Genomic DNA, 72,089 nt, shown 5'->3' on the forward strand with positions numbered 1-72,089 from the left:
CCCTGTTTGGAAAGAGTGATGCAGGATGGCTGGGAAGCAGCTAGTGAGGGGAGAGGAGAGGGAACCCACCGAAAGCCCACAAGCAGAGGGATGAAGGCTTCCCTAGCTTGGACCAATCAGGGAAACCCAATGACAGCAGCTCGTTATGGAGACAAACCAGAGAGCTGCCGGGCTGCTCCTCGCCAGCAGACGTAGGCTGCTGCCAGCTGCTGAGGGGAGAAGAGGGAAACACTGGCTGGATCCGAGCCAGGTGGCAACAAAAGGCGCATGCATCATACCCACATCGCTGACTGTGCTGGCCACCCAACCTGCATCAGCACCATAGCAACCAATGTTAAAATTGGGTCAGGATTGCCAGTGTGAAACTGGTTATTTTGAATATAGGGCTTGTACTTGCACTAACAATGTTCACTCCGGTGCAATTTTGGTAGAAAACGTTATCTGGGGAAGCTGGAGTGGGGAGAAGACTGTGTGAGGTGATCAGGCTGCCTCAGGCTGCAAGTGCAGCAACGCTTTCATCCTTTAATCAATACTGGATCTGTGTAAGACATACTGGGACCAACCAAAGTGCCTGAACACCTCTCTTGCTGTGCCTGATCCTCTCCTGCATCCAGGATGTGGTCCAGTGACAGCTCAGGGCAGCCTACACATCTGGCCAAGCCCTCCCCTGAAGGCAGCACCCACAGGGCCTGCACAGCATCGCCCAGGCATGCAATCACCATCTGAGCAAATTTGCAGACAAAAATAGATAAAACCTGGGACTGGGACATGATTATGTCTTGGCCTTTCCTTGGGATGAACTGTCCTTTCAGCCAAACGCTTTTACAAGTGTGGGACACAGCCAGCATCTGCCATTGGGAGCATTATTCGGAGGCTTGAAAATGTTCATTAAAGTTATTCATTCCACGGTGAGTAAAGATATATCTATTAGAATAGAACAAAGTGACAAGTACTGTGCATACACAGGGGAGGAGGATGTTGAAATTTAGCAGCGAAACCATTTCTTCCAATCAGTGCTGTCCCCTTAAAAAAACGTTCATGCTTTTGCAGAAGAAGCATCTCTGTAGGAGACAGCTACAGAGTTCAAGCTGAACAAGGACTTTGAACTAACATACCAAGACCAAAGCATTCAAACTGAACAGCTAAAGTTAAACACGTGCAGTCCCCTCTGGGGCAATGTGAAGGTGGGAGGAAGCAAATATTACGTGGCTGAAAGATCCAAGGGATGGCAGAGCAGATGGGTTTTTTCAGCAGGGCACTGTCAGGGTTCAGGACATAGTTCTACAGGAAATTTAGTTTCTTTGTGCCACAATTTAGATGAGACATTAAGTGAATTATTTGGGGATGAAGGTAGGATCAGCAAACTATAGCAAGTTTCCTATATTCCTATAATAATTCCTATAGCAAGTTTCTACCATACATGTTCAATGCTTCTAAGTATACTGTGCTGTCACTATATAAAAGCCACATCTTCAAATAAAGCACCACACCAAACAGAAGTCTTAAAACACTGCAATTAGTCTAAAATACTGCAACTAGCTTCTAAATTATGATTATTTTTCTATGTATCCTGGAACTAGTTTCTATATCTACAATGATTACTTCTAAGGTACTCTAGCACAAAGTTCAACAGTGAGAGCAGGAGTAAATGTGATACAAATCTAGTTTCAATTTCTATTTGGATTGTCTTAGGTTCCAATGGATTTTGTAAGATAAGAAGTGAATGATTTCTGAGTGTGGAACTTCTCACTCTGCAGGTGTATTCACTTGCTAATGATTCTTAATGCAAATATTTTTCTGATTTCAGAAAGCAAGCTAAAGTAGTGCAAAAAAATGCAGGTAGGGAGGACACTTACTTCAACCCTGTGCTGTGCCAGACCCTAACTCAGTTTTTAGGTTGCTGGCTTCTCACAGTAGGTTCACATCATCTGACCAGTGCATCAGGAGTACTTTCCTCACTACTTACCAGACCTCACCCAAATGAAAGAGAGCACTGTTTTACATGAACTGAGCTGCAGGCAGAGAGCAGAATGATCAGTGTACAGCTTCAGCTCAGGTTGCACCTGAAGGCAAAACAGTTTTACTGCCCTTTCCAGATGGAGACTTACCCCAGAATCACTCACTTTGCTCTTGTACCTCTTTTTTTTGTTGTTTCCATAGGACTTCCCATCTATAGCCTCTTCTCTTAGCTCATCAGGCTTTCAGGTGACCTCAGTCCTCATTAAAAATGCCACTGCTAGATCAATGTCTGAAAATCAGGCTACGCAGTTTGCATTAAAATCAAGTAAAAATATGAATTGTTGTATCATATTCTTGATATGAACAACATGGTTTGAAATCGAGCTCAAATCGTACCAGATTGCTCTATTCATATCTGGCTTGTCACCCAGGCTGGAGTTTGCTTTACCTCAGCTCCTCCCACCCCTCCTCCTCCCAAGTTAGCAGAAAACATTTCAGGGATGTCTGAAGGTCTCTGCAATTCAGCCACATTGTGAGCAGGTCCAGGTAGAGCATACGTAAAACATTCATAACTCATTAATCACAAGATTTGTTTCAAATTACATTGTAATGCCTGCTATTAACAACTGTTGTAGCTTTGTCACTGAGAAACAGAAACGGCAGAGAAACAAGACTCTGGAGTGCTCTAGAACCACATTTTTCATTTGGAAAAATCAATCTGTATTTTCTTGCAAAATGCACACAGCATTATTGTTCATCTGAGACTGGGTGATGTTTCTTAGGAATTGCTGTCAAGCACAGACCATAAAAAGCTACAGGCACAAACAAACGATGCTTTTGGATTTGAAGATTCAAAGTACAACAGAACATGTCATCTGCTTTGTAAATACTTCCCAAGCTAAAAAAAAAAAACCACTAACAGAAACACATAAAACTAAAAAAATCAGTAAGAAGATCACTCTTAAAGGAAATCCAGAAACACTGACAAAGGAAATAGCAAATGAAGCCATAGAAACAGAAACAAATTAAACTCTGCCATCACTTTGTCAGGCAAGAAATATGCAATTAAGATGCATTGGTGTTTACAAAGACTATGGTTAGCTCATATTCAGAGATTAATTTTTCTTCCTCATGTTTCCTTTCCACCACTAAATAAAGAATCTCATGCAGAGCAAGGTTGCCCATACATTAACTTTTACATTATAAATCTTAGAAAGCCTACAGTCTCACCATTAAATTTACTTTCCCTTCTCCACACAAAATGAACGGTTGGTTGTTCTAGGCATGTCCCACATCACTACTCATACTGTTTTTGGTTATTCCATCTGTGCTCCTTTTGTCTGAGCAACTAATGTGAAATTGCATTTGACTTTTTCCCATGCAAGTGTGTATCCACATCCATCTTGGAAAGCTGTGCAGGCAAGTCATTATTCTTCTCAAATATTTCTCTTCTTTCATCACACTAGCACAAATCACAACCACCAAGAAAATTTGGAGTAAGCAGCTCATTTCTGCTGTACAGTTTTAAAGAAAAGTTACCTGAAACACATCTCATCCAAACAGCTGCAGCTTTGTTAAGTCACACAACTGTAGTGGTAACGAGAGCCTACTTTCTGAGACGGAAATATTTACACACAGTGGAACCAAACTGCTGTTACTCAATTTACAGCATTTAATTTAGAGGACATTTGCGCGGCGCTTCACTTCTCCCTGGAAGTTTTGTTAGGTTCTGGAGAAGAAGTAGGTTTATGTACAAACAAAAGGCAGCAGGTACTAAGAGAACTTAAACTGCTGCAGGACAGAATTACGCCTTCTAACTGCAAGTAACATTTTATTATCTTACCATCTTCTGAAGGCTGGAGTATATCCCAGTTCAGCAGAGCTCCCACCCATTTGTTTTTGTCTGCTGTATGTATACTATCATGCAACTGCACTAAGATGGATGGGATTATTTGTTTATACGTCATGTACTCTATTGCCTCATGACCTTTTAGGAACAGTTCCTGGAAATGTAGAACTACAGTTGTTGTCAAAAATTTTATTTTTCTTTAATTTAAAAGCAAAACAAACAAGAAAATGGCATACAACTCAGTAAAACGCTTATAAAAATCCAGGGCCATACACAAGTCCCTTTTTCATATCAAGAACTTCATTTTTTTTCTTTTTTCCAAAGTACAGAGTGATCAGCATTTTAGTTACACTTCCGATAAAAATAGAAATAGTAATCAGTAAAAAAAATTCCAGCATAATAAGGATCTGTTGAGCAGCTCACAAGACCCTGCAGAAGAAAAATAAAAGAGATTCATACGGGATCTTCTCCTTTCAGCTCAAATGATATTTGTCTCTTGTGTTCCCATTTGAAAAAGGCTTACCGGTGCGGCTACACGGAAATAGTATGCGCTGTCATACAGCCTAGCGAGTGGGAGAGTCCAAATATGCTGACGTCCCTAGATGATAAGTGAGAGAGAGATTAGATAACCTGATTTCACATGAAACTGTTGAGAAGAATAGGCTCTGGAAACATTTCATTGATAAATGCAGTGCAAAATAATTACGATAACGAGACTTGATAGCCGCAGGCGGAGCATTTAAAGACAAAGTGCTGACTTTAAACCTTGCAAATCTGGGTTTCCTCTGATCAGCTCTGCATAGGATCTGACAGACATCTGGCTCCCTGCAGCTCTCAGCTGGCTCTGAGTAACTGTATAACTCTAGTTTTCCAAGCAAATCCCACAGCAAGTAGGGATTGTCCCTGATGTGCCATGTGGCCCAAAAGCTTTCAAGCATAACAGCAACAAATGGCAATTCTGCTGATTTTGAAACAGCAACATTAGCAGTCCTTGGAAGGCAGTGAAAATTCCTACACATATGCTAAAGATATGAGCAGCACTTTTACTCAGTGTTTCAAAAAAGTCTGAAGGGAAGATCTCACTTTTCTTTTGATTCCAGTGTCCTGCCAAGTATAACTGAAATAACAGATTTTGTATCTGAATTTTTTATGCTACACAGAATAAAATTCAATCTTCACCTCTTGTTGACCTGGTGATCCATTTAGGTATGCCTGTGATAACTCATTTTTTCAGTTTCAAGTGTTTCCTTCATCTTTCCCTTCTTTCTGACACATTCTCTGTTGGAGATGGTGTGTTCACATGATAAGACTTATATTTATATTGCCTGGAGTCTAAATGATTGCCATCCTGCCCTTTGGTAGGTAATAAGCCTTCCAGTCCTTAGAAAAATCCTCTTGACAAATATTATCCAACCAGGCAGCATTTCTATTCCAAGTCACATCAAACTTAATGCACACTGCTGCTGGAGGCTAGTTAGCTTTAGTCTTTTGATGTAGATTTCAGGTTGACACAGAAAATCACTTTGACCACTTTTGGCAGTAAGCTTCAAGGATATTTCTGCACGGGAAAACTCTCTGGGACTGACTTAATTTCAAGAACTATTAGAATTGCAGCTGATAGATCAAAACTTGGACAACTTATTTACTTCAGTCTGATGACTTTGCCGCAGTTGCAGAGAAGCCTGTAACTTTTTGTGAAGACATTTTAAAAGTTTATCAGAATGTCAATTTAAGGACAAACGTATCCCAAATGCTCTGATCTGTTAAAGTGCAAAAAAAGTAATTTAAAACTAATTAAGAACGTATTGTGAATGGTTCCATGAATCAGAAATCTAGAAGATCTCATCTTAGCAGAGGTTTCTTCTACTCCGTTTAGCAGAAGTGTTACTATCCTTGCTTCAGCCTTTCCCACTGTTTTAGCCAGAATAAACATTTCCAAGCTAAGTGGACAAATCTGAGAACCTGGTCACACGGAAGAGTCCTATACTTCCAGAGAACTGGAGGGGAGTTTAGGGTCTTCATTAATTTACTGGACACAATCGAAAGTTTGCAAGATCATCTCTCCTGGGAAAAGTTAAGATGTTTTAACTTTTATTCCCATCAACCAAGAGGATGACAGAAAACTTTTCTTGCTTTTTCGCTGAATAATTTTCCCTAGAGGGGTTTGCTGGTAAACTCCTGTTTGCACAGAATAAAGGGAAATACTACCAATATTTTTTTAGTGAATTCAAAGCTTAAAAATTGTACTTCACTGCCCATATGACGATAATGGAAAAGTACAGAAGATGAGAGGTTAGACAACTCTCTTAATGCCCTGGGTGAAAAGTACTCTTAACTATCTCTGGAGTTGAGTTAGACAGACAAGCAAGTGAAGATATGAAAGCAAATAAAATATGTAAGCACTGTATGGTTTCAATAGCCAAAACCATCAGAAAACTGAATACTTTTTTTCTACACGAAGCTCAATTTTATATTCAGTATGGCACAGTGCCTCCATGAAAGAGATGAAAAAACGACCACGTGGTGGGCAGTGTGTATAGTTGATTCCTGTAAGCCAGAGTATTGTTTAAAGAATTTAAAGAACATTACCTGTGTGGTTTCTTGGAAATTTTTCACACTGTTTCGTCTTGAAGAATAATAGGAGCAATAATTTCCAAATGTGATTTTGCAGAGAAATATAATTAATGGTTCTGTTGTGCTTCAAGAAAGAGAAAAACAAGGATCTACCTCATCACTCTTAAACAGAGAAATCATGAATATAATACAATATAATCACAGGTAAACATTCCAAAGAATTCAATTCTGGAGAAATAAAGCAAAGGACCTTACTTCATTGGTTCATACAAAGGAACCTGAGCCACCAACCTCTAAACTTGTCCCATTCCCCCCCCAAGCAGGGAGGAAGCTTTGTATTTGGAAACCTGGGTGGTCTTTGCAGCTGTTAAGATAAATTTAGACATGTACACTAAACTTCCTCAAACTTCAAGCACATTCACACCAGAAGCTATCGTATATGAGTTTTTGTACAAATTAATGGTTACAACATGCCTGAATTGCATGGCTTATGTCATCCACAGGCATCACATGCCTATGTCAGAGAGTGCTCTGGCACCTAAACACAACAGCAGATAATTTTATAAAAAACAAACATAAAAAAGCCTTAAGATGGGGATCTATATAAATAACTTCCATTTGTCCCTGTACACATGCAGGTATATCATGAAAAGAAGTAAAAGTGTCCTTGTCTGGGTATACAGTGTTAAACAGAATTTCATTCATAATTCTTCAAGAGCAAAGACCCTATAGCCATATCTTCTCCAAACTATCCCTAAAGATTGCACAGCATTTCCTATCTTACCAGATGCATCCAGAGCAAAGGTACTCTGGAGATCCAAAGGAATACATATATGCAAATAGCTAGAGGCAAAATAAAAGCAGAAGGTGTGGAAAAGTTGGCATGACTATTTACAGTTTTTGCAGTGGGGAGCAATGAATTCACATACAGCATTCCCTGTGTCCTAAGGGACTGTCAGTATCATGTGTTAGTTTCTTTTGATTTTACTCTGTGGGCATAAAAGTTTCCCAAATTTGTAGGTATTCACAGTGTTTTACAGTACTGAGACACAGCAGTAATCTAGTAAACCACTCTTGTTTGGTTCTTGTTGGTTTTATGCTGTTCTTCAGCTTTGTAGCTATCTTTATTGAAGGCACATACTGGAAAAACTCATCCCCAAATTCAAAAACCAATATCCAAAATAAATTCAGCAACTGTTTCAGTGAAACTCTGGGAATCGTGTATTAATCCCTACATGAGAGTGTTGTGTTATTAGTTTATAATGGCATACACCCAACAGACAGATGCTCAACTGTTGTATGAAACAAGCAGTTGCTTCAGGACTACCATTGTATTCCAAAATCAAAAAGCTGGGCCTAAGGGCCATACATAACTTTATAAAGCACTGTACTGAAGACAAGGGAATCATGAAGTGTCATCAAGCAGTCCTTGGCAGCTGTTATGGCTATCAGTGACCTTTATCAGAGATGATCCCCAAAAGAAAGGATTTGTTACTATGGGAGAACATGGGAGAACATGATGAAGCCAGATTTATATTTGAAGTGAAACTAACTGCTTAGACGTAAGTCTGCTACTTTTTCCTGCTATAAATCGTAATGCTACGCATTGCCGAAGATTCCTGCACAAGAATTCCCTTTTGCAGGGCTTAGCATAACAGGCAAAAAGACAGTCTTAGTCCCAAAAACCCTTCATGTTTAGAAAAGGTGTTCACATAAGTTGTTTTTGTATATTCTTAATAATATTTCTCTATGTTTAAAACAAACAAACAAAAATAAGCTCAAATTCCTATGCCAAAGGCCACATCCATGACAATTCATTAGTACATGTCTGCTCAAATGAATATTAGATTCAACCTGAAGATTACTGCATTTTAATACCTACATCAATGGATGAAATTGTCCTTAAACTGTGATTGGCACTGGGCCTGTGTTGCAGCAGAGGATCAACCCAAGAGTCTACAAGAAGGATTTGCCTGTGCATAGATTTGTCCCACTTCTCTGAATATGGACAAATTAGTGCCACAATAGAAATAATGCAAGAATTACTGTCAAAAACAAAGTACTATCTCATAACATTATCATATTATCCTTAATTATACTTACTTGATTTCCAGTGAGATTTCTACATTTATGGGTGTGTACTTGCTAATGGGAATACTACAGCTGTAATTTCCAGACCTGAAAAAGATGAAATTAGTGCACATAGGATTTCAAAACAGATGGTATATTTGAAAACAAACAAACAAACAAACATGGAAATATATTTAAATTTGAAAAAGAAAAATTACTTAAAGGTAGGAAAAAATGCATGGACACAAGAGGAAACAACAGCGAGAAAGAGCCAGCCAGACTGTCATGCCACCTTAATTGTATTCTATCCCAGTATAATGAAGCATAATAAAATAATTTACTTACCTGCACTGTAGATTTTTACTACAGTAGCGACTGTCAATTAGTTGCTGTGTTTCCAAAATCTGTACGGATCTGATCGTTGTATCAATCCCTGAAGATATAAGAAAAATAATGTTTTCTTCTTTTTTTTTGTTGGTTTTTTTTTTTTTTTTTTCCAAAATCTTAGATAAAATCATAATAAAACTGCAGATAATGGAGCAGCAGCTATTCCCTTGCATGCAACTGCAGGAGTTGCTACAGGTCTAAATCAGCTTTCAGTAAAAAGACTTTGGTTGATTGCCTTTTACAGTTACAGGGGAAAAAAAATGCTTGTTGCATTCTCAAAGACATATCCATGTACATAATACTGCAATACTTTCTTTTGAGCAGACAATGAAGGCTATTTTGATGAAAGTCCAAGTAGGATAGAAAAACGGTGCACTGATTTCAGTTGGGATAGAGTGAATTTTCTTTCTTGCAGATCATAGAATTGTAGAATTGTTTGAGTTGGAAGGGACCTTCCAAGATCATTTAGTCCCACTCCCCTGCAATGAGCAGGGACACCCACACCTAGATCAGGCTGCTTAGAGACTGGTCCAGCCTGACCTTGATCCCCCCTTAGATACTGAAAGGTCACTCTCAGATCTCTCAGAGCCATTCTTCTCCAAGCTGAACAGCCCCAGCTCTCTCAGCCTCTCCTAAGGAGGTGTTCCATCCCCTGGATCATTTCTGTGGCCCTCCTCTGGACATACTCCAACAGGTCCACATCTCTCCAGTACTGAGGACTCCACATCTGGACACAGTACTCCAGGTGAGGTCTCACCAGTGCAGAGTAGAGAGGGGAAGGATCACCTCCCTCAATCTGCTGATCGTGCTTCTTTTGGTGCAGCCCAGGATACAGATCGCTTTCTGGGCTGCAAGGCTACATTCCTGGCTCTGTGATGGTTTGGCGCTGTGCTTTGGATTTAGAATGAGAATTATTTAGAATAAGAATAACATTGATAATTCACTGATACTTTAGTTGATGTTGAGCAGTGTTTACACAGAGTCAAGGACACTTCAGCTTTTCCCGGTGCTCCGTCAGCAAGGATACTGCAGGGGGTACAATGAGCTGGGAGGGGACAGAACCAGGGCAGCTGACCCAAACTGGCCAAAGGGATGTTCCATATTATGTGGTATCATGCTGAATGAGATAACTGGAAGAAATCAGCTAGGAGGGCTGCTTCTGCTCAGAAAATGGCTGGCCATTGGTCAGTGATGATGGTGAGCAACTACTCCGTGCATCACTTGTTTTGTATATTCCGTCTTTACAATTATTGTCACCCTTCCCTTTCTATCTTATTTAATTCTATCTCAACCCACGAGTTTCACCTTTTTTCTGATTCTCTCCCCCATCCCACTTGGGGTAATCGAGCAAACAGCTGCACAGTGCTGAGTTGAAGCTGGGTTTAACTACAACAGTCCTCTCAGTGCCCCATGTTGGCAATAAGAAGAACTAAAAACAGCACTAGCAAGACTGATAACTTCATATTAACTACATCCTGAATTTGGCAGAAGTTTACAGCTCAATAAATGGGAACATGGAATAAAAACCTCTACCAAAAAAGAATCACATTCCAGAATTAGCTCAACATCTTATGTATTAACAGATGTATATAAATTGAGTTTATGCATATGCACATATATGTAATATCTTTTTGGGTAACACAGAATGCAGTTAGATGATTAGATCCTGGTAATTGAAAACACTAGTTTCTAGAGGAAAAAGGGACTTTCAAAGCACAGCTGGTGCACTGATTACCAGGAAAGATAAGGAAAGTAACTGATCATCAGAGTGATTTTGCTCCTAGCCAGGATGGATCAAGTTCCCCTGCTTGCCACAAACTTCCTGTGACACCTTGGGCCAGCACCTCTTAGTTATGGTGAGCTACAATGCCATGGCTTTTCTGTGAGGCAGATTAGCCCTGTGGAGTGTTCAGGGCAAGAACCAGCATGCTGACACAGCTGCACAGCTTCTGCTTTCAGATCTGGCTTTGGAGTAACTGCACTGATCTGCATCCCACAAAGCTTACTTGCTCTGGATACATCTATAGCATCCATCAGTGTATGTGCATGATTAGGCAACAACTCAGACCCTATGCCAACCTCAGCCTGTCTTGAGGTCCATAAACAGAAGGGAATGAATTGGTTTAATTCCACCAGGAAGACTGAGATTCACACTGCCAATAGGATGGGGAAAAGCCAGGTGTGGATGCAGTGAGTGAGCTACACTCTGGCTCTTCCCTGAAGTACAGAGGTGCTCATATCTTACATGTGACAGCACGTAGAGGACACGTTTCAGCAGGTCCAAGCCTGTTTTCCACACTGAACTGTGAACACTGCAGAGGAAGTTGATGATTATAGGCTGACGTGTGAGTGTATCTACTCAACTTCCAACAAGCACATTTCCACATAGATGAACACTGAGCACGTTCATTCCAAAGAACTAGTGTGGAAGAACATTTCCCTGTGACACAGTGCCTCACTAAAATATATATCACAGCAACGCCACAGAGGCCCTGCTTTGAGTTAAGTAGCCACTGTAAACAACTTAGAAGGGGAATAATTTTTCCAAGATCATTCCAATTGGAACACATCCAAGCTACGAACAGAACCTGTGTTCTGTTAGTCGTATGACGACTCCAGGTGCCAACCTGCTTTAAGTTCATGTCAGTATACAGACATTTTATTGTGCAAGTATTCCCCAGTCTTTAATCAAACATTTTTACACAACCAAACAAGCAAACAAAATACTACTTGAAACAGAGCTTCCACATGACTAGAAAAGTCTAGAAAAGACTTCTGCTCATGTGGAATGACTGATGAAGGCAGAGATGAATCCCTTCAGCAGCTGATGTTGACCTAGCATCCTGTAGGTCATCCAGGCCAACCTCAAAACATTTCCTTTACACTCTGTCATGTTTTTTTCTGCCACAGTCATATGCTTAAGCATTTTGCTGTGTAGGAGTTAGCACTACCTATCACCTTACAAGATCTCAGCTCATGAAGAAAAAGTAACTTGTCATTTTACTGCATCTGAAGCCAAGTAGTAGACCTCATTGAAGAAGGCAGCCAGAATGTCTATGAAAACCTATGTAAGAATTGCAATAAGAAAATTAAAGTCAACTGCAGATATTTAACAGATTCCTAAGCTCTAATTTTCTATAATGACCAGTAATAATTTTAACTTCTCCAAATTCCAGCAGTATAATTCCAACCCTAAAGGCAGCCTTTCAAATTTGTACAATTACACATTTCAACAGTTTTTTTTTTTAAAAAAAAAGGACTTACAATCAGTTCCAAGATCAGGTCTCCCATCAGCATTTCCTCCAAGCAGCACATCACATTTGTTTCCTGTGAGAGGAGTATTTACAAATTTCCTCCAAGTTAGCATTTCATAGTTATAACAATAAAATATGGATACAACTCCCCAAGACTTTTTTGTCAATTATCTCTCAGATAAAGGCATTTATAACCAACAGGAGAAACCTTTAAAATGCAAACCATCTCTATTAGGAAGAAGATATTTACAGACAAAAGATGTCTGTAGGTTACAAGAAACAGTTTTCTGAAATTCTGCAGGATATCTCAGATATTTCACCAAAAGAAAAAAAAAGAATATCCTAACAGAAAATATTTATCCCACACTGAGAATATCACAAATAATCATAATAAAAAAACAAACTGAAAGGTAACATCCAGCCAGGCACTTCAGCACAAATCTGATCATAAAGCAACTCTTTCTTATTAGTGAGAAAATGTGGAAGTAGGCATCTGCCGTGCAGAGGTGGGCGAGGAACAACTTAGCTTTCTGAATCTGAGATGCAAGATGCTGAGGACTGACCCAAGACATGGTGCTTCAAACACAGAGGGATGTGTCATTTAACCAAAGAAACTAATACATAACTCTAACAACATCATCACCACGGTCATGATATGTCACCTCTGTAATTTCTAACACTGAATTAGGCTGGGAAATTTCAGTTGTTGAATTTTCTTTTGCTCCATTAATTTTCTCAGCACGCAGCACTTATCCAGAAAAGTGAACCTTAAAGTATTGTTCGAATAACCATTATAGAGTAGAATCTGAGGAGAGCAAAAGGCCCTTCTAGCCCATGGAAGATGGTTTAAATCTGTTCTTGTGCTTTTACGCTAATTGCCAGCCAAGCATCCGTCCTGAGAAATGTCACCAATAAATTGGCACTGAGAAATGTGGACCTTGCCTAAAATAATATGCTTCATCAAATACCATTTCATTTGGACAAAAAATGGAATCATGCATTAATAGAATACTGAAATACTCCATTTCCATGTTTTCCAAAGGAAACATGCTGATTTAGAGTGACTGTTTAGAACAGAAGTCCCTATTTCACTATATAAAAATCTGCTTTCAAAAATTACGGGTCAAAATGCATCATTTCCATGAGACTGAAACAGAACAGCTGCATTGACATTACTGTTCATTTATTTATTCCAGATTTTGGCTTTTATTTTATTTCTGCACTGGGAAATAACAACATCCAGAGATTTCCAGCATTTTTCTTTTTTGCTATGAATCTGTGTTACTGCTGCTAGTTATTCTTTGCATCCATTTTCTATTTACCTGCTCCTCATACAGATTTGCCAGTTTCACCAACTTAGATGGCAAGTGCTGCATTTAGAAGTCATCTACTATCTGGTGTGTTAGCAACGCACTGAATGCTCCCTCATGTTTGCATTTTCATTAACTGAAAACCATTCCGTAGGAAAACCAATTGGTAAAAGCAATAGATTATTCACTGAAAGAAAGATGTTTTCCCCGTAGGTATAATACTTCAACTATGCAAGTGCTGGCAGGAATACTCATCATGTACTCTGAATTACTAAATATTTAATATTATGATTTCTTGTCTGGCAGATTGTGGAAGAAGGCATTAAGTGGATACCAGAAAACTGTATAAAACTAGGAAGAAAACAGATTTTCTTAACTGAGATTTCAACAATTTAAACTGAGTCAATTGCCAGTACAGATTTTTTTTCATGTAGTAGAATTCCAGTTGCTAGTCCACTACATCAGGAACTACTGAAAAAACACTGTAGAGTTCAGTAAATGGCGATATGCTTCTGCTCTATCCCCTACAGAAACTCAGATGTTTTTCTCAAAGATCCATGTGGGGTGGGAAGTTCCACTTTTATTCACTAACAAATACAGAAGTATGGACATGACCAGAATGAAATGATAATAACCTCACTGTCCAGACACAATTCACACAAACTTATCAAATAAATCTGGTATACTTTTTTACACAAATACACAAATGGGCAAGCAATGAGTATTACTGGAATGGAAGCAGTTGGTAGAAAGGCCCAGATGCCAAAGAGTATTCATTCTTTGCATTTCCACTCAAGCCAGCAGAAGTCAGAAAGTCTAAATCTTTCAGAGAATCCAGTTTTTATAAGAAATAAAGTATGAGGAAACAACGCCATATTAAGGTAGACTACACAAAGATGTCCTGAATTTTTGCTTAATAAATTTTGTCTTGCTTATGAATGCTTTCCTTTCTGGCTGAGCACTCATAACAGCTGCCTTCTCAACAAATTTGAGAAGTTAGAAAGTAGGATCTGCAATGAATGTGCTCAATAGTAGTCTTTACGCACAGAATTCAGAATTTCATATGGCAGAACAATAAAAGGTCTATTGCGCATGCACTCTTAAGTTAGCATGTAATTCAAATAGTTTTAGCTTTCCATGAAACAGATCTATCAGTTGATTATAAAACATCCACATTTTATCTTGATTATTCCCCATACTTAATGCTCAGCTTTTTCTTCTTTTTTGATTTTGCTTTCCATTTATTTTGGCTACAGCTACATTAAGCAGCTTGTTGGTTTTCCTTCTGTTTAGATTTCATATTGACATTCTTCTGTCTGGGGATAAATTCAGCTTCATTAAACTTGGGCAGCTCTGAAATCTTCCAGTAGCTTGTGTACTGTGTTGATTTTTCACTGTTGGATCTACACTTAATGCTATTTGGAGCATAAGACCTTGAGAATGTAATGCTTTGTGTTTATTCTTATCTTCTCTTTCCACCTAATATCAAAAGCAGCCAGCTGGGGATAGAAGGTTTTCATATTTCATTTTCATCTGTCTCCAGTTCCCTCATTTGTAAATGAGATTAACATCTTTTTAATTAATCAACACTCTTTCAGGTTTCAGACTAATACAAATCACTTAAATATATGACCTCTTGAAAGCGTTGTACTGAGCTACATCTGCCACAGGGCTTACTGTGGCATTAATCACAAGAATGGCAAAGACCACTAAAATGCAGCTTTACTGCAGACAACAGCACTTTGGAGTATAAAAAATGGCCATTGAGCGAACCTCACTGAAGCAGTTCATGAGGCAAGAGTTTCACAGCAAGTGGCAATGCCTGTCCTTGTAGAAATTTGTGCTTCAGAAGCTGAACTGTGTCTGTCCCCAGTTTCACCTCAATACATCAATTGTGGTTGATGCAAAAATTTTTGCCAAGACCAAGAAAGAAGAAGTATGAATACTGAGTTTAGTAAGACTAACACTTACTTCTTCACATTAACAGTGTTAAGGTCTGCGACTGAGGAATACAGATTACAACTGGCACATAACTCTATGTATAAACTCTTTCTTATAAATGTCTCAAAAGTTGTGAGCAATGCACCTACTCGTATATTACACACATAATATCTGGCAGACAATATCTGAAGGAGAATTCATTCCAATAAAAATAATTTATTTCATAGAGCTCTGCCTTCAAATCATATTCCCCTACTCAAAATCACTGCCTGAATGATCAGTTATAACTGGAAGTTTTATGTTTTCTGGCACTTGAATTTCTGTTTCTGCCCACAGAACAGATGCAGTATGACCACACTGTGACACTATTAAGTGCTTTGGGTTTTGTTTTAAAACTGTACATTCACCCTTCACTATGCTCAATGAATTCCTGGCCAACTGTAGCCAAAGGTTAATTAAAGGGATTAGTGATCTTTCTGGTTCGCATCAAATCATTTACTGTGAATGGCCAGGAAGAACAGTGACATCTGACAAAACATTTTAGGACCCAGAACTCTTGAAGGTAACCAGGCCAGAGATTTCAAAAAATACTGACAGCAATGATTACTAGTTCTATCAGCAGTTTTGAAACTCTCTGGAGTAGGCCCTATCTCACGTAGCTACTTTCAAATATTCCTGCTTCTTCCCTCACTCTCTTCCTATAATCTGTATTGAAATAGCAAATAACAGAAATTCACATTTCAACTTACGTGTCCTCTCTGAATTGGTTTCCTCATAACTTCGATATTTGACCATTGCTTGATGAATTGGACAACAATAAACCTTGTCACAAGGCAAAAGATCACAGAAGTTCACATCAGGAATCCCGCTGACAGTTTGTGTGCTCTGAGAAATTGTGCTTTCCTGTAATGCTAAAGAAAATACGACATAATTCTCACCAGTGCTACGTGTCTATTGGAATTTATAACAGCCTTTTATTTGCATGCAGATTGGCAGAGATACAGTACCTGCTGTAGTGGTAGAGGGAAAGAGTACAACAGAACTTGAGGTATTGCTGATGGAGAAAAAGAAAAACCATTAAGAAATGGTCCTCACAGTTCTGGACCAAAACAGATTGGTCCGCAATCCAATATTAATTCTAGCATTTGTTCAACTACTTGCCTGGAAACAAGATGTTTCTCAAGATATTTGTCATGGATGCTAAGTACATAAAGGGTCGATATTGTCAAAGCACTGTAAAAAGAGAATTTTTCTGTTAATTCACATCAATCTTCTAAGTGACACAGTGATAACACCTTGCCCAAATGCAGTAATGGAAGGGTTAACTAGCCAATTACTTCCCCTTTAGGAAGGGGGAAATCTCACTGAATTAAATATTTTTTAGATTAAGTACTTGCGTACAGATAAATTCAAAACAAACTATGGTTATTTTTTCCATTGCAAACAGATCAAGTTCATCTGTTTCAAGATACATCAGTTCAAGATACGTGGAGAAATTGTGAGCCACAGCTTTGAAACAAAAATGGCAATCTCAATGTCCCAAGTAAATTTTCTTTCCAAGAATCCGACATGACAAGTTAAATTTTCAGAGTGGCAGAAGTGCCCATCACAGTGGGATGGGTAGTTTAATTTCACACATCAGAACTTGTACTTAGGCAAAGAAGAGTTGCATAAAATACACAGAGCCTCACAAGTCTGACCTGTAGCACGAGCCACTAAGATGCATTCAAGGTGCATCACACATTTTTACATGGACAGTGATTAGTCGTATGTGTGCCACACACATACCTCACTTTCCTAAAACAACTTCAACCTTGACATATGACCAGACACATTCACTATTAATTTTAATATACTGTGTTCTTTAAGTAGGAAGGATGATAGAAAAAAAAAAAATCACATTTTTCTTTCTGATGAAACTATTAGAAAGGGGGAAGGGAGAAACAAGGCAACTGTTGATAATTAGTTGTTACCATAGTGCCATAACAGCAACCAAAGCTAATATAGTCACCCGGAAAATCTTCCTGGAGCAAGACTCTTTCCTCTTCGATATACAAACCTAAAAAAAGCATGTTTGGTCAGGTAAAGAAATAAATAATGCACTAGTCTGACTTTTTCTTTCAGAGGGATCATATGCACCATTCTTAAATGGTGGCCAACTTCTAAAGCAAAACACTTGGGCAATGACAGGCTCTTGAAAAGCATGAATGTGCGCACTATGGATAGTCTGGGGACACAAACATTACACAGAAAGAAAGAATGGATAAAAATGACAGCTCCTTCTCTTTTCCTGCTGCCATTTTTCATGTTCCACAAGAATTTAAAAATCAAATGAAGAACTCTGTAAGCAGTGGCCACATCTAAAAGATGAGCAGTTTTCAGTGTATGATTAGACCTCATTAAACCAGAGCTGGTGTAAATGCAAAAGAAAGGTACTTTTCAAGCAAGTAGAATGAGTTTAGGTCATAGAGTATTTGATTGTTCTTACAGATCTAAGAACATTCAACCTCTTATTTTCTCTCGCACTTTGGCACTGACAAAGCAAGACAGGTAAACGTGCACCGAATCAGCTTAAAAAAGGACCTAGCATCCTAGGAAGGCTGTCCTGAAAGAGATCAACCTAGAGATATTCCCTAACTTGTTCAGTCCCTATTAAAATGGCTCTCTTCATTCTATTCAGGACTGGCAACTTACAGTCATGTAGCAATAGGAAAGACATCCTATTGCTTCAGGTTGTTTCTATCGCCTGAAAGATAGTATTAACAAGTAAAAACAAGAGATGCAAACAACAAGCCACAGAGAAAGATTCAACCAAGAAACTGAGCTGAGAAAGAATGATCGCTGTACATACTTCCAAACTGCAACTGCATCATTTTCATGTAAGGCTGCGCTGCATCGTGTAAGCTCACCAACTAGCTCAGCAGTTCTTTCCTGATGGTTTCCTCCTGCCATATTGGATCCACCCCATACACACAAAGCATAGGCAAGAAGTAGAATTGACTCATACATCTTTTATATCTTAGTATAGGGAGCTTTTGAGCTTCTAGAATGATGCTAAATAATTCTAGCTAAGGGATTTTATTATATTTGTAGAAGCACAAAAACTTTCATCTGTAATTCAGCACATACAAAAACTCTCTTGTAGGCATCTTTCACATATTTAGTGTCACTCACCTTGCTGGATTTTGGCTGGACTGATTTTCTCGATGGCAAGAGACTAGTGACTCGACTACACCTGCTGTAAGAGACAAAGCCTCTTTGACATTCAAATGCTTCAGCAAGCAGTAAATGAAAGAAAAGTGACATTTTTCACTAGAGTGTCAATGTCGCTTGCTTTGCAATTGTAACATTTAAAAAGAGAAAGGCAGAAAAATCATCAGATTTTTTTTTCAAGAAGAAAAGCATCCAGTTAACTCACTGGGATGTGTGTTATTAGATGCTACATTTGATTTCAAAGAAAAGTGGCTTAGAAATAAGAAATAATCATCACTTTTACTGAAGCAGTAATGAACATATTTTATTGCAGAAGAGGCTCTGCAGACCTCTCTCAGCACTAATTTCCAAGTTGCAGGCTGTAACTGGACAGAATCTATCTCTGATTTACACAACTGAAGCAACTACAGAAATTACTGCAGTGTAACTGCCATTTCACGTATTAACTGTGGCAGTGATTTAAAACACAAGAATTTTGCAATTTTTTGCCCAACTTCATTGCTTGAAAAGAGCTGAACTCAACTATCAAGCAAAATCAGTTTTCATTTCTACCACAGAGACTATTTTGTTAATTTCTGTGACAATGATCAGAGAATATCCCAGACTGAGGTACCTGACTGTGCTCCTTTCGCTGACTGTTGACTTTAAACTGCTTAACCGTTTCAGCCTGGCCAGTTTTCTGTTCCACTGTTCCAATTCTTCTATTCTGACTTCAAGGTTGTTGGTTAGTTTGCAAAGCTGTTTTACTGCACCTACGTTTTCCATGAAGATCTGATCCTAAGAAGCAAAATGGGCAAAATAATGACAAAAGCAGGTACAGTACATTCATCAATTAGATGCAACAAGCAGTAATGCATGCAGAATTCACCTATGGAAGAACACACTGAATATTTAAAATGCAAACACAATTTAAGCCACTGTAAATGGGAGGTCACTTTGACTATAAAACCCATTTGCTAGATTAAAAAATTGCTTGTACTCAATTTGCAGTAAATTGAAAATGAGGACTTAACGAAAAATTTGAAACTAAAGGGCTTGGAGATCAAGGATTTAAACTATATTTTGAATTCATACAGTGTTGAATTTTAAATACTACATCTGTCAAAGCAGGACCTGGCTATTTGATTTGTAGTGTTAGAGCTGAGCATTGATTTCAGAAACCCCCAACAGAATGTCCATCTATCCATTTACCTACAGCCAGGCTCTTTCCACATATAATATGAATTATACAAAAGCAGTAAGACGGGGAAAGATCCAAACCAGAAGGTTAAGCTGTGATGGTCAGATACTGCCTTCTCTTCTGGATGCCACCTTAAACAAAGCTATTACTGGCAGTTAATGTTGCTAACTGTCCCAGCCTATTTAGGCCATAGAGCAGTAAGACAAAATTAATTTTGCCTGTTGCTTTGTAAATACCTCACACACCTTTCATTTAAAGGTGACTACATTCTGCAAAAACAGACAGTATTTTGTATAAACAAAACCAGATCACAGGTATCTCAGTGGTAAGTTGCAGACTTCTCCACTGACAGATGACCTTAGCCTGTTTATAAAAGAGTGAGTTCAAAATAACCTTCGGTGCATAGAACTGTGAAAAATCAATCCTACAAGTCAGTCACCCTCATGTCAATTTTACACAGAAGCCACTCATTCCATTCTCTTCAAATCAGGCATGAATTTATTCTGGGTGGCTTCAGGTAGTCAAGAAAATGGCTCACCCCCAAAAAATGAAGGTATACTTTATTTTGAGAAAAACAAACAAACAAACAGATAGGACTGATTAGAGTTTTACTGACTCATTGATGACAAAAATATTCAGCACTGTGAGGTTAAGGAGAGAAGAATAATTCTTGTCCCAAAACATCAAATTTCCACATCATTAAGATATTTCCCTAGAATGTAACAGAGCCCAGTTCAAATATGTAATGCAATGAATCAGTTTTACAGAGCTTGAGAGCTCTCCACAGACAACTAAGACACAACACACCAGCGAGTACCTTGCTTATTTTGAACAAAAATTGGAATGCAAGGTAACAAAGTTCAAGGCCTCATCATCTGCCTGACTGCAAGCAAAGAGACAAAAAGCACTGTTATACACATGTACTCTTGTTACTGAAGAGACTGAGATATTCAGATGACGGGAGCTCCAGGTACTTAGCGCAGATATTTTATCTGAAACATTAGATATCCCAAAGCTCTACATTCAGTTTACATCTTGAGGTGTTAGGTGGAGCTCTTTCTCATTCCCCTGTCCCCCCTACATCAAGGTCACAAAACTGAATATTCACATGTTCTGCCACAGCTGTTAGGAGAAAGAAGAGAAAGCAAAGATGGCGCTGCAGTAATTTACCCAGCCTTGTTGAAACAGCAGCAAATCATAGAATCATAGAATGATTTGGGTTGGAAGAGGCCTGAAAGACCATCTAGTTCCAATGCCTTCCTGGAGGGGCAGGGCTGATACCCACTAGATCAGGTGGATCAGAGTCCCATCCAACCTGGCCTTGAGCAGCTCCAAGGATGGGGCAACCACTTCTCTGGGCAACCTGTGCTAGTGCCTCACCACCCTATGAGTAAAGAAATTCCACACACCTAACATAAATCTCCCCTTTTTTAGTTTAAATTTATTTCCCTTTGTCATATCAACGTCTAATCCTAGTTCTTTTCTATAAGGATCTATAAATCAGTTATGAAGGCTGCAAATTTTCTGATCTTCCTTTCAGTGCTCTCTCCAGAAAGCCCTTCTCCCCACCTGCTCTGGAGTCCAACCCTTTGGGCCAATGCTATGAAATTGCTATCCATATTTTTCAGTGAATTTGAAGTTTTTTGTATGTTCTCTGCTATTGTATGATTTATGATGATGTTTTAATTCATGCAAATACTTCCTGTTTTTAAAAGATTCGTACGTTTACTAACACCTGATGGCTCCGTTTTTTTTCAGGAACATGACACAAACTGGTTTTGTGCAGGCTGACCTCTTTGTATAAAGCACTGCATCTATTCATAGCACCACACATGAAAGGAACAGTCTAAAAACACATCTCCACTTTCTTGTTCGAGACCATACCTTGTCAACCATGAGGACGTTTTCTATTCTTTCGCCGTTATTAAAAGCGACATCTCCAGCTTCTCTAACAGCCTGAGGTAAAAGTTCCTTCACTTCCTGTGCTATTATTCCTGTTCACAAGATAACAGAAACTAAAGTCAGGAAGTGCAGTGACATACCACTGATCATGACTGTGTATTTAAATTGAGTTGTCCGTCCTACAAGCTGCAAATAGGGCCAAACATACTCTAGAATGTATCTATGGTAGGAAAATCCATTATTTCATAATTTTTCTATTCTACAGTAGAAAGTCGTAAGAACAAAATTGTTTCTGATTTTGTACTTCATTCTTGTTACACCTCTGGAAAAATTATCACCTGTCTTTAATAACTGAAATAGCAGCTGGAAAAACACCAGAAATGCTCAGTTTAGGCACTTCTAACTCACAAGAGAAACACAGAAAAGTAAGCAATTGTAGTATTCTAGAAATTAGGATGAAATTTTAAAGGGCAGTGGGGCACAATGACTAACACTGGATGTAACTGAAAACTGGCAACAGAACTGACTGAATACCTGTTTCATGAGTATTTTCTATTCCCATAACAGATGCAAATTCAGGCTTGTAGTTGTATTCCACCAGCCTCATTTGAGTTATTCTTCTCAACTGCTCATTTGTATCGACCTAGTTGGACAAATACCAAGATTAATGTGTCGAAGCACCAAGGATAGTAGTGGCCTTTAGGACTTCACTGACATAGCAACAAGCCTGATATGGTCGTTTAGTCAATCTCAGCATCAAACAATATAAACAGTGTTCCCATTCCTCATTAGCAGAGTGCTATTTGTATTTGTATTGCCAGCTACCCTTCAGTCTAAAAATTGACATTTACAGATACCCCCAACTTCTACAGGCAGGCTCCCAAAGGCCGCTGGTCATGGCTCTACTGAATCTCCTTAGGCCAGAATTTCAGCACACTCAAGTTAGAGGCACAGCTTCGTGTATCAGAGCAATATCCATAAACACGCTGTGGTGCAAACACAAAAGCCCTAAGTACTCCACAGCCCTCACCTCCCGGATATTCTCTTTTGCTCGGCTGTCAGATGGATGCATGACTCTGCCCATAACTTTTGCATTTCCACAGACAACCAGTGCTTCGTCTGGTGCATCTGTGTTAATTCCTACTCGACCGTGACAGACTACCGTCTCTGGAACATGTCCTCGCTGCCACAACACATCAGTGTCGTTCTCAAACTGCCCTGGGTTAGATGCCTGCAAGAAAAAATATATATTTAAAAATACAATATAGCACAGATGTAGGTATTGCTGTATTCCGCTGGGAACTTGAAATAACTAATCTTTAATGTTGCAATTGCATTCATGAGGGGTTTTTAACACATTAACATAAAAAAAACAGAGTGGAGTCAGTTTCTGCTCATACAGCACTTGCTTTGTCCCCTGAGTTCTTTTTTATTACCACAGTAAGCTAAATTATCAACGTTTAAACCTTTTCAAATTTTAACATAACGTAGCCTCCCTTGATTTCACAAACATATTCAGCACGTACTGAGAGCTTGTGCTGAATAGATCAGAGGTGATCTTGCTTGAATTCACAGGACCCATAGAATAGATGCTCCAAACCATAAACATCACATATTGCAGATTTCCGCAAATAACCTTTGACAACAAGTAAGTGGAAAAAAAGTCCGATTACATTGATTAAATGGCAAATTACAAACTTAACTGTAAATCATCTGTGGAAAGGGATTGTTTTGTTCTCTGTTAACACTGCACCAAGTACAGAGGAGCCTTGCTCCTCAATGGAAATACTGAGACAAGGAGCAGAAGGGGAGGCAGAAAGAGGTAGTGAGGTCACTACCCCCACACTGCCTTTTCACAAGCATCAAAACATCTGCTGGGGAGCCATGATCATGGAGGAGATTGGGTTTTATAGGGCTTAGATTTTCTTTTTGGGTCCATTCTATTTCCTGCAGTTGTTTTGCAGCAATGTCACAGAGACAATCACATAGCCAGAACTGAAGGAATGGAGAACTGTGGCTCAGGGGGAGAAGGGCATCCAAAACCTGCCCCGGGGCTTCAGCTTGATGTACATTCCTTTTGACAATAGGACCAATGTAAGCAGCCCACTCCTGACCACCACCCCCACCTGTGAGACCACAGTTGATACCCTGACATAGAACAGGATGGAGGAGCCAACCTGACTTAAAATTAACCAAGTAAAAAGAATTAGATTTATTTTTAACACCGATCCATCCCCATTCCAGTTCATTGCAGGACCCCAGAAAAGCAGTTCTGCCAGCATGACTGAGGAGGAGTGTGGCAACAAGAGCAAGAGGCTTGATAGGAACCAAAATGGGTCAAGCATTGATCATTCAATGCTGACCCAAAATGAAATGTATCTAAGACCAAATGGCCCAGGAGATACGTCTTGTTGTAGGCATTTTCACAATAAAATACACACATGCACAAAAAGGTCACTAAATCAAAAGTCATTTGACATTTTGAGCATGTAAGTCTTACTAATACGCCACAAAAAGAAAATAGAATGATGATATATTTTTTAATTATTTGTAGTTTGGGGCTGGTAGAAAACAAGGCTTAATGAAACAGGTGGGAACAAAATTGCTTTCCAATAGAAATTCCCACAAGTTACAGCTACCAAATGAATTTTGCTTTCATTCAGAAACTGAGCTACTCAAGTGTAAATTACATTCAAACCCTGTTTGCTCGGCTCTACAGACCTACAAAGTCTACAAACAGCAGTTGCTGGAGAGGACACCGTCTGGAAACACAAATCATGACAACTATCCAGTTAACCAATTGCCATTTTCAGTGACGGATCCAAAAGTAAACATATTTTAAAATTCCCTAAACCACTCCATAATGTTCAAAAGGAATTCACATTAGAAATTTCATGTCGAGCAACCAGCGTCTTCCAAAGAACACACACACACAAAATTGTGTATAATTAGAAAAAGCATTTGTTTTGAATAATCAATTTTGTTGATTCATTTATTCCTTTTATTTTTTAAATGTTGAATTGGCTCTTTCAAATTTGAGCCTGACTGGGGGATGATTGCAACAAGAAATTTGGGTGTATTTAAAGTCTCAGGTTTTCTCAAGCCTTTGACATCTACAATGCACTGTGTTGTGCACTTCTCACTGTTTGCCTCAATTAGAGCATGATCTGATATGCCTGATAACCACTACTCAGATGGTAGTTACATTATGTTATGTTTCAGGGTATAAAGGGCCAGAACAGGAACCACTTTCTCCAGCAGTGCATTTGTAGAGCTGTGCTCCTTTAAGGGAAACACTGGCTATCTCAAGATCCACTGAAATCCTTTCAGATGCCTGGAAAACTAATTTTTTTTTTAATACTGTCCAGCTTTCCTGTTGACATTTTCACTGCTTTAAATCACAGCCAGTGCTTTTCTTTCTGCTTTTCTGCCTTTTTTTTTCCTTTGGCTGGAATAGTGGGCAGGTTTGCCGTATCTCATTCACCGTATTTCTTTTAAAAAACTCTGTTCACACATGCATCAAAGAAGCATTCTTCACTGAAATTTCAACAGAATCTAACATTAAAAATTAGAGAAGAACATGCATTTCTAAATCTTAGCCCAAAATATTTATCATGGGAATAAAAAGAATCCCAAGAAGGAATCAAATGTGAAAATTCAATGGCTTTCCCACATTAGCAGTGAGACAATATTTGTAACGTTGCCAAATTCAGAAAAGTTCAGAGGAGAGCACTACTGTGGAAATTAATGAACAAAAAAAAAAAAGAAAAGAAATAAACATACAGAAACAATACAAACACAATGTGTCAGTGCACTGAAATGGAGGAACACACAGCAGCGGCCAGAACAACAAAACTCTTTACCATACTATTGAAATTTCAAACTCTGCTTTCAAAGCTCTCTCAAAGCTCCACTCACAAAGGGCTCCAGGCTTTATCACTTTCCAAAAACCTAACCATGGCTCCAGGAATGAGTCTTGTGGCACAAGAGGCACGGCTCAGATGAAAAAGCAGCCAATAGTGAAATGGTTTGAAATTCTTAATCTTTCTTCAGCAGCCTCCATGCAACACTACACATCCTGGGCACATGCATTTTCTTTCCAGACCCTAGCCCTAAACCAGACTGTAATCCTAAACCTAGGCAGATAAACTGCCACCAAAACTCATCATGAACAACTACACAGAAAAAAAACTGCTAAGACTGAAAGATACCTTAAGAACTCATCTTTCTTCAGAAGCCCCTTCCTACTCCAACAGTGCAAAAGCTCTTGGTCTTACTAGACTCTAAGACAAAACTCAAAGCCTACTACTAGCCATAACCAAATCCCCAGAAATGCTCCATGACCCCAACAAGAAGCTCCATGATGGGCCCAAGTAGAAAGGTTTTCTGGACAGCAATATTCTGATGGCACTCATATTCTTTTCCTAGACCCTAGGACTACAATTTCCCTCAGCTAAAAGCCCTAAAAATAATCTCCACACTAAAATTAAACATTATGCAAGATAGTGCCCAGATCAGATGTGAAATTTAACCTACAAATCACAGTAAAAAAGAGTGAGAACTGAAAGGCTTTAGCAGTCCTCACCTTCCCCTTGCAGCTCCACTGTACTCAATCACACACACAGGCTCTGCACTGTCACCACTCAACTAATCTTAACTGTAGGTAAATCTACATACTGCCCAGATCTGACACAGAACACAACCTTTGGCTAACATGAAAAATGGGCTAGGACTGAAAGCTTTTGGCAGACCTTACCTTCTCTTTGCAAGCCCTTTTCAGCCCAATTAAGCCCAACAGTGGAGCTCTGGACATTTTCTCTCAGCAAAACCTAAGCCCTAGTCCTACTCCTAGGAAGCACCTAGGTGCAACATGAACCCCCTCCTAAGACTCACAAGGAAAACAAGCCAGAAATGAAATCTCTGGGGAACCCATACCAATCTTTCACAGCACCAGGAGAATCCAACTCAGTATGGGGCTCTGGGCTTCCTCTTTCAGCAAACTGTAACACAAACCAGAGAAAGTGCCCTGTTCCAGCAAAGAATCCTATCAATGGCTCACACAGAAAAAGAGACAGGTTTTTGCAGCCTTCACCTTTACTTTGCTTTTCATTTTCAGCCCAAATCACCCTGCGTAGGCTTTCTCCCTTTACAAATGCTAGCCCTAACACTAATGACTAGGTTCAACACAGACCTGCACCTAACACCAACACACAAAAGGGGCTGGGACTGAAAGCATTTGGAAGCCCTTACATTCCCTTTGCAGTGCCATTAAAACCCCATTCACAATGGAACTCTGTGCTTCCTCTCTCAACAAACCCTAGCCCTAACCCTGGACAGGCCCAGATCCAACACAGACTCCCACACACAACTTACATGAAAAAGGGGCCTGGAATAAATGTTTTGGAAGCCCTAGCCTTCTGTTTGCACACTAAGGTATGCTAGAGCTCCATGGTACCTCAGTTTTCAAACCTTAACCCCATTTTTAGTCAGTGCTCAGGAGCAACATAGACCCCGCAGACATGGCTCACACAAAAGAAAAAGAATCTGAAAGCAGCCCATGTATTCAGTTGCATCTCTTCACTTTATTTCTATCTCTAAAATCCAACTGGAACCCTAATCCAAACTGTTGGGAGAAGCTAAGTTCCTGCATGGCTTTTAAATCCTTGCACAGCCTCTCCATAACTCCTGTTACATTATAGCTATGACTTTTTAATCTTTTCCAAGCCTAAAGGAAGGCTAAGGCTGAATATTAAAAGGATAATTTTTTCGACTTCCTTATCCATATAAAGGTAAAAAATAAGAGAGAAATTTTCCCTGTTACTGTTTTGAAACATGTATTACAACACCAACTTAATAAAGAGCTCATACACACAGCAAAGTGCCAGCAATAGGTCTTAATCTTCCAAGAGCTACTCGTCCTTCTTTGCTTGCCCTACTTCTAACATTTCAAAATCCTGGTAATTACAAGATACCAATGTATTCATATCAGATGCAACTGATATTTTTTTCTGGATAATTTTTATTTTAATAATAAATATAATTTTTATGCCCAAGGATCCCTCCCAACAGTCTACTGTCAAAGCAGTAAACATGAAAGCAATATATGTTTCTACCTACCCTTACAATGATCTTTTCAGAGATATTTGCAGACAGCAAGTAGAATTGGTCCTGAGAGACAGCATAAAGTCCAACCACCAGCATGAAGTATCTAATTTGAAATTGATTTAATGGAGAAAAAAAATGAAATAACACTTTGTCATAAAGGGAAATGTTTTAAATACAATTTCTATTACTGATGCATAAAAAGATAGTCAGAATGTTTTTTAAACTTATTTGTAATATGAAAGCGAATATGAAAGTTTTTCCTCCACTCTCAAACATTACGCTCTTTCAATCCCCCAAGTCACTTAAAAGGAACAAAGTTGGTATTAACTGAAATATTTAAGTAAGGATTGGGTTGTTTTTGTTTTTGTTTTTTGCCTTCTTCATTATGTAAGGCAACATTCTGGCAATGTTTTCCTGAAATGATCTTTAACCACAAAGATAAGGCGTTCCCCTTTTTTGTTTCTTAATTCTCACACCATTCTGTGGCTCTAGAAGAGGGGCCTTAAAGCAGATACCCAGTATCAAAGAGTTTGAAAGCAATGAACCACAGATTTGGCAACATGCAGATCCACAAACTTAAGCTCCATGGTAGAGTGGATGTTCTTTCCACTTCCCACACTCTGGCCAATCAGCTACAACAATACCTTTGGTCAGGATTAGGTTTGCCCTTTTTTCTCATATTATTTGCTGTCGTTTCACTGAAATGCAGCCTTCCCAATGTCACTTTAGTTATCTGATCCCCTGGCAGATCAACTCTGAAACAGGAAAAGAAACAAGATCAGGGAAATAAATGTTTACCTGGCTCTAGCCAGATTTTTTCAAACTCATTAGAACAGTCTTAAGAGAAACATACAAATGAAAGAAACAACAGGGGAACTCCAGTAAAAATGCAGCAAGCGTGGTTTTGTGAAAGTGCATTATAATCACAATGATTATATCAGTGATATAAACAGAGAAATTGCTCTTATTAGTAAGAATCATTGTTTCTTGGTCTGTTTGTACACGGTCTTGAACATAATAAAACTATATGAAAAATTTCTTTACAGAAACTTGTTAAGCACTGGAATAGGCTCCCCAGGGAGGTGGTTGAGTCACCATCCCTGGATGTGTTTAAAAACCGTCTGGATGTGGTGCTCAGGGACAAGATTTAGCGGAGGGCTGCTAGAGTTGGGGTAGTACGGTTGGGTTGATGTTGGACTGATGATCTTTGAGGTCTTTTCCAACCTCAGCAATTCTATGATTCTATACGATGAGAATCTGTTGCCTGCAAAGGGCATCATTTCTCACTATTGGATTTGAATTTGCACATCAAAATAAAATAAATAAATTTTACTGCTTGACGTTTTGCTCATCTGCATCTAATTTGTGTGTTTGAAAGTATAAAATGTACACATTGTGGCACCACTTTTGTAAGTGATTAATAATAACATTAAGGAGTTTGCATGGGGAAAAAACAGTCCACCTTCCATCTTCTCAGCTGCTATGGGTGCAAATCGCACCATCACCACACATGAAACAACTGACACGCAGCCAGATGCATTACTTTTCAGAATGTAAAAGGAATGACAATGCTATGATAGCTAAGTGAAAATCCAGCTCTCTGTCCAAGTTCAAAGTTCAGTTTTGCAGACTGTGTACTGCAACCTTTGTCATAACACTGTCCTGTCGAAGTTGACACCAGCTTATCTTTTTTTTTGCTCTAAGGCTTATTCAATTATTTATAAAGAACACATCAGCTCCAGCAGGAGACACACCAGAAAAACAAACAGTGATTCTGCCGCTGACTAAGATGCGGAAGAACGGCAGACAATTCCCAAGAGAAGTTGCACATATGTCTCTAGCAGAGCCACTTCCCCTTAAAAGCATTGCAAACACATCTCATCCTTGTGTAGTCTCATGTCCTTGTAGCACAGGAACAGGAACATTACTTACATTTCTTAAGGTGGGAAATGTATCCACCACCCAGCGTTAGTGCCACACAGCAATGCTGCCAGCTGAGTACAAATACTTTGGATGGGCATACTTCATACATTTGTAAGGCTGCCAAATTTCTCCCTTTGTGAAAGAATACCAGGTATATATCTGCAATTCTATCTGCTCACCCAGAACGAAACCGAATGAAGACAGGAAGACTGGCTTAGTTACTGTGAGTTTCCAAGAAAGAAGTGTGTCAAATTGAAATAAAATTGAATAAATTTATCAAAATTCTTACCTAACAGGATAGAAAGTTTTTTTACTTCGATCTGACTGAGACTGCTCAATAGCAATTGTTTGATTTGGAGCTTCCATCTACAAAAAAATAATGACAATAATATTAAATTTGGAAGCACACGAAATTTGCAATATTAATCAGTAGGCAAACTGTGCCTAAAACAGCGCAGTTTCTCTCATTTCACATGGAACAGCTGAGAAAGTAGCAGGGAATTGACACCTGTTCAGCTGACAGCTAATCAGTGCTCTGTTCTATGTAGTCTATATGGCATAACTTGAAAGAAAAGAAAACAAAATAGGAAAAAACATGTAATAATTTGCAAAAGAAAGATTGATTTCTGAATTTTGCTTGCTTCTATCCCAAATCGTAGATGTAAATATTTAACATGAGGACTGAGCTATGTAGGGCAGTTCACTAAATTACTTTAATATAAATGTCTGAGCCTTTCTTGGATGGTACCAGTCAGCACTTTGCTTCAGATGGGAACACACAATAGTAATGTTCAGTAATTTCTTCTGCATTAATGCTTTAGAATGTATTAATCAAAACAGGCACAGGAATTTTTTTTTTAATCACTAAATTATGAAAGGAAGTGAAAAATTGGTAAAATCTGTCAGGAAGAAGAAAATTTAATATTAATTCTCTATATGTAAGACTATGGACCTATACTGGCTGGGAAGACTTTGGTTCTTAGAGTGAAATCCTGGCAAGAATAAACATGGGTATTGCATTGGTTTTCTACATGTGAATTGTTCAGGGAAAAAAAAAAGATTTGATTCATCTTCTTTGATTTTTGAGCTTTCCTTTTAACACTGCTATTCGGCCAGTGGATAAACTGGCCACCTACACACCAACTGGCATCACTACACCACCCACAGAGGGAAGAAAATTCCAGACAGTGAGAGGGACGTGACTGAAACGTGAGTAAGACAAACGTTGTATCTTTCACCATGTATCAAGCACGAGCATCCACAAAACATCACTCCCCTAACGTTCCACACAGAAGTCATTAGTAAATTGATGAGTTGTCTTTTATCAGTTCTTGGTCAAACATGTTTACAGAAAGGATTCATTTATTGATCTTATTCTATGGATAATAATGGATAATATATGGATAATATAAAATAATGTATTAACATTAAAACATTAAAAGTAACGCACACAAAGAGGATAAATACTTGCCCTTATTCCAAAAGCTTTCAAGTAAAACTTCTCTATTGGTTTCACCCCCAGCTGAGTTTTGACATATTTTGGATGACCAGTGATTCTAATATGGACTGTGATTTGGAAATGATTCTTCTTCTGGCACACAAAGGCATCATCTGTTGCTGAAAAATTAAATCCTTTGTCTGTGACAATGTGATATCCTACAGCAGGTCTGTGAAAACAAGAAAGGATAGCAATTTTAAGTACAGGCATATTTGTATCTTTAATTCCCACTTTTGCACGGATTAAAAATTCATCTGCTTTTACAGACAAATGGGAGTGGAAATACATCATTCAATCACCAGTTCTACAGTTATATTCTTCTTAGCTTCTTCAAGGTGTAAGAATGAAAATGCATGTAAAATGTACTGTAATTCTCATCGGACACATTAAATGCTTGAAAAACAGACATGGGGAGCTTACATAATCCTCACTTATAACTCTGAAGATGATATGAAGGAACTCTGTGCACCTACAAGTACAACAAAACATTTTAGTATATTCAAGTATTCATTACAACATTGCTATAAACCACAGAGTTGAACTACTAATGCAGACAACACTGCACTAATGAGAGAGAATGATTCCCTACTCTGTTCCTCAGTTCCCACATGAAGTTCCTCTGCAGCCTTTGCTCAAATTAACAGGAAAGTTATAAACTGACCCTCTGGACAGACCACTATAAAACTATAAAAAGTTGGATAATTACTACCTCTTGTCTGATGCTACTGTGAAACTCTCATTACATTAGGAAGGACATGAGGAAGTATTACTTTTCAGAAAGGGTGGTCAGGCAGTGGAATGGACTGCCCAGGGAGGTGGTGGACTCACCAACCCCGGGGGTGTTAAAGGAAAGACTGGATGTTGTGTTGAGGGACATGGTTTAGTGGGAGCTATTGGGAATAGGTGAACGGTTGGACAGGATGATCTTTTAGGTCATTTCCAACCTTGGTGATTCTATGATTCTATGATTCTGTGATTACTACAACTATTGAAGATGACTTTTCAGAACTCATCCATTTATTTGCCTGTTATTGGTTGGAAGAGTCAAAATGTACAGAGTTCACAGGCAATGTACAAACTTTGTTACCTTTTTATAACTGATGAATCAGTCCCTTCCAAACATCACAGACTATCTGACACAAGAAATGAAAAGTTCTTTAAAACTACTTCAAAACAACACAGTCAGATTGTTGATCATTTGTGTTCTTATTCGGAAGCAAAAACTGTGTGCTGTGTTATAAATTACAGCGCATCTTGGAACAACAGCTCTGCCGCTGACCTCACTAAAGTGAAATACTGATTTCTTCTGCTAACAGTATTTTAATCGCCCTTCATCGTAATCACACACGGCTTTGGATTTTTTAAAGATAAGCATCACATTGTCTTATCTCTGTTGATACAAGCTACCAAGAAAGGTGAAACTGGAATTTCAGTTTTAAGTCTGTGGGAATTAAAATGTAAGTGGGCAGGCAGCAGGTGAGAAGTCTCCCACCATCATCTCCAAGATCTACTGTAGCCACGAGCTGAAAGTATAGCAATAATCCAGATGGACACTTCATATCCCAAACACATCTGAAGCACTGGGAGGTTTCTTACAGCTCTCCTTTATACAGGAATATTCTTAATTCCTGACTGAACATTTTACATACATGTCTGTAGCTAGAAGACTTCAGTTATGTGAGCCCAGAAGTAAAACAGATATCTTCTATTTCCATTTCTTTTATGCTCAGTAAGTATATTCACTAATATGCTTAAAAAAAAATAAATAAAAACTAGCAGGTATTCGGGTTAAACTCTTTTTTTTTTTTTTTTCTGAAATCCCTGAAGGGAAATTAGAAAACCTAGCATGAATTTCAAGCAGCGTTTGAAGTTGAGCTTATCTGATACATCCGAAAATTCATATCCTACCACTGCTACACCTCCTTCTCCAGTTTTATATTCAGGAAGAGCAAGGGATGACAAATGTAGCATTTATTCCTACACAGTGCCAGAAAAAAAAATAAAGAAAAAACTTTTTTTTTCCAAGTGCAATCTTCAGTGCTTACAGTTTTTCATAATTAGAGTTCACTAAGCTGTTCCACTGAGAAGTTTGATATAGTTGCCATGTTAGAGCTTGGCAGCATTTTTCCAAAGCTGCATTCTGTCCATCACTGTCATATTCTTGCACTTCAGCAGCACAGTCCTTGAGAACTGCTGTAGAGAGATAGAAATCCCGCATTAACATCTTTATATAATTGCATACATAAAGCACAAATTATTCCAAATATATTTAAATCTTAACTTTCCTTCCAACTATTCCAAAAGACCTTGTCCTAGAAAATAAAATTTTCCGCTTGCCTGATTTGCAAAATATTACACAAGTAGCATTTCCTATTTTTATTACCTCCCAAAGGAAGTGCAGTTCCTTTGGAACTGGGGGAGGGGAGGAACCAGTCCCAAATGGAGAGCTAAATAAGTAGCTCTGTAAGAAACTGTGCATGAAGCAAAGTGGGATAAAGAAGTGCAGTGCAAGTACAAGAAGCAAAAGAAATACAGACACTTCCCATTCTTTCCAGTGGAAGTTTAAACTGAATGTACTTACCGCAATAGGTTCTTAGTTCCAGAGACAGAGACACAGTTTCCATTCTGGTTACCTGGTTAATGCTTTTTGCATATATATGACAGCATTATGAGACAGTGTAAACTGTAATTCTTGGAGATGTTTTACATTTCATGATGACAGAGGAAAATGCAGTAAGGGAGACAGAGAAATGGGGTGCAGTAAGGATGGGAGAGAATATGTTAGGGTTGTTAAGCACTGGAATAGGCTCCCCAGGGAGGTGGCTGAGTCACCATCCCTGAATGTGTTCAAAAACCGTTTGGATGTGGTGCTCAGGGACAAGATTTAACAGGGGATTGTTAGTTTGGGTAGTATGGTTGGGTTGTGGTTGGATTCAATGATCTTTAAGGTCTTTTCCAACCTGAGTGATTCTATGATTCTATGATTGTATATAAGCAAAGATATTCCTGTGGCCTGTGGCAGCACAGTGAGATAGAGCTCATCTTGAGCAGAACAATTTCAGACCCAAGCATCATTTGTGAATCCCCATGTCTGACACACAAAAGGGAGTGAATATACTGAAAAATAAAAAAATAATTAAAAAAAGACATTCACACTTCATTTCTAGAAGACTCCCATGCCTTTTCTTTTCAATGGTTGTGTTCTTCTTCCTGCTAAGTGTAGATTTGTGTGACACAGACTCCTAAAGACAGCATATTTAAAATAATGTCTTTGAAGTATTAAAACTAGCAATAACAATTTCAGAGACAGAGGTACCTGCTCTGGAACTGCCTCTTTTCTTCTTCTAGCAGTGGCAGACTTAGAGAGCCAGTCACGAGCAAGTGACACTGACCAAACAAAAGGAGGCACCAATGGCAAACTACCATAGTGGGTTTCCACCTGCTACTCATTAATAAAAAATCTAAAAGACTTAAACTTAGAAATAACTAACTCTAAGGAAATAACATGCAACTCTCACATTTTCCACGAGGCTGAAAGTTCCTCAGGCAAACTGTAGAAAATGTATGGAGCTGATAAATTAGATCAAAAAGAGAAACTGCGATCTGTTTTGCTCACACACCAGATTAGTTCCCTATTGAACTGACCCACATTTCTTTGCCCATTCTATTTAGCACCAAGCATGTCAGCAGAGCGCGGTGTCATCCTCAGGCTCACACGTGGAGAAAGGCACAACGTTTGGAGGGCAGGCAGTCAGGGAGAACAGATGTAATATTTCAAATCTCTTTGCAAAATATAAATAGGTCTTTATTTTCAAAAACACTGAAAAGATGAACTGCTCCAAAGCTGGTAGTGGCAAATGGGTTGTCAATACCTCTACCATTTCAGAGCCAGAAGGACATATGCTCTTTGAATACCTACTTGCCTGCGGCATGAAATATCAAATTCTGTTTGCATGGAGCTGCTTACCTGGACTGGAGTTGTTGCACCAGACTTGAGGATCAGTGGTATCTCCAAGCAACTGTGAGAGCTTCCTTTTTATGCCTGATGCTGTGGGAGTGCTTTTAAAAAAACACATTGAATTACTCATTTCAGTCTAAACACAGTTATTAGAGTCATATTATAAGAGAACACTCGGCTATCACAATCTAATTGTACTGTCACCCAGATCTTAATTTGCTGGAACAAGGAGATTGTTTATGGCTTTTAAAAACTGAATTATGCATTTTTCCTTCTAAAACATAAATTAATATATTTTTCTGTATCATATTAATGGAGAACTTAATCTCTTAAAAAGGTTTACAGAGCGCAATCAGCAAAATCACAATATCCAAATTAATAACATAGCATTTTCTTGACTGATTTTACTCTACTGAGTGTGGATTCATTTTCTAATACAGAAAACAAAATACCATCAACTGTTATTAAACTAATCTGTTAATAAAGACATCTCAAGGAAAAACTGGTTGGACGCAATTTCTCAGAAAGTGAGATTTCAATATTTTCCCTTTCTGCAAAGGAGAAACCTTATTCCAAAATTTTGATATTATAAGATGGAACTTGGAATATCCTGATGGATGGGTCACTCCTTCTGGAAAAAAGCCAACCCAATCTCCAAGTCACAGGCAGTCCTAATAGGCTCGGATGTTTAGCTTTCTCCACAAGTAGAAGAAAAGTTTTTTCTGGATTTGTTCAGAAAATTTACACTAGGTTGAGAAGTATTTTGCACCTTAAGTTCCAATAATGAAAACTTTTTCTCAAAGAACGACTATGACCAACTGGAACCTTCTACAGCAAAGGAAACAATTCATATATAACCAGTTTCACCAAGGAACCGAGGTCCAGCTTCCTTTACTCGCATCACCAACATAAGATGCAACTGACTTTCACACAGAGAATCTACAACCCCAAGACTCAGGCTGATGAATTCATACGATCTCCCAGCAACTGCGCAGATCCCATTCCAGCACACATTGGTCATTCATTCTTATTTAGTAGGTATCATGGTGGGATGTCTGCACTACCCAGTGTATTTTAAACAACCAAGCATCCAGAACACACTAGTAGATAAATATGGCAGATGGTATACGAATACCATTTCACTTGCTTACACGGATGTGACAGTTCTTTTTCTCTCATGCCATGTGTCAGAATACTTCCAAGACCCTTATGGACAAGTCCCTGCAATAAGTATTGCAAAACCCCTAACTGTTTTTATAATCCAGTTATCAGCTACTTGTGGATTCCTCCTTAGCCCTGTATATTTCTTCAAACTGAAATGCATTCCTCGGCATTTTAATCCTAATTTTAATCAAGATGTTTAAAGAGTAAGTTTCTCAAACGCGTCTAAACACTGCCACCCTGTGGAAAATTCTGTACCCACAGGGATTTTACACTAGTCTGTCACCACATCTTTTACCAGCTCTATTTTTTTTTTTTTTTTACTGTATCTGCCTCATTTCCTGTATAAAGGCTTTACCTGTAAATCTGAGGTACATTTGGCTGAAAGTATGAATAATTAAAACCCAAAGAGTTGGAGGATGTAGAGTCATTCCATGGAGTCACAGCATTATCTCTCTTCATACTGCAGCCCTGGGGAATGCTGCAAGGATGTCCACTGCTATTGGGGTCAGAAGAAGTCTCCAGGAATCTGCAGGGAAGCTTGCTGGGTGCCACAGCCGATGGACATGGGAATGGAGACTGCTGCCCACTTGGCAACGTAGCATCACCCCACGGGGCTACAAGCAAATAGACAAGAAAGCAAAAAGTAAAAAATTGAGCTGGAGACCTTCCTACCAGTTCGGGGGGAGCCAGAACTCACGTCACCTACTCTTGAGCTGTGGTGGAGAATATGCTTCTGACCCAGAGTCTGGTGGAGAGTCTGGCAACTGTCTTTGCCTAGGAACAAAAAACAGATTTAACTTTTTACTGAGAGAAGATGTGGAGAACAGACCTCTCTTTCTCATGGAAATAAGGCAAAACTAAAAGCAGCTGGAGAGGGACCACAAGGCTACATAGAATGGCTTTCAGGATATATTGCTTACCAAGGTTGCAGCCCCTTCTCACAGATCAATGACAACCTCCTTATCTTGCAGAGAGCTCCCATCGCCACCAATTCTTGACCAAACATCCCTCCAAGGCAGGGGACTCAAACCCCTCTTCTTTCCCATGAGCTGGTCTTCAGTAACTTCTGGGCACAGCAGAGCACACGGGCTCACAACAGCTCCATTCTCTCTAGGCTACATTTTAAAGATCTTTAACACCTTTGTCAGCAAACAATAAATAATTTCTTGAGATTAGTTTGGGCACAGCACCCTCAGTCACCCTCAAGAATTCCTTATGAAATCACCGGAAGTGTCCAGAAGCTTAAAGTGGGATTTCCCTATATTGCAAGCTACTTTCCCTCTTCATAACCCTGCATGAATTTCCTAGTTCCATTTGGAAAACATTGAGGGGGACCAACACCTTCTATATCTAAATGATGAAAGAATTAAAAATAAAGACAACTAAGAGGTCAGCCCCAGGAGCTTCTCAAAGCAAAGATTAATTTGAAAAAGGCACAAGAACCCCTGACTACCATTGCTGACTTGTTGCATATAATACAAGGGTTTAGCAGCTGGCAGAATCTTGACATGTACACTTGAAGGAAGAACAAATTTTAAGGTGTATTGGAAAGGATTTAAGAGTTTGGACAGCAGGAGCTGCAGGCTGCATGAAGGGAGGCAGCCATGAGCCCAGTGCCTATCCCAGCTGACTACAGCCAGACATGAGTGGTTCCAGATAGTCCCAGCGCTCACAAAGTGCAGCAGACCATGCAACACCACACACAGCACCGCTGCTCAGCAACTCCTGTGTCACACCTGCAGGACAGCACTGTGCAATGCCACATCCAGGCAGAGCTGGGCTGCCCTCTGTGTACGGTGACACGAGCAGAGGCTCCTTTCCCACTTCGTGTTACATGAATGGGGAATTAGGAGCACAGGAGGAATCCTCACACCCCTCTGTGAGGGAAGGTCTCAGCTCCTTCAGCTACCGGTGGCTGGCAGCAGGTGTGAAGGCACAGGGGCTAAGAGGCAGGAAGGCAGCTGTCCTCTGACCAGAGCCGAGCGCTGGCAGCCTGACAGAGGAATCCTGGCTGGGGACTCAGATATTCCACATGATCCACAGCAGCCTCTGTGCCAAAACCCATAGACAAGCAGGAGAGGTTTCTGTTTTAGCAGCCTTGCTGGGAGAGGTCACTGAGAAAGAAAAGCAGTTAAAAGTGTGTTATTGCCTAGACTGATTTTTAAAATGTTTGCTTGGTTTTTTTGTTTTTTTTTTTGGTTATTCAGACAGACGCATCTAAGAGAAAAAGAACTGGTTCCTTTTAAAGAACTTCAGGAATGCTGCTCTGTACAAGAACAAGCTTGCCTGTGGTATTTTACTGTTGCTGCTTCCTTTTGATTTACAGGTGAAAACCAAACACTTCCTTGACTACAGCTGACATGAGGAGCATTGCTCTGTTTATGGCTCAACAGATACCCAAGAGTTGAGCCTCACTCTCATGGCTGAGGTTTGAAAGATGTTTCTTGATTATTTATTCTTCGGCACATTTACTTGATTATACTGTAGTACACCCCAAAGAAGTTACTGTAGTTTATAGTCTGTTTTACTTTTGTGCTTCTGGAGTTTCTCCTTTCAGAGATTGTAAAGGATTACTACCTTGCAGAGAGGTGTGGAACCAGCCCATGATTTAAGCTAAGGCAAATCCCTCCTGAGTAGCTCATAGCACAGCAGCAAGGCGACATAGCAAAACCATTTCTTCTGTGCTGGAAGTGGGAGCAGCTTAAGTCACCAGCAGACTGTTACAGAGGCTGTGCTGCTGGCTTCAGTCAGATGAGGGCATAGGTCTGTCACATCTCATAATTCTTTTAAGTTTTTCAGCTCTTCACAATCATGTTTTAAAGCAGTTTAAGCGAGAGAAAATCCCATGCCATCTTGCTGCTGTTCAAACACAAGGAAGAACTCCTTTACAGTACGGGTGACAGAGCACTGGAACAGGCTGCCTAGATTGGCTGTGGAGTCTCCTCCTCTGGATATACTCAAGACCTGGCTGGATACTTTCCTGTGCGACCTTTCTATGGGGAGCCTGCTTTAGTAGGAAATTGGACTGGATGACCTCCAGAAGTCCCTTCCAAACTCTGCAATTCTGTGATTCAGTGAAGGGACATAATAAAGTGATCCTCAATTGCATTAGAAATGATGGAGGTTCAGAAATTGGCTTTTAACCCTTCCAGGCATACTTACCAACTGTAGGTTCAAACACTGCCTTGGAGCAGATTATTTTCTTGCATATGCACATAGAGAGTTGTAGCACTGCAACCGTAATATCTATGTAGCGTACCTAAGCTGCATGACAGCAGGTACGTACATCTATGCAACTGCTACATGCTTTTGCATATGAAAGCAACAGAATAACATTTGAAAGTTATGATCAAGGAGTCTGATAATCTGTTTAATCTGATACATATTTAGACATTTGAAAATCAAATGCTATGAAGATCTATAAACAGCATTCATTTCTATTTCATGACTGTGGCGAGAGAAAGAATGAAGTCATCATTCGTTATTTAGAGTAGAGAGAAGCCTACTTAAGCTACTGTGAATAAATATGTGCAATGGCAAGTGGGTCCACAGTGAGAAATCCTGCAGGCTGTTACCCTATAAAAAACATCTACTATAGCTTTGCTCTTGGCGAACGTCGGCACATTTGTAGCATTTTGAATCTAACCACAATCATGTGACAGTTGTCTAGATGAACAGTTTGGGTCTGAAGTCTTTGATAGATGTGTTGCATAACCTTTCTCCCTTAACCATGACCCCTTGTATTACACAGCCTTTGCAACTCTAAGAACAAGTCTCAGAAAAGATTAATGGTGAACTCCTCTGCTCTGAAGGGAGCATTAGAATAAAAGCAGTAGCCCTGTTTTTCCCTTAGACTGGAAGGTTTACATTAGTCTCTCAATTTATTATACAGTTAATCTCATTTACATCATTTATTCTGCACGTAAACACTAAACTAGCACTTAGTTACATTAAAAAATAACAGCTTTGCATTTAATGCCATAATTAGCATAACAGTTGTGAATTGTTCCAGACTTCATTACCATCCATTCCGTTGAACTACAAAATAACATATTTCCCTTACTATCTGCAGTTGATATTTCCAGCTTTCACGCAGTTTCAAGCATGGAAATAAGCACCCCACAGTCCTATTGAACCTAAGAGATTTCAGGTCTGACTGCTGCTTTCAGACTTTAACCAGTGCACCACTGAAAACAATTTAATTTGCTGCTATAGTACTTACAAGGTTCCAAACTCTAAGTCACTGCTGAGGAATTCTTCCAACATACTGGTATCCACCATGGGGTTCTCCAAGGCTCTATGAACATCTTGCTCTGCAATCAAAGATGTCACTCTTGGAATTTGTCTTTCTGACATTTGTACACAGTCATCAGCACTTCAGACTAAGGAACATTGCCCACTATGTCACTCGAAGGAAAATAAGATCAGTCCTGTCCTACCACAGGTGAGCATCTTGTGTGTTACAGACAAGTCATACTTCTATTTGGAAGTATGGGCATATTCACTGAGGGAGAAAGAATGACAGGAAGTGCAGAGTAAAAGAGAGAAGGTGAAGATGACAGAACCAGAAAAGCATCAGTTTGTGCCTGTCACAAAGGCCTCACAGAATTACCACAAGCAGGAGGGGCTCCTTGTTTGCAACTACAAAAATAAGGTTCTGAAGATAACTTTACACTCCTTTATGTTGGGATCAAAACAGGTGACCAAAGCAAAGCTCTGATGTCTCACAGAAATCCACTCCCTGCATTTGTACTAACAGTTTCTGAAACTGTTTTAAAACCCACTATCCTAAGCTTTGATTAAGGAAGCATAAATAAAGCTTTAGAAACACTGAAGGAATTTGAGGCTTCTGATTATTTTCCTAGAGGGAAAAAAAAAAACAACAAAACAGTCCAATAATATGCTAGATGTATTATTGAGCAGAAAGGTTCAGTACTTTGTCCTTTGCTGCTTGGTTACGGAAGGCTATAAACAGATTTGATGATTGTGAAGTCTTTGAAATTCTCGAGTTCTTTTGTAGAAAGCCAAGCAAGTCAGCCGGAACTCTCCTACAGAAAAAGAACCAAAAGCAAACAAAACTGTGCGGACTCACCACCTTTCCAGCAAGCCTTCTATAAATAAAGGAGTGGCCAGTCAGAAAGAGAGCAAGATAAGGAAGTTTAAGTTACTGCTCTCTACAGTCATCTACTGGAGCTGGCCAACTGTCCCACTGCTGTACAGGACAGAGTGGAGTAGCTTGAGAGCTGCAGGGCTCAGCCCTGAGCAGCTGACACCAGCTATTTTCCCTTCACTCTGCCACTGCCTGGGACACAACATGCATAGCAGAAGTCATACAATTTCTTCTGTTTTCTGCTCTTGTTCCCTGTGCAGTCTTGAAATGGTGGTGAACTTCTCTGTCTGCAAAAATGTCTTGAAAATACACAAGGGGCTGGCTTTCTTCAGCTATCTTCCTCAAACTTGAACACCTGCTCAAGTCACCCGGCCCTCATGCATAGTTAAAAAAATTTTGCTATTGATGTGTATTTTCCTGCACCACAAAACCAAGAATTGCTTATTTTGACCAAGGTCAGAAACAAGCTTTTCTGAATTGTGGCCATAAAAGGACACGGCCTTCAATATGGGCAGCCCACAGTCCGGAGAGTAGGTCTGTTGCAATGCAAAAGCAACAACAGCAATACGCCTCATTCTCTCTTAATCTCTCTGCTTTGCATAGCTAAATGGGCAGGAGGAGAAGGAAGGAAGAAAAAGGCAAATCTATGCTGGGAGAGGAAGGAAGCACACCAGCAAGAAGACATCTGCCACTAATGAAAGTTTCATAGTACCAATGCACAGAATAAACAAACTACAGTTGGCTGTGCTGTAGAGCCTAACTCCAATATTTTTTTTATTTCTAAGTGTACTTCCTTTCCTGTGCTTGCTTTGACATCTGTTTCAGCAGAGGAGGAGCTGTTGGATCATATGCAAACTTATTTAAAACACTGGCATCCATTTCCCAGACCTTGTTCACAGTAAGCACTTAAAAGTTACAGGCTTTGGGTAAAATACACTGGTATTTTGACTGAGAATTTGGTTACTGTTCTTGTTGCTCCCTGGTAGCACCCAAGCCAGCTATCCAAAGTCACTATGAGGGCAGAGAACAATGTGTATGTACATGGAAAAGGGGACCCGCAGAGTCAGCAGCCTTTATCAGCATGCTTGGGGATCTCTGCTCTCAGTCCACACTCCAGTCTACAACATGCCCTGGTTGAGCGGTGTCACTGCAGAGGATTGGTGTCACTGCAGAAGATTGCCAGAAACCCAGGAAATAAACAGTTGTCATCCGTGAGGAGCAAGGGAAGATGAAGGTGCAAGGCTGTGTTGTGACATGGCTTTTATACACAGCTGCATGCAGAACAGCCTGCAGTCATAGGCAACACAGGATCATATTTTGCCCATTTCTCCATCAAACCAGTATTCTGTTGCTCTGTTCCCTTTGATCTGAAGTCCAAAGCCTCTCTTCTACACTGGCTTCTACTTCCCTGCCCATTCTCCCCTAGCCTTTCCCTGTTTCCAGACACAGGCACCATGGTATGCTGATCACTGGCCTTCTGCTTTATCTCTCTTTTTGGCAACCTCCGGCCACCAAGCTCCAGTAACCTGGCTCCTGAGCTCCATCTATGCTCCTGAAGACAGCAGCCCCAGACTCAATCCCTGAATCACCTGCCCCATTAATTCTCCCAGCACTTCGCTGTAGAAGCCTTATGCACAACTGCATTGAAACCAGTTGCCTTCTTTCCAGCAACATCTAATGCAAAGTGAAGGATGAGGGGGATGGTACTTTTGATGCCTTCCTCAGAGTAGTTATCTCAGAGAAGTCAAACACACGTCTGAATGTGGCTTAAACCACAGCCACCACTTTCCAAAGGAGCCAGCAAATAACCAAGCTATTTGTGCTGTTTGTGTGAACAAATTCAGTCCACAACCAATCACAGAATCACAGAATCACAGAATCACAGAATCACCCGGGTTGGAAGGGACCTCAAGGATCATGTAGTTCCAACCCCCCTGCCTAGCAGGGCCACCAAACATACACATTTAGATCAGGTTGCCCAGGACCCCGTCCAACCTGGCCTTGAACACGTCCAAGGACGGGGCATCCACAACCTCCCTGGGCAGCCCGTTCCAGGGCCTAACCACTCTCCTCGTAAAGAACTTCCCCCTAACATCCAACCTAAATCTTCCCTCCTTCAATAAATAATAACCAATAAAATATCCTTTCAAACATTTAGCATTGACTAAAACAGTACTAAATTGATCATTATGTATCATTAAAAGAGCTATGTCAGGAAGTTCCTAGTCAAGTCCAGCTATTTGTAGTAAGATTTGTGTTAAAATATCAGCTATTCTATACAGGAAACAATCCTTACATAAAGCTGGAGATATAAAAATAACACACAAAACACATTCAATAATAATTAGTACCTGTTTCATGGAGGACAAAATCATGAGGTTTGCTACAAACTCTTGCAACTTGAAGGAAAGGTTTTCTTGAGAATTAATAACTACTCTTCATCTGAAGATACTTTACCCCTAAAATACTTTGAGTCACTATACAAGCTCAGTGGGAAGTCCAGCAGAACTTCATCAACTTATACTGACTGAGTCTTACACAGGGGGCTAATTAATAATTCTTAATTTCTTTCACACTAAAGAACTCCAGGTACTGCTCACTATTTAAGTTGTGCAAAATAGTCCTGGTCATTTTGACTAAAACAGACTACAGCCATTGATAGAAGCTGCTCATCCATCAGAGCCAAGGACATGGAGCTCAGGCACATGGCAGCAATAAGCAGGAGAGGATTTAGGTCGAAACAGCTTTACCTGGCAGAACTACAACCTGTGGGGACATACCACAGACCACAGGTTTTCAGTGGTGGTAGAAACTATAGCACTCCAGAAGGTAAGGAGTAAGCTTGTGTCAAGAAAGACAGCTTTCCCCCAAAGTATCAGCATTTTCCAGAGAAACAGAAATCTCACAGTGAGTGCTCAATTCCTCTTTAAATCCTGTTTTTAATCTCTCATCCTTAAAATAGTAGAAGAGGCCTTTGGTTTTTTCATGTTTAAAGCCGTGTTTATTCTGTGGCTTCATTCATTTGCCAAGAGCACCAAACTATACTCAGTGTTATCCATGCAGGACAAGGACTACAAAGAGAGGGGGTGATTCCACAACCAAGAAACATCTTGATATCAAAGGGCACTGAGGCCAAACACACGCATCTCAGACACAAAAATACCTTCCAGCAATTAAAAAAAAAAAACAAATAATAGCGTAATTAGTTTGACCTTCATTGAGTGTCTCAGCCTACTGATAACATTAGCAATAAGAGATTGCTCTGCTATGCAGGGGAAGGCCCTATCCTTGGCAAATAGGAAGTTACAGAGTCAAAAATCTAAACATTTTAATAAGTATTAATTTTAACAGAAACAATGGAAAAGTTTTAGGTCAAAACTGGAGTACCTAGTGTGAGAGGAATGAAATGAGGTAGAAGACAACAGGCACAACAGAAAAGCCATTTACTTCAATAAGAAAAAGCCAGGGTCAAATCCCAGCGAGTGTCGTATCTAGTCTGTCTACTGAATACTGAAAGTAGGAATTGATAGGAAAACAAATATTATATTATGTCCTTTTTCTCGAGAACTACAGACTGCCCTCTCTCAATAACATAAATGCAAGTTGATCATACCAATGACTGTCAAACACACAAGCCAAACCACCAGCTGTAGCACTAAGCAGGTTCAGCGGAGCTAAGCCCTGCATCAAAAGAATGCAAACCATGCTTCAAATCAGACCTTTCCCATGTACTAGTGCTGCACAGCAGAACCGCATTTTTCTGAAGGATGTCAACTTTCCAAGATGTTTCACCTTTCCTTTTACTTGACGGAATTGACAGAGCTTCTCCTTCTCTCCTCTCCCTATACAGATGTTCTACCAAACTACCCTCTGCATTTAAATCAGTCATTCTGGAATTAAAGTTATTAATTACCGTTAAACAGCTAAAACCCCTGACATACCTTCTACCAAAGTATCAATGTCCCAAAAGTCAATATGACACAGTCCACACTCCTTAGAAAACCCTGCTTCCCAAGTCAGGTTTTCAGGCATTTTAGGTAATTCATGTCCAATGCTATTTAGAGAATTTAACAGCTGTGCAACACAGTACTTGAACAGTAGCTTGATAAAAACAAACGCCTTGCTAAAAGCAAAGCCAGGAAAGTCTACTAACTTGTGACCTTTGTGACTTAAAGTAAATTTAAGAAACATGAATTTTGTAATATCTAGAAAAAGACACATTCGTCTGCTAGCAGCGAGAAGCTGTGCTTCACTGATTTCTATTTCTTGCCTTAAAAACAATTCCCTGAGGACTGCAAGCAAAACTTTAATTTCCACATCTGAAATTCAAGGTCAAAAGTTAGAGCTGCTGCCACCTTTCAGTTAGACCACAAATGCCAGACAAAATAATAGTAGTAATAATAATTCACCTGTTTAGCATAATGGAAAATTAAATGCAGGTGAAGAAAAAATGCCCGCTTTGGCCGAGCCAGAAAAGTAGCCTTTCTAGATAAGACCAGTATCACAAGAAGAATGCCTGGACACTGAATGAAAAATAGAATACGTAGAATGAAAAAGAATACAGAAACTTGGAATTGCAAGGTTAACAAGGAAAAAAAATGCAAGGAGAACACTACAGCGAGGAAAGAAAGATTTAGAAAGTAAAAGAATACATAACCTTTTAACAGTCATTTTTAATTACATTATGGCAGGGTCTGAGCAATGCAGTTTGCTCAAGGAGTCTAGTAGAAATTCTCTGTGGTAAGAGAAAGCCAAGACACCTGCCTGAGTGGGAAATGTCTTGGGAAAAAAGGCAGAACAGATCTCAGAGAAAGGCAAAAAATGGCAATTTTAATCAGACATAGGAGTGGAAAGAACAGCCATCTTTAACCTGAGCGGATGAGCTGGAACGAGGGAGCTCCCTGACCTCATGAAGATCACTGGGACGTCAGAAGCAAGAAGCTGCCAGGAGCCCTCAGCCCCTTCCCCGTTCTCCTCCCAGCAGTCACCAGCGCCGTCCCTCCCACGGGCTCAGCCCTGGCACCTTCCTTTTGCTGCTCTCCCTGAAGGAAAAACGCACAGCAGCATATCTATCCTGCCGGGGCTGTTTTCATTCCAGGATCACATTACACCACTGCTCTGTGTAAATAGAGCTTTAGTTTGGGGGCTTCCTCCTTTCTTCTTCAATTCATCTCAAACAGTTGGTGTACTTTTGCTGCCACAACAGATTGTTGAGACTCTTAAAACCAAGCCAAGCCCTTACCTTCAAAGAACTGCTGCAAGGCCTCATTTTCTCCCACCACATCCATGCTGAGCCACTGGAGGCCCTTTACTTTCCTGCAGTCAGCAGCGTCCTGCAGAGGAAACACGCCGTCCCCTCCCAAGCAATCAGGAATATATGAAGGAGCAAATCATGCTTCCAGCAGAGCTTTCGGCTGACTTCATCCCAGCTGCTCCTGTTCCTTCATACTAGTGTCAGGGATATACTTCAACCCCGCTACGCGTAAAGAATTTGGAACGAAGTCTGAGCAAAATGAAGGCGATGTGCTTTCTTCAGTGCAGTGAGCTTAATGCTCGTGTCTGAGGGACCTTTGGTCCCAACACTGATCACAGTTACACATGCGCAAAAAATGCGGCAATAAAAATGACTTGTCTCTGTACTTTCACACAGGTGATACAATTACAACTCCTGGTAAAGACCAGCACTTCCACCAGCTGCAGCAGCTTTGCCATGTGCACCGTCCCACCAGAGCAGCTGAACGCCAGGCTACTCAATGGCTCTAAGAACTGTTTCATCTTGCAGCACAGATTACGGAGCAGAATTACGTTGTCGTAATGAATTTAAACTACAGACTAGTCTGTCCATCCCAGGTAAGCCTATGGGAAAGCTGAAAATTCAACTGGGGCTAACAGCAAAAACTCATTTCACTCCATCCCAGTTGGTCTTTGCACACTCAGGTTTGGCCCTAGTCTGTCATCTGTAACACACAGGAGACAAATACTCAGACATTTTGAGTGGAGATCTGTAAAAGGCCTTTGGTTAAGAACAAAAGCTCCGATGGAGTCAAGAAACGTGGGAGGCAGCCATTCTCTAAAGCAGCTGAATTTACCAGACATGTAACCGCAGTGCAGTTGTTACCAGTCCCAGACACAGGTTTCTCATGATAGGCAGTTCGTATTAAAAAAAAATAGACAATAATTTTGGGAAAGGGACATAAAGGCAGAAGCAAGCCCAGTATTTACAAGACATCAATATAATCAAGCCAAAGAGGCATTACCACTTGTGGTACATCTTTGTAGTTCTTCTACATGAAGACAGTCCCCACATAATAAACGTTAGATACCTTTTGTCTAGGCACTATTATGTAGAAAAAAAAATCTCTTTGCTTTAATGGGCAACACCTGTAAAGGACTACTAAGTCAGAATAGCAGCAGCTACGGGCTATAATTTAACTACTGTTAGCTAATCCCGGAAACAGTTTGATTTCATTATGTAAACCAAAGATTAACAATCTTTAGGAAGCATTTATGAGCCTAACATAACAGCAATAAATAGAATTTGTTTTCTTAGACAGAGAAACTAGACTTCCTTAGCTCAACTGAAATAAGAAATAACCTTCCTTTAGCAGCTGCAGTAAGAACTCTTCCAGGTTTCTGCAGCAGAAATCTGCCACTGCTTTATGAGTACCTGTGATTGACAAATGGCTGTCATAATCAAGACTCCAGTGTTTTTCCAGAAGGTCTCTTACATGCAAATCTCCTTGTATAGGGCTCATGTGGGAAGGTTTTGGTAGCTGGGGTCTGCAGGGATGCACTCTGTGAGCAGAGCTCTGGCTGCAGCAGGGCCGTGTTGGAGCAGCCAGAGCTGCTCTGATCAGATCACAGCCCCCATTCTGCTCTGCTCAGGGAGAGGGAGAAGGCAGAAGAGGTGGATGGGAGGAAGGTGGTTTTAGTTTGCTTTTAGTTCTCTTCTATTTCAGTATGCAGAAAATCACATTTAACTCCCTTATGTTAAATCTGTTTTGCCCACTTGGGTAATTAACTGGTGAGCTATGCCCCTGCCCACATCTCAACTCACAAGCTTTTCTCCATCCCTTTTTCTCTCCCCACCCTTCTGAGAAAGGGGAACAACAGCAACACAGTACTGCTCAGGCAGTGTGAAACCACCACAATACCACACCTGCACAACTATGTTCCACATTTCCTAATGAATTTTCTGCTTCAGCTTACACTACACCTTGGGAGAAAGGACTAGCAAAAGTAGCAGCTGAACAAAAAATGGATCTTCCTTAAAAAAGCCATGATCCCTTTTCAGGTTGTCTTCGGAGCAAGCTGTGTATGTGAAAAAGCCACTAACATTACATGCAAGTTACAATCAACATGTTAAAAAAAATCATGTAATGGATATTTTGCAGATGTAAGGACAGCTGTGGGAAATGGATGTCTAAAACAATGGAAACAAAATTGAAAAAAAAAAAAAACAAAAAAACAAAAAAAAAAAAAAAACCCACAAAGATTAATCTAAAGGCAATAAGGCCAAAAAGAAAAAAGCAAAAGAATAAAGTTTTTAGTAGTCACACAGATAGATTTCTAATCAAAGAAAGACCCAAAGAGTGTTCAAGGCTATCTTACGATGTCTGAAAAGCACTCCTGTTTAAGGAGAAAGCCAGATTTATTATGCTGTTAACAGCATGAATGTTTGCAGTATACAGTTCTCTTATGTTACTTGGAAATGAAGAATATAGGAATGCAGCATTTAAAAGAATATCACGACCTTCTAATTGTTAACTGGATTGACATACACGCACAGAAAGGATGCATGCATACGTCTTCACACTGCACCATGTCAGGCATTTGTTCTCTCAAAACCATCAATAACCATCTTGGTTTCAGTTTGAAACTGCTTATCTTCTCAGGCAGGTTCACGTCACACTGCTTCACAAAGAACAGACAACAGATGCTGCAGATGCTGCTTCAGACCAACGTTTATTTAATCAGAAGTCTTGTTTTTAAATGTAAATTACGATCACTAAGACACCTGCAAGTGCTTACCACATTTGTTCAACTAGGTATTATATGGACACATATACAGCATAGGTCAGTTTAAAACAATCACAGTACTTCTTAGTGCAATCTGCCAAAGGAGAAAGATCTTGGACCCACTTTGTGGAAATAAATATCAAGTGACAAAAAAGATTCATCAATTTTAGAGTTATGTATCTTACATGAAGTTCATGCATGCTCAAGAGTAAAAAGATTTAGAGTTCTTCCTTGTAATAGCCAAGCTTCGCTAGTGACATCTCTCTTCTCAGCTGCATAACTTCCCAGAACATCTGATCCACTGAAAAAGACGGAAATATCACTAGATGCAATGAATTGGGTTTTTATTTTAACTGAAATAGGCACTCTGCCTCCCTGTACATTAGTTTAAGGAAACTTCAGAAGCAACAAACTCCCTAGTTTGTTACTTCCCAGTGAAATCAGAATTTAGCTGTGTGAGCTCTCTGTGCTTGGTTTTGAAAAAAAAATAAATGAAAGTTTGAACATTCTAGGAGATAGTCATAGTAAAAGACACCAAATTTTACTTTGTTTTTTAAACGTTGTTGCTTTTATTTAACTTGGGAAAAGAAATGCATAAGTGCTCTTCAGCTTCAATTAATTAGTTTCTTAATTTAATTGTTCTGCTCATTGACTCATTTTCTGTATAAAAGACTGCGAAGAGGAAGTAGAATTTGTTGGATAAGTAAAAATTGAAGGCCACTTAGTTTTATCCTTTTACCTAGACAGGAAATTTTAGCTAAATTGTTTAAATACAATCATGACTTTTTTCTTTTAGAGTGATAATAGTAAATGAAGAACAACCACAACTCTTACATGCAGTCTACTTTTCAAATTCAGAGGTGCACAGTGTTTACACAGCCATCTTTTATATAGACTTACTGAAACCAAATAGCACACACACTTAAGCACATTTCTGATTTACTGCAGAGATAAGAGTTTAAGTGGGCTGTTGGATATATACTGCTATCCTGACAGTAAAAAAGCAACCAGGTAACTCTGGGGAGGAAAAATAGCAACAGAAGTAAAATTACCTTTCTCTTTTGCTGAGAGGGGAGGCAGAGCACAATGAAAAAAATCATGCTTCACACTAGCTAATACATTTATACAGAGAGCCCTCATCGAGAAATCTTGCGATGTCACATTTGAAGATTAATTGCTTTTTTTCCAGCTGCATTCAAATAAAATTACAGTCTGGTTTAACGTTCGGGGGTTTTGTTTGTTTGTTTTAATTAATCAGCTCTCCCTGCACAACAATCTGACAAAGAAGGGTTGACTGAATTTTCAGTGCATGAAGTGAGAGAAGATGTGTCTGTGCATTAAGGGAGGGAAGAATGTACCAGGTCAAACCAACTTAAGATTCTTTGGGGTCTCTTACCAATGCAGAATTTTTCTTTTTTTAAAATGATATTGCTGGTTATTCCATGCATTAGATTAAAAAATAATAATAAAATAGAACTTGTTTTCAGTCTTTAACAACAAAACAATGGAAGTGAAAGGCAAAAATGATGTGGAAAGATCATAAATATTTCCATACTTTGCCACTCTTTTTGCCAGTCTCTATTTTTTTAAATACTGTGTAGAAAATTATCATAGATCCACTCATTGTGGAATTTGTCTTCAATTTTCATGTGAAGGTTTTTTAAAATAGACTGAAAAGCACCATTTCTTTCTTTATTATTTTACTGAAAATTCACCAAAGTCTCACAATCACAATGACTATCATCTGCAAGTTTTAGGCACATTCACTGTACGCATTTTTTCTTCACCTTCCCCACAAAGACAGGCTGAGGGAGCTGGCCGGGAGAAGAGAAGGCTGTGGGGGTGACCTCACTACAGCCTTCCAGTACCTAAAGGGGGCCTACAAACAGGAGGGGAGTCAACCCTTTACAAGGGTAAATATTGGCAGGACAAAGGGAAATGGTTTTGAGTTGAGGAAGGGAAGATTTAGGTTGGATGTCAGGGGGAAGTTCTTCACAGAGAGAGTGGTGAGGTGCTGGAACAGGCTGCCCAGAGAGGTTGTGGATGCCCTGTCCCTGGAGGTGTTCAAGGCCAGGTTGGATGGGGCTCTGGGCAGCCTGGTCTAGTAGCAGATCTGGAGGTTGGTGGCTGTGCGTGCGGCAGAGCAGTTGAAGCTTGATGATCGTTGAGATCCCTTCAACCCAAGCATTCTATGATTCATTCTATGATTCTCTGATTCATATGACCAAAATGCAATTTGTCACTCACCATCTTGCTGCTTCAGCAGTCCTTGCTGGATGTATCGAATATACGTAAAGAAGTTGCACACAGAAGTTATCTAAACCCATATAAAAGAATGGTGGTTAACATCATTTTGTATGACGGTAGAAAAAAATACTACTTAAAATGAAATTGCGGTAAATCTGCTTACCCTGTAACGACAAAAAGGAGAAATATAGTAGTAACTGCTTGAATCTCCTAATTTGATTCTATGCTTGCACGACTTGCTTTGTCCACTTAAAGCACATTTCCTACAAAACATGAAGTTTACATAAGTTAATAAACAAATCTGACATTAATGTCTAACACCTGTGTGTGTTTAGAGTGTTAATGTAATTACTTCCTATTTGCATAGGTACTCAAATCTCTGCATTAATGTAGTAATTGCAGCTTACAAAATGGTATCAACTACTCTAGCTTGATAAGGACAAATTTCGTTCCAACACCAGCACATCATGATATATTCCTAATTTTACATCTTTTATCAGCATTGGTCTGTTACTTTCACATTCACAGCTTCAAGTCTGACAGTCTGGAACAGCAGGAAATCTTTAATTCTTTATATATGGAATAAGCTTTGTTTAAATAATCACCTGACCCCAACATTTAAAATGTTTTGTTTTTTTAAATTTCCTCTTGATGTTGCATACCAAGAAAAAAAACAAGCCCCATAGGATAACAGTCAATTCACAAAGTCTCTGTCAGACACATTCTAAGAACAGCTTTGTATTTATGCCCAAACTGAAATAACATTTTTACATTCAGAGTATAAAAGAACTTGAGGTGAAGGAAAACAGGTTGACTGTAATAATTCTTTCCATTATCATTACAGGAAGTGATGGCAAAATAATTACATTTACTTTTTCTAGTGTATATGCAAATATTTCATACACGAACAAAGAGAGGTCATTAGTCAGAAATTCTTCAATTCCAAATAACTCTTCCAGGATTCTTCAGAAAAAAAATTTTTACATCTCTCCTGAAGAGGAAGCTGCTATTAATACTATCTTAATAAATGTAAACACAGCAGGAATTTGATTTGGAATTTTTATATTGCAGCATCCCAGATGAACTGGCTTGTCAGGTATCCACTGTTCCACTGACTTGAAAAGCTTCTGGATCTCCTTCCTTTCATCTCTATCTCAGAAAATGAGGGAGTCTTAAGAAGCAGCCACCTTTCTAAGCTCACACAGTCTCAACAGCAGCCTACAAGCCCCTTTAATAGTCTGCAGCTGTCCATAGAACCATGCAACGCAGGAGAAAACTGTAGTGTATATGATTTTCCAGTAATTTATGAGGTCTGACATTGATCCAAGAAATTGTATAGTTGCTGAAGCAAGCTGATCACAAATGCAGTCAAGCCTTTGTGAGAAGACAGACAGATTTTTAATGCCAAGAAGAGGAAAAAAAACCCTTTTCTCTTTCCAGCAATGTATTTACCTTCTATACAGTGTGTTGCATCACACCAGGTTAAATGCTGGAATGACAGCTATTACTAATGACTCAGTTCTGCACTGTACAGCACACATGCAGCTTAGTGCTTTGTTCCCCATGGGGACAATTACTTGAATCCTGTGGGGAAACCCAGCTGTATTTCATTACTACACAACACCACTGGCACCATTCAGTAACTTCTGTATGCCAAAACCTTTCTTTACTACATCACAGCTCCCTGACCTCCACTCAATGTTTTGTTGTTGGTTTATTACCCATCCCACTAGTTTATGCATCCGTTCTTCCTGTCCTCCAGGCAATTGGACAATGAAATCATTCCTTCAGGAGCATTATTCCAGTTACTGTTATTATTTATTTATGCTGCTTGTATGTATTACGTTACCTATGAAACCATGCCCTTTAAATAAAAAGTGATTTTCACCACATAAAAACAGAAAATGCAAAGCTGCTACTCTGATTAAGTGAAAGGTGAAACAGCTGTTTCCCACCCAGTGCCAGTAATATTTAAGGCAATGCACATTTGCTGTCAAATTAAGCTTACGTACCGCCTATCCCTTACCTATTACTTAACCACAAACAAGCATACAGAAGTTTTTGTCACCTCATGACAATTGCAAAAGAGAGGAAAAAGAGAGGAAAATCTTGACTATCAATGTAACTAATGTAACTAAAGTACAATTTCTGCACAGGCATCTCGAAACATTAATTTTTACCCAGCCAACTACTTATGGATTACATTGGAGAATACAATACAGCTTCTTTAGAGAGAAAGCAAGAATTTCCTTTGGCATGTTAAATGTTCTATGACACTCAAAACCCATGAAGAAAAATGAGAATTGAAAAACAGCAGCAATGAGAAAAAAAAAATTAAGTTGATCCTGATAAGCACATTCTGGTTTAAGTTTTCTATCAGAAAACTGAGCTCTAACAAAAAAATATTACAGAGAAATATTATTTCTGCTGGACATCTTTTACACAAGTAGTCAAGACTTCCAATACGCTTGGAAAGCTCAGGATTGTGATACTGGCCTTTCTTGCTTAACCATGACACGCACTAAAGCTAAAGCACTAAAATCCTTTCACATTCAGAGCCCCAGTGCCTCAGGCAGGTCCCTCTCACTCATTTTAACATCTACATCAGCACCTGACACACAAGCCTTGTCCTAGAGGAATCTGAAGCCGTTCCAAACTTTCTAAAGCAATCATTTTGCCATTCAACCATATTTCCTTCTTTACCTTCAAATTCACCCTCACCTTTACTCCCTGATTACATTCCTTCTTTCACATTCAGAGGGTTTACTTTCCATATCTCCTCTCAAATACTTCAGCTGCCTTTGTCAATATGCTCTGTACGTATTAGATTTCTTATGCCACAAATAAATCTAGCTGTCTGACATTGATCCCCCACTACTTCTATACCTTTTTCATGATGCTTTCCAAGTGACAGCCCCTACTTCAGAAATCTCTGCTTTAAGAATCAGATTGATCTTCTCCAAGGAAGAGAATGCTACTCTTACAGTCAATGCATCATAAGCAGCTCTCTCAAGAAGGGAATTATCTTAAAAAAGGTTAATATAAAACAAACCTTTAACATTTGCATTGTTAGTTGCTTACTTCCCCCATAAAATTTTGCAAGAGCAATTCTGAAGTCTGATATTTTAATAAATATTTACAAGATTAACATATACAAATTTCAATGAGGCAATCAGTTGATAACTCTTGGATTGAGAATACAGTTCTCTCAAATGAGTCCAGATTTCCCCTCTGTCTGTTAGCTTAACATACTTTGGTCCCCCACATTCAACTGCAGAAGCTTTCACAAATCGAACAGGTTGCAAGCCAACAGGTTCAATGCTCAGAGTGTTGTTTTCAACAGCTTCCAGAACAGCTGAGGCCAACTGCAAGAGAAATGTAGAAAGCAGTTAGAAACAGCTCCATGTGATCCACTGCCTCAAAGCAGTGACACGTTTCTGTCTCTGTTAAGTTGGGAACACTGAAAAAGCCAACAAACCAAACAAATTCAATTACAAATAAGCTTTTGCTTGCTTCCTACACAAGAGGCCCAATTCTTAGGCTTCAGTTGAAATTTTGCCCTCCAAGTAACCCTATCCTCCCTCAGGCAAGACAACTGCCTTTACAGCAGGGAATGTACGGTTAGCATGCTAACCATATATTCAGTTATTCCTCATGCACCCAAGCAGCACATACATTTGCACACTGTTTTTGCCACATACTGGACACGGCACAAACCTTGTGTATTTAAAAAATTGCTCTAATTTTATTGTGTTCTACAGGGAAAAAAAAACAAACAGCACGCAACCTCTGTAACTTGTAAAACAAAGTGAATTAGCCCATTTTTCAGCCAAAGATTACTTCAGAAAGACATTCAAAGATTTAAAATTGAACAATATATAAAACAGACAACAGGTTTTGTGCCTTCAGAACACTGGTATTGTTAAAATATCACTTTCATAAAGGAAGTGCAACTTCCCTCAGGCTTTTTTACGTTAATTCTTTACAAAAGCACACTAGAAATATGCTCATTTTGCTTGACTGAACTCAATAGTTGCCCAAGATTAGTGTTTAAGTATGGACAAGAAATAGTCATTACTTGATTTAAAATAAGGTGCTATTTATTTTATTCGTTTAATAATTCTTTGTCCACGTTCTTTTGCTGCTGAGTAATATAAATATTTTTCTATTGTACTTTGAGCATTTCAAAATTAGAATGTTACTACAAAAGCACTTCATACAAAATATTCTTTCCCAATACTATTTGCTAAATGCAAAACAGGAGACTACACACACAGACAACAGGCTCCAAAGAGCTGAAGTATTACTTCAACCATTTAGATAACTGCATTTTCAATTATTCAAAAACCATAATGTGTCACTTATTAGCTACACAGCACTTTATTGATACTCAAAGGAAAGTATGTCACTGTGCACAGCATTTGCAAGCATTAACTACACAGCTGACCTGTGCTAGAAGCCGTATTCTCTTCTTAAAGAGGAAATACAAATACAGTAGCCATATTGCCACTGAAGTAGAAGAAAACAAAATGAAATTGCTGGGACAACAGGATGACCTACTTACACACAGTGCAGAAGTAATTTAAGTTTAATAGTAAGTGAGCAAACATCTTAGTGGGAGAGTTTCATACAAGTGAAGAATACGGGAGAAGTGCACACACCGTAAGAGACAAATTTGAGGAAAATATACCACCTTTTTAATGTGATTTACTTAATTTTATTGGGAAAAAAAAAATCAAGTCTGAGAGCATTAAAATTTGTTACTCTTAATAAAGGTATGCAATACTGCCTCCCCTTCCCCTGAAGACATACTGCAACTATAGCCTACAAATGCTACTTAAGAACAAAGACTAGGTACTGAAGCTGCAGCTGGAACCAGTTCCATCATGTTCCCAGCATGAGTAAAACACCATTACCTCCTCTGTACTAGGAAAGGAAGAGGAAATGGAAAAATCACACAAAGAAAAAAGCCACATTGTTTCTTTCATCTGAAACCATATTTCTAAACTGTCCATGATAAAGCACTTCAAATCCCAAAGTCTGATTCATGCAACACAAACCTCTTTTCTAGAAGACACCCAGATTGTGCCTTCCACCTGCTCTGCTTAATGAGAGAAAAACAGGTCCACAGAATTAGCTATGTTGGTCCATACTGTTCATACTGTATGAACAACGGACAGTGACCGGACACCATTTCTACTAAATGGGACCTGTGACTTATGGGGAAACCCAGCACTCCTTCCTACAGACTTATTCTGATAGGTAGTATTAACACGGAAAGGTGTAGACAGCTTCCACCTAAGAGAGTCACATCTAGAATAGCAAATGGAGAAGAAAAACTGCTTCAATGCTCCACACTAAACTTGGGTATTTCACTGTAAACTCTCATACCTGAGTCAAACAAAATGGTAGAACTTCATACGTCAATTAAGATAGTCTACTTTTCCCATGTAACACATTTAAATAAAAAGCATCAGTGACAACACTTAGAGTACATACCTCGCTTTTTGAGAAGGTTAAACATGGAAAAATATCTTCCCGATAGATTTTGTCCAAGAATGGGCATGTTCTGTCCATAGTAGGTTCATCTTTCCATGATCTGAATTCGTTGTACAAAGATAGGTCAGCCTAAAACACACAAACATTCACAAGTTTTAAATACTGTAATTATCACACTAGTGTTGGTCACCTACAGGTACCCACAGGTAAACAGTGATCATTAGAACTGTGTTCTCTTCCACACTGTGAAAGAATACAATTATGTCCTAGCTACAAACATCTTCTCCAGTTCACTTTCCCAAGACTGTAGTACCACCTTGATTTACCCAAACTGGCTTTGAGACTGCTGACACAGACTTCAGCACCTTTTCCTTCCAACTGGCTGTTAAATCCCATTCCTGTATTGTAACAGGCTTGTACTCCCAAAACCAAAACCTAAAAGCTATATGAAGGGAAAGACACTGCAGGCCAAACACAGGCCAGGAAGGTTAGGGGCATCAAAAATACCATGCAACAAAAGAAAGAAAATGTCATGTAGAAGAAATGCCCCCAGAAATGGCAGGCAGTCATGGAGAACAAAGGAAAAAAAACACTAAATGTACAGTCAAAGCACAGAAGACAAACAAAAAGGTTACTAAAGTGGAAAAATGAGAAGCAGATCCTAATGCTGCTCCCTCTGTGGGCTTCTTAGGTTGCTGCTCCGCTCCAGAGTACAAAGAGAATCAAAAAGAGAGAACAAGAATGAAAAGCAGTATTTTGGAAGAAAACATTTTCAGGAAAACACTAGATACCACCAACAAATAGTAATACTGCTTTCATAATATGCACCTCTATAAAGGAAATGTGACTTGAAAGTCTTGAAATATCAAAAGCAAATAATATAGATGAGAGTGTGGAAAGTGAAAACATATGCTAAGAGCTGAAATTGTTTTTTAATCCATTTTAAAAGAGCATCACTGCTTTGAACCAGCCTCTTTCAGTCTTTTATTCCTTACCACAGCTCCCCACACTTAACCATTCTTTCACATGGAGGTTTTTTTTTTTTTTTTTTTTTCCCCCCCCTCCCTCCATGAGAAAGAACCTACAAAAATTAGACCGGCAAATTTGTTTTCCATTAGAGCTACTTGTCTTGCACTCAGGTACAATCAGGAAGAACCATCTTAATTAAACTAGTCCATAACTGTTCTGGTTGCTAAGCCACCAACCTCACTGCACAAATGAAACTCAATAGGTGTAACTTGCTCCCTGAATGAGCAAGGTACTTCTCATACCTTAAAACCCACATCAATTTGGCTTTAAAATAAATACAACCAGGGGACATCAGCAGAAAAAAAAAATGCTATTTTAGAACCATACAGCACAAATCAAGAAATTGCTACGCATTTCTTAGGAACTACTGATTGTTTTCCACATCTAACAAAACTTCACCCAAAGCTATAATTTACAAAGAAGCTGCCTTGAAAAAATTACTCAGTGAATATAGCTTGATGCTCCTTCTTTCCAGCCTACAGTTTGCTATGCGTGTATCTGCTCTCTGTCTTTACTTGCACTTTTACTAGATCCAAGTTATGATTACCTGCAAAAGAGAAACACTTCAGCTCTTGGGAAAATAAAATAAATCCACTGATGCATTTAGCATTTACACTGGGTATAGATGTTCAGCTTATCTAAATCCTGCTCATAAATTCTAAATTAGTTAGATACGTCTATTTATCCTTGAGGTCACCCATGCATACTAGGAAGTAGCTGTCTGGAATGTTGGTATGTTGGGATGGATTTTCTGCAATATATCCATTACACTGACCACTTTCTCTCCATAGGAAATTGAAACAAAATCAGTTTTTCCCCTCTTCATGCTCTTGCCCAACATTTAACAAATTTATTTAGTCAAAACCTCAGTGTTATGCTTCCAAACTAGTTAGGTTTGGAACTGGTTTCCATACCAGTTCTCCCCCTTTTGTTTGTATCTTTCTGAAGAGCAACAAAATCGATTTTAGTAAGAAAAATATCCTGAATACCACTGAGAGTAAATTAACAGGACATTTGTCTTTTTTTGGAAACATAACTATACCTTCTCTAAATCGTTAATGAAAAGACAGATAGCATAAATGCATTCAATGATGACTGGCAAAAAGAAGTATAAAACTGACCACTGTGAATCATATTACAGATCCAGTTAGCTCATCCCTCTCTCTGCTAATGACCTGCAGTGACTGAGGGCCTGCAGAACAGCATGAGAAGAAATACAGCAACGTGCCTTCATTATGTACCCCCCAATTTCCTGCAATTTGTAATTAAATAAGCTTCCTGATATACAAATCATGTATTTGTATGTACCTCAACGGGTTTTTCCACGGCAACTTTGCATCATTTTGAACACTGTTTTTTGTCCTGTTGTCACTTTGTGACAATTAGTTATTAAATTTAGTTATATATTGACCAAAATGATTTTCCTTCTAGTTTCCAGAGCCTTCTCATTACAGGAAATAATTACTACTTGTTCACCATTCATCTTCCCCATGTCACTTGTGATTATATACATTTTTGTCCTGCTTTTAGAAAGTCTCAACATAAAGAGCCCTAGTCTCCCTACACAGAAAGACTCATATAGCTTTGATCATCCATCACGTTTTCACTATTTCATTTCAGACATGAAGGTATCATAGCTGTGTGCAGAACCTCAGCACCCTCAATTCCACTACTCATTCACCACCAGCAGGTCCAACCTTCTCACAACTCTCAGATTGCTTTCACCAAGCTGTTGCCTCAGTATTTCCCCATTCTCAATGGCAGGAGGAGATAAACCCAAGGCCTTCCAAGGACTCCAGTGGTAACTCCCTCCTATTCTCTAATACTTTATGATTGATAAGGTTTTCCTCCACTCTTTCATCCACTATTGGTTTATAAAATGACTCTTCCTGGTGGCAGCTGGTGATGAATTTGGTTTTAAAAAAAAAAAAAAAAAAAAAAAAAAAAAAAAAAAAAAGCCACTAGGACTTGCCATTCAGTTACACTGTTGAATTTTGTTATTACTTTTCCCTCCTTTGTTTTTAATTCCTACCTTTACATTAGTGATTCCAATATTTCAATTTTTATTGCATCCTTCCTTAAAGATTCAATGCTAAATACAAGTGAAAAATCAACACTTATTGGTACATTAAAAAAAATTCTTTCATTAATGAAAAATCTCTCTACAATTGCTATTATAAGATCTAGTACATACCAAATTTACTGTGAGGAAAAACAAAGCAATTAAACTGGCTTATCAGCAAAAGAAGACAATCCTCATACTTTTACCTCTTTGCAGTCTTTTACAATTGGCTGCATCATAGTAAGGTCCTGATGACTTCCACCCATAGCACTACTTGTACTCTTGTTTCTTGCGTGCCCTTTCTTAAAAGGAGTTTTTCCACCAGACTGAAACTCCTTAGTTGGAGATGTAGGTGAAGTAGACAGTACTAGTGTTTTCAGTGCCGCTACTTCAGCCTGAAGGACATCAATCTTGAAAACAAAAATACAAAGTCATTAACAAACATAAATATCGTACTTGTGGGCTGATGTTAAATCATTTCATGACATTTCCAGTAACTTCTGTTCAAATCAAGACTTCATTTTCCAACAGAGCTAACAAGAGATCTCTTTGTTACTGCAACAGTAACTGGTTTCTTGCACACCTTGCTAGTTACCTAATGTGATGCTGCATCCACTGGTGTTAGCTAAGAACACATGGCAACACAGAACAAGTCAATTTATATTTTAATAATCTTTCCATCATTCACATTTCAGCTGTAGGTTCATGTAAAAAGACAAAACAAGCAAGTTGGAAATAAACTCACCTTCCCCTGTGCTTCTTTTAACTGTTTTTCTGCTGCAGCTTGTTTGACATTAGCTTCTTTAACCATTTTGTGTGCTTCCTGTAAAAAATGTTTAGCTGGAATAAATGTTTCACACCAATTTACAAGTTTAAAGAAAAAAAAAAAAAAACCAACCTAAGAAGTTGCATCATACTTTTGCTTCACTGTGATTACTTGTAAATAAGTTGTGCAACAATCTGCTGAATCTAAATAGTTACAAACCAAAAAATAGCCGCAAATCTATAATCTGGATTCCTCCCTGCACCAGCAAGTCCTTTCTCCTTGGTCCAGAGCCGAGATACAGATATTCAACGACTCCCTCCGCTGTCAGCCAACCTCCTCCCTCCCCCCCAGCAAAAACAATACCTGTCATGAATGCCAGCCTCTGGACACACTTCAGCAGCTGACCATTGAAGTTCCTTGACCCCCAGGGGAAAGACTCAACCAGTAGCAACACAAGCAACAAGGGCACATTCAGAAGAATTTCTCTCTCCTAGCCAGAATAACCAGTTTTACTCAAATGCAGAAGGAACTGGTCAAACAACTCAAGCCTGAAGTTTCACCATTAATAAAAATGTAAAGTAAAGGATTAAAAATAATTTATGGATTAATAAACATTTCTTAAGTAGAACAGAAAATACACTAGAAACCACCCTGAGTAAACAAGCAGGATTAAGCTAATAACAAAGCATAAAAGGATTGGGATTTTTTCAATTTTTTTTGTTTTTCCCAAACATCATTTTACTTTTAAGCCTTTTGTCTGGGTAACTTGTTTTGGCTCTGATCCAGCAATTTGCACCCATGATCCAATTTTCTGTTCTTATTTGGTACATAACAAAGGCCAAAAAAAAAAAAAAAAAAAAAAAAAAAAGGAAAGGAAAGATCAGGGCCACCAACCAAATCACCTGAGGTAGGACCCTTCTCATATCTGTAAAGCGCCTAGCACGTGTCTGGACACTATATAAATAAAACAAAATGTTCATCCATAGTGATGTCAAAAGATCTGGCTGCCAGTGGCAAACGACACAGCTGTACAGTATGGGTCTCTAAAATTCTCTTAAGTAACATACACATGCAGGAATGAGAACATACACATTTATACAATGTGTACAAATACATTTAACATTGACCATGCAGTTTCTGTTTAGTGATGCATCTTGGAAAGCAAAGCATGTTATATGTGGAAAAACGTAACATATAGAACCAGCTGTGTAAAACAAGTCTTGATCCTCAACTGAGATGCATTAACATCAGCTCCACCATACCAACTTAGGCAGCATCTTACACAGTCACTGAAATTAGTGGGATTCAGTATAGAATGTGAGTCCTAGGACTACAGATTCCACTGTAAAAGTGAAGAAACCTCAGCACTGCGTTTTACTACAGACTCTTGGTGAAAACATACCACAAAAGAGAATTTAAATGACGTGCCCACAACAGCTGGGAGTTCTGAATAATTAAAACTCATTAAATAATCATTGCTAATGTGTTACATTTCACATGTAGCTTTCACAAATTGATTAACTGCTTTAAGTTAAATGGATAACATCAGTTTTATTCCTCTGCAGTTAAAATGCCTGCCCAGCACTTTCCTCCTCTCAGTACACACAAATATTTGTACTAAAAAAACCAGCCTTCCAGTGTTCCACTTACACTGGTTAATATTTATAACACTTAATATTTTTAGTAGCTTTGCACTACTGGGATGATGAAATAAATTGCTCTGCCAATCCACAGAGCAGTTTGCAATTCTATTTATGAATGCCAATACCTTCCAGGTTTTGACAGCACTTTTGTAGCATTACAACATCAACAATGTTGTTTCTAAATCATGTTTTCTCTTTATGCATATGCTGAAAACTAAGACCTTCAATTTGGTAAGCAAAAAGTATAACTGATTTATGAAGTTTATGCGAACAGGTATGCCTCCATTCAGTGAGAAAATGATAACTAATCTTGCTTCAAGTGGTGGATTTAAGATTTTTGTTTAGTTGGTTGATGCAAGCTCACAATCTTTGCTGGCATCACTGCCATTTTCTCAGAAAAAAAGATCCCACTTAAAGTTCAAGGCGTTTCAGATTGCAACCAGGCGCCACCCCGGTGCATTATTCAGTTTGTCTTCAAACTTGTGGGTGTAACATGCTGCCAGACCCAAAATTCAAAAGCTGAAAACATGGTTAAGTCCTATACTATGTTCCACCCTCTATTAATCGGGAACTATGCTATTTTGTATTTAATCACCATGACAACCCCAAATTTAGCTCTTATCTAAATAGCCTCGTTGTCAGACAGAAGCTGCATCAAAACAGTTATGCCAAAAAATAAGCCTAAATGCTTTCAAGCTTTCTGATACATTTTCCTTATTTTTTTTCATTTTGTGCCAAGGCAAACTGACAAGCTCAACAAAGTCTCTCATCTGACTGAAAAGCCTACTACTTGCTCTTAAGTTCTCTATCACCACACCCGGGACTTTAGAACAGAAATCCCTTTATAAGCTTATTGCAGAGAAATTGCATGAAAAACACTGATTCTATATAAAACATCTGGCTCAGCTTCCTTTAAGTATATCACATCGAAGACTCCAACAAACCTCAAACAGACTAGCTGTAAGTTCTTCCAATTCCTGTCCAAGTTGATCTCGCACTTTAGAAAGCCTTTCACATTCTTCATCTTTTAACTTCAGCTCCTATGGAAAATTAAAAGTTATTTATTCTGACTTAGAGAAGTAATTTGGCCTCTTAAAGCTAACACCACAGAGAAGGGGGGAAAAAAAAGGGAAAAAAAAGATCAGAGGGAAACAAAACCCTTTGCTAAACAAAGCCTTTCAACATATTCATCTTAAAACTAGAAGCAGTTAAATTAATGCTGTACATACATAGCTATTTCTTCCTCTATGCAGCAACATCTACAGTATCTCTAACCTGAACATCAGCATTTCCAAATTTCTAAGGAGAGAAAAAAAAAAAAAAAAAAAAAAAAAAAAAAAAGCAGCTTTTCTTTTCCCAAAAGTATAGAAGACTTAAACATAGGACAGAATATCAGTTCTATTTACCTATTCCTTAACAGATACTTAATGATACTTAATACACAAGTACTTGATTTTATTGGGTGTGGGAGTTGGCTGCTTTTATTTTTTTGTTGTTGTTGTTGTTTTTGAGTTTTTTGTTTGCTTTATTTTTCAAAACATCCTCATCTCAAGATGATTCCCAATTCCCTTACAATCTTAAAACATGGTGGAAATAGCAGCTCCCTTGTAGGTCTCCTTGTAACTAACACAATTACAAAGGCACACTGTAATTATATCCTTACTCTCATTAATGAAGATTCATAAATCAAATGAAAGTAGCTTATGAAATTCAAACTATGTTTTTTGTCCCTGACATCACTTGAATGAAAAGGGCCTGACCATGTATCAAAGTAAGATCTCAGCACAGATTTGGCCGCATAAGGGTTAAACATGCCCAATCTTGTCTGTATTTTCTTAAGTCTGAGGGAAAAGGGGGGGGTATTTTTTCAGGAATACAAAAAGTTTGACAAGTTTGGAAGAGTTCCCCTTTAAACACCCATTAAACACTGGAAGATGTAGCAGGAAAGAGAAGGACAGGGAAAAAAAAAAAAAAAAAAGCAAGGGTAAGAAATGCAGAAAGCAACCTATTCTGACCTTTCAAGCATTCCTTTTGCCTGCAACTCCTCTCCCACCCCCAGTCCCAATCTAGACCTTCTCCCCCTTCTTCTCCCCTGCCTATCTTGCTACTACACTCCCATCACTCCCAAGACTGATCCAAGCCTGTCATTGACACTTCAGAGATTCCAAATACAACCTAGCAATCGTTTGCTTCCAAAACTGTAGAAACAATTAAAGAATACACCTGCCTTCAGAAACCTCTGGCAGGCCAGTTTCTAGAGGCATAAAAAGGCCAAAACGTCAGCTTCTGTATTTTCCTGCAAGGCATTTCTCCCAAAGTTACTGTGACTGAGTAATGTGCACACAATAACGTAGCAAACCAAATCTTGCCTTACAGCAGGCTCTTTATTTCTGCAGCCAAACTGGCAGCAATTTTCCTCTGGGGTGAAGATCCTCCTGTCAAACTTCAGCTCCTAAATTTGACAAGCGTTTGGGGGCTGTTCAAGACCTATGTATTGTAAAATAAATTATTTATTCCTTTTATTTGTTTTCAACTATGGACACTTTGATCAAATTTTATTCCAGTTTGCTATTTTGATTTTTTGCTTTCCATATGTGGCCTTTTAGCTGTTATAAAAAAGTATCACTAAAACATTTTTTTGGGGGAGGTTCTAATTTCTCCAGTATTTCACACATAAGGTACATTTGCTAATAGAAACGAAAGATTCTGATACAAAATGCTTCAAGCTCAAGTTTCACATGTTCCTATAAACACAGCGAATCCATCTTTTTAGCTAAAAATACTTTTTAGCTCTTTGGTTTATTTCACTGATTTATTAGGAATATGCTACGTACATCTTAAAAACAGAAGTTCTACAAGACATTGTAGAAGGAGATTGGAATAAGATTCAGGTCAAAACTTGTCAAACTCATGTAGGCAGAACTACCCTTGTTCTATCTCTATCAGTACACTATTTTAGGTGAGACTGTTGCAGCCTTGCTTATAACTGGAAAGATCAGGGAGAAGCCTAGATTAAAATTTAGGCAGACAAGTAAAGCTACTTAATGAAAGCAAAAAGGAGACAACAGCATGCTGTCTATTGCACTTAGCAGCTTAGCTACATTTCTCAAATATGGGGCAAATTCCTGCAACATGATTTGGGAGGAATATAATATGTCACCTTATTTTGTCAAATAAGTTTAATAGCTGAGGCTGATGTGGTATTTTATGCAGGGAAAAAAATAAAGAGTGCTCAAATAATCAAAAGCTATTGGAGCCATTGCTACTGCTTGTGCCTTAAAGTCATCACTGAACACAGCCTTAGAGAACAAACAACTGTGTGCAATAAGTTTGCCACCATGCTGCAGTCCTTCCAACATTGCTGTTCTAAAAAAGTAACTACATGATGAAAAAAAAAAAAAGAGCTATTATAAAGCAAAATACACACAAATACAGAAGCAGGTGATAAAAATTTCTAACTTGCAGGGCAAAAAGCCCACTTATATATATATATATATATATATATATATATATATATATATATATATATACACACATATGTATACACACACATATACAATGTATATATATATACATATATATACATTCCTATTATCAAATAGTCATATTATTGCTTATTTCACTTTGATTTTCAAGATAAGAATGCAGGTTGGTTCTCTAGAAAGAAGCAATAAGAAACACAAATTGCTGCTTCAGAACAATTAACGCTTTGAATTCTAGAAAGAAAATCATCCTGGATCAAGTTCAACAATTTAAGCAAGTCACCACTAGATGCAGAAGATAAGAGAGCAAAAAAAAATTATATACATATCACCTAAAATGAGAGCTGTGGAATACTGCTGAAGCAGCCAAGAGGGTAAGCTGTACTCTGGGATGCATTAGCTGCAGCACAGTCAAAAGTGGTGATTCTCCCAGTGTATTTAGTGTTTGCATGGCTCCCTTGGAGTACTGTGCACAGTTTCTAGCTCCGTGTTTCAAAAAGAGGTGCAGATAGTTCAATGCATCCAGAGGAGGATGCAAAAAAGTTCATAGGTCAGAAGGCACGTCCCAAGAGGAACAGCTGAGGACAATAGGTTTGGTAAGCTCAGGAAAAAAGAGCCTAAGACATGGCCTCATTGCTCTCTGCAGCTTCCTAAGGAGGAGTGGAGAGAGGGAAGCACCCAGCTTCTCCCTGGTATCCAATGACAAGATATATGGCACTGGCTCAAGCTGCATCAAGGAGGTTCCTGCTAGACATGAGGAAAAGCATTTTAGCAAGAGGAGGATAGTCAGACACTGGAACAGACTTCCAGCAGTTGCTTCTTGCCTCAATACCTGTCTATGGCATTCAAATAACATTCTTAATTATACCTTTAACAGTGGGTCAGTTCAAAAGCAGTCTGACAGTCAGGCTCCACCTTCACAGGGACCCTTCTAACTGAAACTGTTATCTCTTCAGAGATGCAACGACTTAAGAGGCTCCTGAATCATTTGGTCCTACGCTGCCAGTGAAGACGTTTCTTTTGCTTGCATGTAAACTTCCACTAGCCAAAGAATAAATCTGTTATCTGCAGCATGATGCTATACCAGCTTAAGGCAGAGGTATGGAAACAAGCCTTTCAACACATAAAGACAGTGAAGAACAGCTACAACTCATCTTTAGCAGTCAAAAGCTAGCGGTCTTTTGCAATGTTTTCATAAAGCTTGAAAACACTCTTTGGTGGAGTTCTGGGATGTTATTTTATGCTAGAGCCCTTCTCATTTTTACTCGTTAGTTCACAAGCAAATGACTGCAGAAATTTAAGAATGCCAGATGTTCCCCTACAATGCTACCGGAATTCCTTAGTAGTTATTGTGAATATATTTATCCATTAACCCATACAGAGTTTGCAAAATAACATGTTTGTCTACAAAAAAAATAAAAGATTTAGCCACTAGTGTTAGTCTACTCAGAGACACTACAGCAAGAGCAATCAGCTCTGCACTCTACTTCAAACCCTGTGGTAATACATAAGATCTGAAGACAAACAATGCTGAGTACTCTACTTTGATCTTATGACAGGAAGAATGCATACTGAAACTGAAAGCTCTGGAACAAAATCCAGATCTGAGTACCATGGTCAAAAAAAGATACGTTGAAATTGACAGTGCCATGTTTTATACTGTTACTCTTTCATGAGAGTCACTTCATCAGTGCAAGAAAACCTCTCAGTTTGACTCTTCCTAGGGAAATAACAATAATGCATATTTCTGCTACAAAAATCATAAACAGCTTTGCTGCCAACAAGCCTACAGATCTCATTCTAAAGACAGTGGAAAGCATGGAATTCATCCTCAGGGTATGATATTTACAGTCATCTCTGGTAGATTGCTCTTCCATCCAACAAGGAGCAAACTAGTAGTAAGAGCTGGAGACTTCAACATTTCAAGAGAAAACATCAAACCTAAGTTTGTCTCTGCGGTTATGGATAGCATAATTACAATGATGGTCAGTGATGAATTTCATGGCCAAGTCGCACAAAAAAATTGAAGGAAGACACGACCACGAGCTGCCACAGCTGAAAAACTGTAAGTGAGCAATCTGAAGCACAGGTGATATGCTTGTTACTTCATCCGAAAGACAAACAGAAGGTGCCCTATTGCAAAGGCTCCACTAAACTTGCATGTCAAGAAATTCCATAATGCAAAATACCACCACTTCTCTCTCAATGTTACCTAGATGTGGTTTATTTACTTTCAATAACCATAGGGTTATGTCTCAATCATAGCTGAAGAAAAAGAATAAAGAAACATACAGAGACTTGAGGAGATGCACTCCCAGGCATTGAATCATTACATATTTTAACACCTCAATTTTCCTGATGCTGTTTAAAAAGAGTAACAAAACACACAAAAAGGTTCAGATCATTGGAATGGGCTCTTCAGCTCCATTTGACAGAGAGTGCAGCCAGAAGATAAGCCTACATTGGAAAAAGAAAAAAAAAGAAGGCCTGAATGGGCTCAGCAAAGGGTGAAAAATCTGCCAAGTTTTAATAACTAGAAACTACGCTCAGGCAAAAGTGCACCCAACCTTACACACTGTTACTGCAAAACGCTGTCCTGCTGTTACCCCAGGCTCAACCTTTCTCACAATTTTATGCTATGATTCAGTCTTGCAACTTACCTAGGTTGACACAGAAAAATGTTACGTGCATTTATCTCTTACATTAAAAAAAAAAAAAAAAAAAAAAAAAACAGGGATGAAGAAAAAAGTTGCATTCAAAGAAGCAGAGACATTAAAAAAGAATTCAGATAATGGATTCCTAAGCTTCAAAATTTCTATTTCCCTTCTGGTTCTCCTTCCAATCACAACTGCAACAAATTCAAATCCATCTGTCTTTAATACATGGTACAATTGCACACATGCTTTGGATAAAAAGAAGTTTGGAAGAAATGAAACAAGCAAGATAGCAAATTGGTGCTCACTTTATTCATTCCTGGAAAGTCTGTATTCTTTCTAGGATAAATGATCTCATAAAATTCAAGTGCAAATTGCCATTCTTACTTTTCTCACTGTTCCTGACAAAGCTCATAAACCCAAGGGAACCACAGAGTCTTAAAGAGAATTTAAAAGCACAATGTAAGGAAAAAAAAAAAAAACAAAAAAAAAACAAGATATAAGCACCACATATTAATTACTTCTCTGCAAATTTTTAAACTAAGTACTCTTTGACAAAGCTAAATGTAGCTGGATATACACTCAAAGATTGCACGACACTGAATAATGCAGGGGGACACAGCCCTGTATGAACAGCCATGTCTTACAAAAACTAGTTCCTATTACACAGTGGAAGAAAGCATACACTATAAAATGAATAGGGTTTGTTGTCATGTAGTCTGTAAAGCCTCCTGTGTTATTGAGCAATCCTGAACCAGTGGAAGTTCAGATGGATAACATTTGTTTGCTTGTCTTCCAAGACTAATACTGTAAGAATCAACCTAATATGCTGAGAATTAACAAGGATTTTGACATCATTCTCAAGTTTGAGATGAATCTTATTATTATTATTATTATTATTATTTTAATAACATCCAAACTGTTTGAAACTACTAAATTTTTTCTTTCTTTTTTTTTTTATGGTCTTAACAGCTTTAATGCTACTTTTGTGAATTAACATTTTCAGGTAATTCAAAGATAACAGTAACAGATCTGAGTTGCTGATTTTAACTACTTTAGTTACAATTTTGTATGCTGTCAGGAGCAGGAATGCCTTTTCTGAAGTTTAAATTTTAGTTTGATCTTACTTCCTAAGGTTCCAGGATTAACTGCTTGGTTTATATATTCACATGCAAGGTCCTCGAACTCAGCTCAGGTTAATGTTTCCTTTCTGTGGTCAGATACTAAACACACCTTAGCAAAGGAAGCAACTATTCAGTGACAAAACAACCAACAGAAGCAGTGATATCAGAATTCATATTTAAGATTCACACTGACAAGGGCAAATACAGCTACGACAGAAACGATGGCTACATTCAACAGAAAGAGGCAGCAAGCAGAGAGGAAAAGTTCAAACATGAGGAAAGATGAGCTTAAATCTCAACAAGAATGAAATCATGTAGAGGAGAGGGCACAAACAGCACAAAGTCTACTAGGAAGTTTAAACACAGAAGGATGTTAGAATGGTAAACAATGGCTTTGCATTTATATAGCTCCACCCATCCAAACAAGACAAAGCGCTTTACAAATATTAACAAATTGAGCCACAGTTCCCTCAGAGGTGTCCATATTCAGTCTGAAGTGTGGTGTCACAGTACTCTAAAGAGCTGCAGTGACATTTTTATTGCTTTTTTCCTATGCAAGCATTTCCCTCTGATGCCTCAGAAGTATTCACGTTCTAAAATACTTCTATAGTTCACAACACAAGCTCCATTTTTATTCCTAAGAGAAAGAAAATTTGAGGTATATCATCAACATTACAAATACTTAAAAACTAACAACGAGATGACAAAAGAATTACTCTTATTCTCAAATGTCAGAATGAAAGACTGGGCTAAATTCTAAGAAAAAATGTTCAACCAGAAATGAAGCAAAAGCTTTACATGTTATGTAGCAGCAGCACTAGGAAAAAAAAAAAAAAAAAAAAAAACACCACTGTCTGGGAATAAATCTAAGACATCAGCACTGCAGACATGCAGAAAAAATTCCAACAATTACACTGTAATAATTCTATTATAAATGAGTACTCAGACAGCACCTTCTGGCCCACCTATCATTCTGCCACACGAAAACCACGTTGAACAGAGAAAAAGGAGGAGGAGACAAGACAACAAGCCTTACCCTCTGAGCTTTTGCAAGTTCTTCTTTCAATCTTTCATAGCCCTTTTCTCTTACTTCCAGTACAGATGGGCTCCGTAAGTGAGATAAACTGTCTGTACTCAAACCAAAAATATCTTCATTTCCTTCAGCAACATCTGCTACTGTAGCACCCTGCAAACACTCTTTCTCTGCATTATTGCTCTCCTTTCTGGAATTATTGTGATTGAATGACCCACCCTGGGGTCCAGAGGTAGAACAAAGCACTGCGTCGGTAACATTGATGCTGCAAAGAAAGGGATAGGGTTTTCTTAATTTGTAATATAAATTAAAAGCATTTTAGAAATGGCAGTAGTAATGCTGAATGCACTGTTACAGATACAATTTAATATTATACACTATATTACAACTCTATGTTTAGTAAAGCAAGTAGTCCTACAAACAAAAAGCACCAGTAAAGAGATGCACAAAGCTTACCTGACACCTGATACTTCCCCACTATTCAGTTGTCTGGGAGATGAATAAACAGGTTGTGTGGGAAGGTCGGAAACATTCAGTGCATTGGGTTGGATTGGTGTGGAGGACACAACAGAAGGATGCGGTCGGTAAATAACACTGGGTGAGGTAGTTTGTTCCTGAGTTCCTGGCTCATTTACTCCAAGAAGATCCGGGGTGGTGGGCGAAGCGAGGTTCACTTCATGAAAGCCTTCCAAGGGATCACTGGCCATAATAAATGCCTCATCATATGAAGCCCTAAATGAAAAAGTCACATCGTCAGAATGCAAACAGGAAATAGTTACGTTTTCATAAACATCATTATATTATTTGTTACAGTCATTCGAATTTTTAAAAACTAGACAAATACGATCGAAATACTTCATGTTGGAATGGAAACAAGCATCAACTTCAACATCCACAAATCTATTCTTTATATTGGACTGTGAACTCAGAAGACCTAAGGACAAACTCCCAGTCTAAAAGTCAATACAGTTTAAGACTGTTTTGTATCAAAACACATTATATTCAAGAATGAGAACCGGAAGAAAAAAAACCCAAAGTTTCCACTTTTAATCTCAATGAAGCAAATATTCATAGAATCATAGAATGGCCTGGGTTGAAAAGGGCCACAATGATTATTTAGTTCCAACCCCCCTG

At 38.8% G+C, this 72,089-nt stretch overlaps 2 protein-coding genes across 2 annotated transcripts; both read right to left on the reverse strand.

The window, feature by feature from the left end:
* Positions 1-4,150: 4,150 nt before the first annotated feature.
* MYRFL (myelin regulatory factor like) lies at positions 4,151-46,685 on the reverse strand (the record flags this gene model as incomplete). Its single annotated transcript, XM_079538887.1, has 25 exons — positions 4,151-4,237; positions 4,332-4,406; positions 6,398-6,506; positions 8,486-8,560; positions 8,798-8,885; positions 12,104-12,166; positions 16,094-16,255; positions 16,352-16,398; positions 16,506-16,577; positions 17,318-17,403; positions 18,519-18,582; positions 19,171-19,334; positions 21,622-21,731; positions 22,174-22,282; positions 22,670-22,870; positions 27,757-27,847; positions 28,389-28,499; positions 29,957-30,033; positions 31,139-31,334; positions 33,211-33,358; positions 35,133-35,224; positions 36,643-36,901; positions 36,994-37,061; positions 40,510-40,600; positions 46,640-46,685. 25 exons carry the CDS (start codon positions 46,683-46,685, stop codon positions 4,151-4,153), a joined length of 2,691 nt encoding a protein of 896 aa, XP_079395013.1.
* A 2,949-nt stretch (positions 46,686-49,634) lies between these two features.
* RAB3IP (RAB3A interacting protein) lies at positions 49,635-71,683 on the reverse strand (the record flags this gene model as incomplete). The annotated part of the gene is made up of 10 exons (XM_079538506.1): positions 71,412-71,683; positions 70,959-71,220; positions 63,607-63,702; positions 60,999-61,076; positions 60,460-60,663; positions 57,163-57,291; positions 54,916-55,028; positions 51,827-51,926; positions 51,664-51,733; positions 49,635-49,717 (listed from the first exon to the last, which is right to left on the reverse strand). Exons 1-10 carry the CDS (start codon positions 71,660-71,662, stop codon positions 49,635-49,637), a joined length of 1,386 nt encoding a protein of 461 aa, XP_079394632.1. The 5' UTR covers positions 71,663-71,683.
* Between the last annotated feature and the right edge of the window lie 406 nt (positions 71,684-72,089).

This window comes from Tetrao urogallus, assembly GCF_951394365.1.
Source record: "Tetrao urogallus genome assembly, chromosome: 1".
NCBI classification, from domain to species: Eukaryota; Metazoa; Chordata; class Aves; order Galliformes; family Phasianidae; genus Tetrao; species Tetrao urogallus.